This window comes from Salmo salar, chromosome 15 (genome assembly GCF_965601325.2).
Source record: "Salmo salar chromosome 15, fSalSal1, whole genome shotgun sequence".
In the NCBI taxonomy this organism is placed as follows: domain Eukaryota; kingdom Metazoa; phylum Chordata; class Actinopteri; order Salmoniformes; family Salmonidae; genus Salmo; species Salmo salar.
Genome location: NC_138305.1, coordinates 81,190,123 through 81,262,211, shown reverse-complemented (window position 1 = coordinate 81,262,211; position 72,089 = coordinate 81,190,123). Strand labels below are relative to the sequence as shown.

The window sequence follows — 72,089 nt, the reverse complement described above, 5'->3', positions numbered from 1 at the left end:
AACAAATTTGTGCACAAAATGTTCCAAGAATAACCGCTGTGCCTTTGCGCTCCAGATGTGAGCACTCAGCAGGAGATCGCCTACAGTAACATAAACTAACAAAAATTCTATTGTGTTCTTTGAAAAACATAAACTAAAGGATTATTTTTCAGATAGCATATATGAAATCAAATGTATTTATTACACTGTTAGAATGTTGCAGTTAAAATGGCTGCTCATTGGCGTGGTGAGGGGGTAGCTAGGCCCGGCAGTTTAAGTGTTAAAGATTATTTTGCGTTGCATCTACTGCTTCCATGGACTCCACACTGGCTTGCCAAATGCTGCTGTTCACATGTCTAGACTAACTCAGGGCCTCATGCATAGCCCAAGCTTTGGAGCATTTATCTTCCTTACAGGAGTCGACCAAAATGCTCACGACAAGCAGACTTTAATACGCTCTCTGAATAATTCATTTCTTACACTCAATAATTTACTGTTCTCAGTTACATTAGGAGAGTTTGGTAGAATCAGAAACAGGCGATGTGATATCTGACTATATACTTGCCCTAGATCATAGACCATCCAAGATACATGACTTTCATTGTTGTTATAACTGAAAAGTATAGCCATATGAACCTTGCTTAAAAACTACAGCAGTCCCACACCACCATTGCTCCCTGTCTCAGCAGTGGTGGCAAGCTTACAATAGAACACTGCCTATATATTCTTCTCAAGGCCTGTTTTCTAGTGGGATGGAGAGAAATGACATATAGTCCAATAGTGTCAAATCGAAAGCACATGTAATGACACTACACAATACCGTCAATCCAGAGGTGTTAGATGGCCATGGGGCATGAAAGGGAGATCAGAGAATGGGGCTTATTGATGTGACTATGTCATTATGCTTTGAACATTGACACAATAGAAGTCACAGTCACAGTGGGTCGACAAGGCTTCCTCCACTTCAAAAGCAATCTCGTTCCTCTTAATGTAAAAAATGAGCAACGGGTCAGGGATGCTGGCCACATATGCACGCACGCACGCACGCACACACACACACACACGCACGCACGCACGCACGCACGCACGCACGCACGCACGCACACACACACACACACACACACACACACACACACACACACACACATACCCAGAGAGAGCGATAGAGAGACAGAGAGAGAGAGAGAGAGAGAGAGAGAGCACAGAGCGAGAAAGAGAAAGAGAGAGAGAGAGAGATGAAAAAGTGGACATTCATTCAGAAGTGACCTCAAACCTGATCCATTTAGATTTGTGTGGATTGGAAAACAGCTCTGGTGGCATTTTATACATTTATATTGGGCCGCTAGCATACCGCTATTGTGATTCTATCGCTCTAGCATACCGCTATTGTGATTCTATCGCTCTAGCATACCGCTATTGTGATTCTATCCCTCTAGCATAGCGCTATTGTGATTCTATCCCTCTAGCATACCGCTATTGTGATTCTATCCCTCTAGCATTATAATTAACAATGATATTTATTGATATTGAAAACCTGTGTGGCAATTCTCTGACAGTCTATGACTCCCACATTCTTATGCTTCATAAACATGGTATAAGGACTCTATTCAATCTATATCACTGAAGCATTAGAGATTTGGGATTCTATCCCTCTAGCTTACCGCTATTGGGATTCTATCCCACTAGCATACCACTATTGGGATTCTATCCCACTAGCATACCGCTATTGGGATTATTTTCCTCTAGCATACCGCTATTGGGATTCTATCCCGCCAGCAGAAAACCAATAGAACAGTCCAGTCCAGTCCTACCATCCCTACATTCTATTGAAGCTGTTTTTCTATTCATGGGTTGCACCGCCGCCACTCATCGCATTGCTGCCATTGTTATCAACGTTCAACACAGCCATATTGATGCCCAAAAGTAGGCTGATGGCCAATCATTCTGAACTGGGGCTAATGACTGTTTTGTCTAAATTACACTACACTAAAAAAATGTGCTATCTAGAACCTAAAAGGTTTCTTCGGCTATACCCATAGGAGAACCCTTTGAAGAACCCTGTTTGGTTCCAGGTAGAACCATTTTGGTTCCAGCTAGAACCTTCTGAGTTCCATGTAGAACCCTTTCCACAAAGGAGTCTACATGGAACCAAAAGAGTTCTACCTGGAACCAAAAAGGGTTCTCCTATGGGGACAGCCGAAATAACCCTTTTTTCTAAGAGTGGATTGGAAATACAATGACAATGCTAAAGTAGGCAAATCATTTGTAGGAAATAATTTTGCCATCATTATGATGTGGTCAAATGACTTTGGAGAGACAGCAATGTTGTCATTAGCTAGCAAAGTTAGTCAAAATAGTTATCAATTCTAATGTTAGCTAGCTCAAATTTAGTGCTGTCCCCTCAATCTTAGCTAGCTTAGCTAAATCAATCTGGTGACATCACAAGGATGACAAAAGGTTTTCCTAAATATTATTTGCCGCCTTCTGATACGCCATCGTTTATAAGCCACTGTGATGATTTTTTTATTAAATGTTCTTCAGCATCAGTCCAAAATTGAATGTTCAAAACAATATTGTGACGAAACATGCAACCAACGAATAGGCATTACAGAACATGATTCATGAGCAACAATGACAAAAGCTCTGACAATGGACCTGACGGTTTCATTTATGGAACTAAGCGAGGCTCACTTGGCTGGGTCGTGTCTGGCATTCTAACACACCAGCCTTAATTATTTCACTTATCATTTAAAGACAGCTCTGGGCTGCTTGGCTATTTACACAATCCAGTAGAGAAAGAGAATGCATACATTACACTAGTGTTTCAGTGGCAAACTTATTTCAAACATGATTAAACAAACCATCCATGTGGGATGTTGAGGAACACTTAATGAATGCAGGGACAGGGCTCTGTTATTTTCTCCCCAGAAAGATCTATATCTGTATTCTCCTAAAAAACATTCAGAAATACCCTAGAGTCATTCTCAAATCTAGCTATGGTGAAGGTGGTAATGTGGCAGTTTGGTGGAGTCAAATTATGAAAGTTCTAAATACTTCACTATTAAGTACTCTAACCGGACATGGACCATTCTCCTCACACTTCTGCTATGCTATGTAACACCAGCCCCCTGATTCCCCCCAGCCTAACCTCACAGTGCAGGGCAGACTGGCTTGTGCCCCAGACCTGCCCTAACCAGTAGCCTTGCCCATAAACAGCCAGAGTGACTCAGGTGCCAGACAGTTCTGAGCAACCAGTGAGTCAGGTGCCAGCAGAGCTGTGTGAAACCACAGAGAGAGACTGGCGCCTCCGTCTCAACACAGAACACGCTATTATGGACTGTGTGTGTGTGTGTGTGTGTGTGTGTGTGTGTGTGTGTGTGTGTGTGTGTGTGTGTGTGTGTGTGTGTGTGTGTGTGTGTGTGTGTGTGTGGCAAATGTGGACCAGCTCAATTAAATGCAATCCAATAATAAGTTACGCTTTATTAAGTTATTTACTCTCACTAACAGATTTGACTTTCCAAATAGCTTTCAAAGATCAACTGCTGTGCTTTCTATACCGAGATACACAAATGTATAAATGCTGTCTCGATGCAATATGTAAAACCGATGAGGACTTCATTTGCCTTTTAACCTCAAAGGCAAAAAAAATGCTAGTAGCTTCTGATGTCTCTTTCTGAAACAGCCAAGAGAAAATGAAACATTTAAATGAAGAAAAAGCACAAGATCACTGAATTTGGGATTCTAAAAAGTTTAACATTACATTTTTTGAGAGGACATTCACATCAAATGCACATCAAGTTAGTATTCAAAATTTGTGCATGCAAAGGGAAATGTGCTGACTTAATTCTGAGTGAAACAAGTTAGGGCGGAAGTTCAGCTTTAGAGCGTGATTGAAATTTAAAGGCAATTTCACACATTAGGGGAGACTACATTCACGGTTAACACTGCATATGTCGGCTCAATCAGAAATGATCTATACATTTCTATTCGCGCAATCTGTAATGCTTCAGTGATATAGATTGAATAGAGTCCTTATACCATGTTTATGAAGCGTAAGAATGTGGGAGTCATAGACTGTCAGAGAATTGCCACACAGGTTTTCAATATCAATAAATATCATTGTTAATTATAATTCTAAACCCCTTTCTCTGAGTAATGTTCTTGTCACAAGCTTCCCCAGAACAAAAGAGTAAGGGAGATTAAGAGGGAGAGTAGGTCTCTCAGGAGGATCATGCATGTTTTCATGGACAGTGTGTTGGAGTTCCTTGTACACTGTAATTCATTATTTAATAAATAAGGCATGAGCTACCTGATCGTGGTTAATATGCTCTCAACACACACTCAGTTCTGAGAGATTGGCCAGGGTAGGTCTGTCCTCTTGTGCACTGATGATAGAATTCAAATAATATTTCAAAAGTCCCTTCTTCAAAAGAGCCATCTCCCCCAACATCCTGTGTTCTTTTTATTGTTTCACTCTCAACAGATCCAAGTTTCCTGCCAACATATGTTCACTGATTTATGTCATTATTTCAATTTTTTGGGATGGCCTTCCTACAAGCTTCCTAGATAGCGAGCTCTGAGTCTGAATGACATCTTTAATGGCCAAACTGCTGGCCTTGCTGGAGTGGAAAGAGAGAGAGCGAGAAAGAAAGAGAGAGACTTTAAGTCGCCGGTTTTAAGTGACATGGCCACACCAACAGAAATGTTTTCTGGCTGCTCTATCCCTGCCTGCTGCTGCCACCAGTACCTACTACCTACTCCAACCTGACAGCCATAAAGAGAAGCGGACAGCGTGCCAGCAAGGAGACCTGTAAAATTGGACTGAAAACTAATTTGCCCCATGACTGGGTTGCTTATGAGCAAAGCAAAAAAAATAAAAAAGCAAAAAAATAAATAATCAAAGCCAGGAGCTGTAGCATTTAGGCTAATTACTATTGCAACAAGCCAGAAGATAGAACACAGCGTTCGATAGGTAGGAACATGAATGCACTCTTCTGACCAGAGGGATATGATTTATTCCTGTGTAGTACAGTCTGCTGTGCTTTAAATGACCTCCAGTCAATCTCAGAAGACAGAGAGGCAGGACAAGGTCACTGGGCATAAAGACTGGTTGTCAGATTAGGACTCCATTAATGTGCCTGACTGTCTTTTCCCAGGAGAGGTCCGAGACTGTATCATGTTTCAGGCATCAGAGCCAGCCCATAACCAATCTTCACACCGATTCACATTATGGTTTAATGTGTTTGTGTGAAAAAAAATAATAGCTTTTTATTCCAATCTCTAGCCATGATCCAGTCTTATGCCCATCTCTGTCTTGCAGCAACAGATCCTTGGCGTTGTCTAAAGAAATGTGGTAATGACCGTAAACAGTGTTATCTCAACAGTTATTAATGATATTGATTTTCTTAGAAGCGGTTTGACACGAGAGAAAAGTGCATGAACCACAAATGCCATTAAAGAGCAACTGAAGGCAATATACAACTTCTCTGGTACGGCCTATGTGGCATCAATACTAGACAGTAAGTTCAGACCCCTTTACGGTTCTGGCTCCATCTGTCTTTCCATGCACAGTAACACCCGAATGACTGAAGCCCAGATCCAATTTCGTCAGCAGAGAGATACAGTATGTCCAACCAGATAACTGCTGCCTCCTCTCCTAGTCTTACTCAGAGAGCAGAGCACGCTTCTATTCTTTGTGTGTAGAGTTATTCTTATAAGAACAGCACAACATAAATATACCCTACAACATCTGTTATGTCTTTGTGTGTGTGGTGGTGGCAGAGTGCTGGTATGGTAATGGTAACGGTGTGGTGGTGGTGTATGTGGTGTGTGAGCGCATCGGCTAGCTGGAAGGGGTGGTGTGTTTTTGTGAATGTTAAATCAGTGGTAATGTGTGTGAGGTGGTGTGTGTGCGGGCTAGCATATAGGGCAGCAACAAAGGCTCTCTACTTCTGGCAGTCTTATGCCATCTTCTCCACTGTGCGGCGTGCCCCAGCTCTGCTGATGTTGTTGGAGCTCAGTTTCGACGGTTCTGTGTCACATTGTCTTGGGCCTCCCCCTCTTCCCACAGGGACCGATACAAATAGGACAGATTACAAGATTTGTGAAATGCAGACAACCTTAAAAAGGAGTTGACTTTTTTTAATTGGTAGAACCCAACTTTAAAAAGTTAAGCACCAAACAGTATTAAGGAGCACCAGAATATACATGTATTTAAATCTACAGTATCAGTCAAAAGATTTGGACACACCTACTCATTCAAGGGTTTTTCTTTATTTTTACTATTTTCTACATTGTAGAATAATATTGAATAGATCAGAACTATGAAATAACACATATTGAATCATGTAGTAACCATGTTATATTTGAGATTCTTCAAAGTAGCCACCCTTTGCCTTGATGACCGCTTTGCACACTCTTGGCATTCTCTCAACCAGCTTCACCTGGAATGCTTTTCCAACAGTTTTGAAGGAGTTCCCACATATGCTGAGCCCTTGTTGGCTGCTTTTCCTTCACTCTGCGGTCCAACTCATCCCAAACCATCTCAATTGGTTTGAGGTCAGGTAACTGTGGAGGCCAGGTCATCTGATGCAGCACTTCATCACTCTCCTTCTTGGCTACTTTGAAGAATCTCAAATATAAAATGTATTTTGCTTGGTTTAACACTTTTTTGATTACTACAGGATTCCATATGTGTTATTTCAAAGTTTTGATTTCTTCAGTATTATTCGACAATGTAGAAAATAGTAAAAATAAAGAAAAACCCTTGAATGAGTAGGTGTGTCCAAATGTTTGACTAGTACTGAAGGTTTTTCAAACATTTTCCATTCTAAACATTAGGAATAAGCACACATATGGAAAATGGGTCTTGAAAAACTACTTAAATAAAATCAAACATTAATTTTGTTTAGCATATTTTATCATCTCAACCAATGCCATTTAGTAAAATGATCATGTGGTTTTCTATCAGGAATCAAGGTAAGACCCAGATGCAGACTGTCGAAGTAACAATGTTGATTATAACAACAGGGGCGGGCAACGACATGTCAAGGCAGGCAGGGGTCGATAATCCAGAGTATAGGGGCAAAGGTACAGGACGGCAGGCAGGCTCAGGGTCAGGTCAGGCAGAGGTCGGTAATCCAGAGATGGGGCAAGAGTGCAGGACGGCAGGCGGGCTCAGGGTCAGGACAGGCTGAGTAGTCGGGCAGGCGGGGTTAGAGACAGGACAGGGAAGGGTTAAAACCAGGGGGGCGAGAAAAAGAGAGACTGGGAAAAAGCAGGAGCTGAGAAAAACGCTGGTTGACTTGACAAACAAGATGAACTGGCAACGGACAAACAGAGAGCACATGTATAAATACACAGGGGATAATGGGGAAGATGGACGACACCTGGAGGGGGGTGGAGACAATTACAAGGACACGTGAAACAGATCAGGGTGTGACAAACGCGGCGACATCCGGAACCATCGTAGGCCACCAAAAGCATTGTCGCACAAAGGCCAGGGTCCGATGGAAGCCTGGGTGGCAGGCAAGCCTGGAGGAATGGGCCCACTCCAGGACCGCAGAGCGGACAGCGTCAGGCACAAACATCCGATTATCAGGGCTCCCCCCAGGGTTCGGCTGGGACCGCTGCGCCTCCCGGACCTGTTTCTCCATTCCTCAGTTGACTGGTTGACTTGACAAACAAGACGATCTGGCAACGGACAGAGAGCACAGGTATAAATACACAGGGGATAATGGGGAAGATGGACGACACCTGGAGGGGGGTGAAGACAATCACAAGGACAGGTGAAACAGATCAGGGTGTGACAGTTTTCATTATCGGACACACATTCAAAGATGGTTGAAAACCAGGAATGTTAGCAAAACCGAACATCATTAATCACACATTTTCAGTACTAATTGTGTATAAACTGGGAAATAGCAAGACCATAAAATATTGTTTACCTCTAAAACATAATTTTGGAATATTATTGTTTTATATTTTTAAGAACTCTTGGAAAATATACTCTACCAGCAGTTGAGTTGCCCATTAAAGGAATGCAATTTAGTCAAAGCTAGCTATTATGGACAATTTTTCTGTCTGTAGAAATAGAAAAATATTTTCATATAAATATCAGTATTTACTGTCTGCCTGCTATCTTTAATATGTTTCACAATATTATTCCGTACATGTGATTTTATAGATATTATGAGCATATAAAAAACAAGAATTTACATATATTTGAATATTCATATTTTGACACACAAATGTATCATATTTTATTCATATTTGATATCAGTCCTCATTTAACTAGACCTGTCATCCATTATAAGTAACTAAAGCAGACATAATGTTAATGAATGTATCATTTTTTGATGATATGCAAATTCTAATACAAAATTTGTTTACCCTAATTGGGCAACTCAACTGGCTGGTTGAGATGTTTGCGATGCGTTATCTATCAAATTTTAAGTCATGCAAATAAAAAATATGAATGTATGGCCTATATTAAGGTGAAATACACATATATTTTATAGTTGTATTTATTTATTTTTATATATGTATTTATTGGTGTGCCGTTTAAAGGGTTAAAAGGTATTAGAAAGCCATCAAAACACAATAATGTTGAAGTAAAGGACCCTGCCAACTAATATCGACATTTATATTTGGTTTCGCATTAATGATTTGCCTTCTGTAAGTTTAAAACCTCTCAGGGATAGGCGTCCCACTAGCGGGACAACTTCCGGTGAAACTGGAGGGCGCACAATTCAAATAAATAATCATAAAAAATCTATTTGTTACACTACATGTTATAGCTGGGACCCTTTGGATGACAAATCAGAGGAAGATTTTCAAAAAGTAAGTGAATATTTTTCCACCGGCACAGGTTTTATAAATTCACAAATAGCGATTAAATATTCACTTACTTTTTGAAAATCTTCCTCTGATTTGTCATCCAAAGGGTCCCAGCTATAACATGTAATGTCGTTATGTTAGATAAAATCCTTCTTTATATCCCAAAAAGTCTGTTTAGTTGGTGCCATCGATTTGAGTAATCCACTCGTTCAATATGCAGAGAAAGGAATACAAAAATCTACTCCTAAACTTTGTTTCAAGAAGTCAAAATACGTTTCTATTAAATCCTCAGATACCCTATAATGTAATCAAACTATAATATTTCTTACGGAAAGAAGTATGTTCAATAGGAAACTGATTTTAGCTGGTGCGTCTTGTCTTCATGGCAGCGAAAACACGAATTACCAAGATTGTGTCCTTCCACTAAAACTGTTATTTCTTATTAGTTTGGAAGTTACAAGCCTGAAACCTTGAACATCGACTGCTGACACCCAGTGGAAGCCATAGGAATTGCTTCCTGGGAGCTAGAATTGAGTATGCCCTTATACTTGCCATTGGAAGAGCATGGTCTCTCTCAACAACAACAAAACATTTGGTTGGTTTTTCTTTGGATTTTCTCCTACCATATCTATTGTTATACTCTCCTACATTATTTTTAGGAGAGTATAACTTCAAAGTGTTTTCTTTCCAATGGTACCAATTATATGAGGAAAAGATCATGATCATTAGAAAGCAAATTACAGACTCCTCTTTAAATCTGGGTATTCCTCCAAAGCTCCATTGTCCTGAGTCTGCACAACTCTGCCAGGACCTAGGATCAAGGGAGATACTAAAGTGTTTTAGTACTATATCTCTTGACGCAATGATGAAAATAATCATGGCCTCCAAACCCTCAAGCTGCATACTGGACCCTATTCCAACTAAACTACTGAAAGAGCTGCTTCCTGTGCTTGGCCCTCCTATGTTGAACATAATAAACGGCTCTCTATCCACCGGATGTGTACCAAGCTCACTAAAAGTGGCAGTAATAAAGCCTCTCTTGAAAAAGCCGAATCTTGATCCAGAAATTATAAAAAACTATCGGCCTATATCGAATCTTCCATTCCTCTCCAAAATTTTTGAAAAAGCTGTTGCACAGCAACTGACTGCCTTCCTGAAGACAAACAATGTATACGAAACGCTTCAGTCTGGTTTTAGACCCCATCATAGCACTGAGACTGCACTTGTGAAGGTGGTAAATGACCTTTTAATGACGTCAGACCTAGGCTCTGCATCTGTCCTCGTGCTCCTAGATCTTAGTGCCGCTTTTGATACCATCGATCACCACATTCTTTTGGAGAGATTGGAAACCCAAATTGGTCTACATGGACAAGTTCTGGCCTGGTTTAGATCTTATCTGTCGGAAAGATATCAGTTTGTCTCTGTGAATGGTTTGTCCTCTGACAAATCAATTGTAAATTTCGGTGTTCCTCAAGGTTCCGTTTTAGGACCACTATTGTTTTCACTATATATTTTACCTCTTGGGGATGTCATTCGAAAACATAATGTTAAATTTCACTGCTATGCGGACGACACACAGCTGTACATTTCAATGAAACATGGTGAAGCCCCAAAATTGCCCTCGCTAGAAGCCTGTGTTTCAGACATAAAGAAGTGGATGGCTGCAAACTTTCTACTTTTAAACTCGGACAAAACAGAGATGCTTGTTCTAGGTCCCAAGAAACAAAGAGATCTTCTGTTGAATCTGACAATTAATCTGGATGGTTGTACAGTCGTCTCAAATAAAACTGTGAAGGACCTCGGCGTTACTCTGGACCCTGATCTCTCTTTTGAAGAACATATCAAGACTGTTTCAAGGACAGCTTTTTTCCATCTACGTAACATTGCAAAAATCAGAAATTTTCTGTCCAAAAATGACGCAGAAAAATTAATCCATGCTTTTGTTACTTCTAGGCTGGACTACTGCAATGCTCTACTTTCCGGCTACCCGGATAAAGCACTAAATAAACTTCAGTTAGTGCTAAATACGGCTGCTAGAATCCTGACTAGAGCCAAAAAATTTGATCATATTACTCCAGTGTTAGCCTCCCTACACTGGCTTCCTGTTAAGGCAAGGGCTGATTTCAAGGTTTTACTGCTAACCTACAAAGCATTACATGGGCTTGCTCCTACCTATCTTTCCGATTTGGTCCTGCCGTACATACCTACACGTACGCTACGGTCACAAGACGCAGGCCTCCTAATTGTCCCTAGAATTTCTAAGCAAACGGCTGGAGGTAGGGCTTTCTCCTATAGAGCTCCATTTTTATGGAATGGTCTGCCTACCAATGTGAGAGACGCAGACTCAGTCTCAACCTTTAAGTCTTTACTGAAGACTTATCTCTTCAGTAGGTCCTATGATTAAGTATAGTCTGGCCCAGGAGTGTGAAGGTGAACGGAAAGGCTGGAGCAACGAACCGCCCTTGCTGTCTCTGCCTTGCCGGTTCCCCTCTTTCCACTGGGATTCTCTGCCTCTAACCCTTTTACAGAGGCTGAGTCACTGGCCTACTGGTGTTCTTCCATGCCGTCCATGGGAGGGGTGCGTCACTTGAGTGGGTTGAGTCACTGACGTGGTCTTCCTGTCTGGGTTGGCGCCCCCCCCCCCCCCTTGGGTTGTGCCATGGCGGAGATCGTTGTGGGCTATACTCGGCCTTGTCTTAGGACGGTAAGTTGGTGGTTGGAGACATCCCTCTAGTGGTGTGGGGGCTGTGCTTTGGCAAAGTGGGTGGGGTTATATCCTGCCTGTTTGGCCCTGTCCGGGGGTATCATCGGATGGGGCCACAGTGTCTTCTGATCCCTCCTGTCTCAGCCTCCAGTATTTATGCTGCAGTAGTTTATGTGTCGGGGGGCTAGGGTCAGTCTGTTACATCTGGAGTATTTCTCTTGTCTTATCCGGTGTCCTGTGTGTATTTAAATATGCTCTCTCTAATTCTCTCTTTCTCTCTTTCTGTCTTTCTCTCGGAGGACCTGAGCCCTAGGACCATGCCTCAGGACTACCTGGTATGATGACTCCTTGCTGTCCCCAGTCCACCTGGCCGTGCTGCTGCTCCAGTTTCAACTGTTCTGCCTGCGGCTATGGAACCCTGACCTGTTCACCGGACGTGCTTGTTGCACCCTCGACAACTACTATGATTATTATTATTTGACCATGCTGGTCATTTATGAACATTTTAACATTTTAACATTTTGACCATGTTCTGTTATAATATCCACCCTGCACAGCCAGAAGAGGACTGGCCACCCCTCATAGCCTGGTTCCTCTCTAGGTTTCTTCCTAGGTTTTTGGCCTTTCTAGGGAGTTTTTCCTAGGGAGTTTTTCCTAGCCACCGTGCTTCTTTCACATGCTTTGCTTGCTGTTTGGGGTTTTAGGCTGGGTTTCTGTACAGCACTTTGAGAATATCAGCTGATGTACGAAGGGCTATATAAAAATAAATTTGATTTGATTGATTTGATTTGATATGCATATCCTAGCTTCAGGGTCTGTGTGACAGGCAGTTTACTTTGGGCACGTAATTCAGGCGGAAATAGAGAAAAAGGGGCCGAGCCCTAAGAAGTGCCTAGTGTCTTGTCATTCTGTCACCAAAAACCCATATAGCTTCAAAGCTAGAATCCTTAGTTGCAACATTCATTTTTGGACTGATAAATTAATTATATATATCCATCAATTCTTGAAGAATTTAACTTCCAAATGCTTCATGAACTCAGTTCAACTGTCATACCCCATAAGAACCCAAAAAATAAGTTTGTTTTACTCCAATGTTTGTAAACAATGTATATGTAAATATACATTGTATTGCCTCAAATATGATTAAAACTATAATGTTGATATCATGGATGGTCAGTCCTTGCATCCATAGCTCTGTCTATGAACTTGAGAGTGGTTACATTTCTCTAGGCCCATCCCTCAGCTTTATACCAAAACAGAGGTGGGGTGAAGGCTTTGTTATTGTTTAAATTAAGGATTATAGCTTTAAATTATTTGATCATTTCTCTCCCTCATGAATTCAAACATACCTTTCTAGCTAATAGGCTATCTTGCTAGCGGAGAGAACATTTTGCTGTTGTAAAGCACATTTTCTGCAATTAAAAGAAAAAGCCATTAAGCTGATAAAAAATATTGCAGATTTGAAGCAAATTTTCATAAATTCTACACAGTTTGGCATGGAGTTGAGAGATCAATTTTGCAGGTTTAAAGCAAATTTCATGCTATTGTATGCATTTTTCCATGGCTAATGCTGTGTTCCTCGGCTCATTATAACAAAAGCAATGGGCCCTGAATGCCATTATTTATTTTTATTTGTTTTATTCTCCCTGACTGTCTAGGTTTTATTTGATCGTTAGTTCTCAATGATGGTATTATTAAAAAAATATGTATACAGTATAGTTCTTTATGATTTCTATCTGGTTTTGATCATTTAAGTTGACACTGGAACTAAGAATTTATACGGAAAAACCCCCTGTAATTAGCTCCAATGACTATAATTTCCTCCACATTAAAGGGAAAGTTTGAGATTTTGTTAATGAAGCCATTTATCTACTTCCCCAGAGTCGTATGAACAGCTAGCATGCTAATGGTTACTGTAGTAGTATTGTAAACATCCAGTCAAAGCTAGTTAGCATTTACTCATGAAACTACCTCTTAACTTCCTTCATACTGGACGCAGAAATAAAAATGGTATCCATGATGGTATTCTGTTGTAGCTAGCGATATTCATAAAAATATTTAAGAAAATACAATAAAATATTTTTTCAAAAATAAACATCACTGACCCCCTGCATTACCTCAGATCCCAGTTTGAAACCGCCTGATTTAAAAGACAAATTAAACAAATTATCACTTGGCTCTACCTTCAAGTACACAAAATGTGGAAACATATTGTTGATAACTTGGTGAGGCTTTCCCTCTACTGGCCAGTTAAACACATTGCACTATTCTGACACAACCAACATACAGTAAGTAGACCTTTTTCTGACAGAAATGTTTGTCCCACCTCTGGATTTAGACCTGTAGGGCCTATGTTTGCTTGTTAGTATCTGGAATAACATTGGAAAAAGAAGCTCAGAAATTGGCAGGAATTTGTCCAGTTTATTGGTTTGTAATATATACCAGGGTTGGGGTCATTACCATTTAAATTCCAGTCAATTCAGAAAGTTAACCAAATTCCAATTCCAAATTTACCTAACTAATTGAAAAGCATTAAAGAGAATTGGTATTTCAGTGTACTACTTTCTAAATTGACTGGAATTTAAATGGAATTGACCCCAAGCATTTCGCTACACCCGCAATAAAATCTGCTAAATATGTGTATGTGACCAATAACAACTGATTTGAACATTGATATACACTGAATGTACAAAACATTAAGAACACCTTCCTTATATTGAGAAGCAGTAGTATTTCTTATAAGAATAAGAAATAAAAGTAACAAAAGTAACAACTAATTAAAGAGCAGCAGTAAAATAGTCTTCCCTGTAGCTCAGTTGGTAGAGCATGGTGCTTGCAATGCCAGCATGGTGTGTGCAACGCCAGGGTTGTGGGTTTGATTCCCACGGGGGGCCATTACAAAAAAAAATGCATGAAATGAAATGTATGTATTCACTACGGTAAGTCGCTCTGGATAAGAGCTGCTAAATGATGTCTGCTAAATGACTAAAATGTAAATGTTAAATAACAATAGCAAGACTATGTACAGGTACAGAGTCAATGGAGGTAATATGTACATGTAGGTAGAGTTAAAGTGACTATGCATAGATGGTAACAACAGAGAGTAGCAGCAGTGTAAAAGAGGGGGAGGGGGGCAATGCAAATAGTCTGGTTTGCCATTGTGTTCAGGAGTCTTATGGCTTGGAGGTAAACGCTGTTTAAAAGCCTCTTGGACCTAGACTTGGTGCTCCGGTACCGCTTGCTGTGTGGTAGCAGAGAGAACAGTCTATGACTAAGGTGGCTGGAGTCTTTGACCACTTTTAGGGCCTTCCTCTGACACCGCCTGGTATAGAGGTCCTGGATGGCAGTAAGCTTGGCCCCAGTGATGTACTGGGCCGTTCGCTCTACCCTCTGTAGTGCCTTGTGGTCGGAGGCCGAGCAGTTACCATACCAGGCAGTGATGCAACCAGTCAGGATGCTCTCGATGGTGCAACTGTAGAACCTTTTGAGGATCTGAGGACCCATGCCAAATCTTTTCAGTCTCCAGAGGGGGAATAGGCTTTGTCGTGCCCTCTTCACGACTGTCTTGGTGTGCTTGGACCATGTTAGTTTGTTGGTGATGTGGACACCAAGGAACTTGAAGCTCTCAACCTGCTCCACTGCAGCCCCATCGATGAGAGTGGGAGCGTGCTCTGTCCTTTCTTTTTCCTGTAGTCCACAATCATCTCCTTTGTCTTGATCACGTTGAGGGAGAGGTTGTTGTCCTTGCACCATACGTCCAGGTCTCTGACCTGCTCCCTATAGGCTGTCTCGTCGTTGTCGGTGATCAGGCCTACCACTGTTGTGTCATCGGCAAACTTAATGATGGTGTTGGAGTCGTGCCTGGCCGTGTAGTCTTGAGTGAACAGGGAGTACAGGAGGGGACTGAGCACGCACCCCTGAGGGCCGCCTGTGTTGAGGATCAGCATGGAGGATGTGTTACCTACCCTTACCACCTGGGGGCGGCCCGGCAGGAAGTTCAGGATCCAGTTGCAGAGTGAGGTGTTTTTTCCCAGGGTCCTTAGCATATTGATTAGCTTCAAGGGCACTATGTTGTTGAACGCTGAGCTGTAGTCAATGAATAGCATTCTCACATAGGTGTTCCTTTTGTCCAGGTGGGAAAGGGCAGTGTGGAGTGCAAAAGAGATTGCATCATAAGTGGATCTGTTGGGGTGGTATGCAAATTGGAGTGGGTCTAGGGTTTGTGGGATAATGGTGTTGATGTGAGCCATGACCAGCCTTTCAAAGCACTTCATGGCTAAATTACCTTAGTGTTCTTGGGCACAGGCACTATGGTGGTCTGCTTAAAACATGTTGGTATTACAGACTCGGACAGGGAGAGGTTGAAAATGTCAGTGAAGACACTTGCCAGTTGGTCAGAGTACACGTCCTGGTAATCCGTCTGGCCCCACGGCCTTGTGAATGTTGACCTGTTTAAAGGTCTTACTCACATCGGCTGCGGAGAGCGTGATCGCCCAGTCTTCCAGAACAGCTGGTGCTCTTATGCATGTTTCAGTGTTATTTTCCTCGAAGCGAGCATAGAAGTAGTTTAGCTCGTCTGGTATGCTTGTTTCACTGGGCAGCTCTCGGCTGTGCTTCCCTTTGTAGTCTGTAATGGTTTGCAGGCCCTGCCACATCCGAAGAGCGTCAGAGCCGGTGGAGTAAGATTCGATCTTAGTCCTGGATCTTTGCCTGTTTGATGGTTCGTCGGAGGGCATAGCGGGATTTCTTAGAAGCTTCCGGGTTAGAGTCCCGCTCCTTGAAAGTGGCAGCTCTAGCCTTTAGCTCAGTGCGGATGTTGCCTGTAACCCATGGCTTCTGGTTGGGGTATGTACGTACAGTCACTGTGGGGACGACGTCATTGATGCACTTATTGATGAAGCCAATGACTGATGTGGTGTACTCCTCAATACCATCGGAGGAATCCCGGAACATATTCCAGTCTGTGCTAGCAAAACAGTCATGTAGCTTAGCATCTGCTTCATCTAACCACTTTTTTTATTGATCTAGTCACTGGTGCTTCCTGGTTGAATTTTTGCTTGTAAGCAGGAATCAGGAGGATAGAATTATGGTCAGATTTGCCAAATGGAGGGTGAGGGAGAGTTTGTATGCGTCTCTGTGTGTGGAGTAAAGGTGGTCCAACGTCCCCCCCACCCCCATTTTCCCCTCATTTAACATGCTGATAGAAATTTGGTAAAACGGATTTAAGTTTCCCTGCATTAAAGTCCCCGTATACTAGGAGCGCTGCTTCTGGGTGAACATTTTCTTGTTTTTTTTATGGCGGAATACAGCTCATTCAATGCTGTCTTAGTGCCAGCCTCAGTCTGTGGTGGTATGTAAACAGCTACGAAAAATACAGATGAAAACTCTCTAGGTAGATAGTGTGGTCTACAGCTTATCATGAGATACTCTACCTCAGCCGAGCAATAGCTCGAGACTTCCTTAGATATCATGCACCAGCTGTTATTTACAAAAATACATAGTCCGCCGCCCTTTGTCTTACCAGACGCCGCTGTTCTATCCTGCCGGTACAGCCTATAACCAGCCAGCTGTATGTTGATAGTGTCATCGTTGATATAAGATATTACAGTTGTGAATGTCCCGTTGGTAGTTTAATCTTCCGCGTAGGTCATTGATTTTATTCTCCATAGATTGCACGTTTCCTTGCAGAATGGAAGGAAGTGGTTTATTCGATCGCCTACGAATTCTCAGAAGGCAGCTCGACCTCTGGCCCCTTTTTCTCCACCTCCTCTTCACGCAAATCACGGGGATCTGGGCCTGTTCCCGAGAAAGCAGTATATAATTTGCGTCGGGCTCATCACACTCGTTCAAAAGCACTTCAATCTTTTGTCTTACCCATTCACCCTCTGAATGGCGAACATACACAGTCCATGTCTCAACTGTCTCAAGGCTGGCTGTAAAAAATGTCTGTAAAAAATCATTTTTTAACCTGTCTCCTCTCCTTCATCTACAGGGATTGAAGTGGACTTAACAGGTGACATATAATCTAAAAGGAATCACAGTTTTCACCTGCATTCACCTTGTCAGTCTATGTCATGGAAAGAGCAGGTGTTCATAATGTTTACACTCAAATCAAGCTTTATTTATACAGCACATTTCAGACATGGAATGCAACACAATGTGCTTCACAGGTGAGAAAAAAAAACTGAATAAAAACAATGAAACATTTACTGCACAACAAACATAGGAGGATAAAAAACTGAAGAATAACAATACAAACTGAAGGACTAAAAAGCACCCTAAGGAAAAGCAAAGCTAAAAGGTATGCTTTAATACCTCTTTTAAAAATGTCCACAGTTTAGCTCCCCCTCAGGTTCTCTGGCAGGCTATTCCAGAGGCTGGGGGCACAGTAAGTAAAGACTGACTCTCCATGCCTCTTGGTCCCCCTCAGGTTCTCTGGCAGGCTATTCCAGAGGCTGGGGGCACAGTAAGTAAAGGCTGACTCTCCATGCCTCTTGGTCCCCCTCAGGTTCTCTGGCAGGCTATTCCAGAGGCTGGGGGCACAGTAAGTAAAGACTGACTCTCCATGCCTCTTGCTCCCCCTCGGGTTCTCTGGCAGGCTATTCCAGAGGCTGGGGGCACAGTAAGTAAAGACTGACTCTCCATGCCTCTTGCTCCCCCTCGGGTTCTCTGGCAGGCTATTCCAGAGGCTGGGGGCACAGTAAGTAAAGACTGACTCTCCATGCCTCTTGCTCCCCCTCGGGTTCTCTGGCAGGCTATTCCAGAGGCTGGGGGCACAGTAAGTAAAGACTGACTCTCCATGCCTCTTGCTCCCCCTCAGGTTCTCTGGCAGGCTATTCCAGAGGCTGGGGGCACAGTAAGTAAAGACTGACTCTCCATGCCTCTTGCTCCCCCTCGGGTTCTCTGGCAGGCTATTCCAGAGGCTGGGGGCACAGTAAGTAAAGGCTGACTCTCCATGCCTCTTGCTCCCCCTCGGGTTCTCTGGCAGGCTATTCCAGAGGCTGGGGGCACAGTAAGTAAAGACTGACTCTCCATGCCTCTTGGTCCCCCTCAGGTTCTCTGGCAGGCTATTCCAGAGGCTGGGGGCACAGTAAGTAAAGGCTGACTCTCCATGCCTCTTGTTCCTACGCTTTGTGATAGTTAAAAGGCCAGAGGACCTGAGGGACCTACTGGGTACATAACTTAAAAGTGTGTCTGACATGTATTGGGGTGCACAGTCGTGGATTGATAAAAACCAGTAGAATAATCTTTAAAGTAATTCTACAACTCACAGGCAGCCAGTGCAGAGACCTTAAAACCGATGTAATGTGTGCTCTCCGTCTGGTCTAGGTCAGTACCCGTGCTGCAGCGTTCTGTATGGTTTGCAGTTGACCAATGTTGTAATAAAAGCATGGATGAGTCTCTCTGTATCAGCCAGTGTATACAGTCATTGATTGGTACAGTTCATAAGGGACCTTACAGATGTGGACACATGCTGCCATTTTCTCAATAACTTCCATTGCCACTGGCTGACATTTAGTGTGTTACTACAGCGTATATGATCCTGCCCAGATGATAGGTGATGATGCTACACTACAATATTGGTTGTATTATGGAAAGGTCTGGCTGGAGATAAAGATGTCACTGGGATCTTCCACAGCTTGGTTTATTTGATCTTCTGAGCCTTCTGGGCTGACTTGGTGACCTTGCCAGTACAACCCGTTTTCTTCTCCATGTTTTTGATGATGCCAACAGCAACAGTCTGCAGCATGTCCAGGACAGCAAAATGACCTGTTTGCACACAAAAATACACAATGCACGCAAGCACGTGTAAGGGGCTTAATACAGTTGTATTCCAGCCACTAGGGGGTACTGTATTCCAGCCACTAGAAAGTGCTGTAAACTGCTGTTACATGTGCTGACATGATTTAAAGTCTAGTAAACAGTACCTTTCACGTTGTAGTTTATATTATAAGTTCATAGAAAGGATAACACATTTGGAGGCTCCGCTGAGATTTATTTTCATGTGAGCACCGGCCCATATTCCTGGAACGGATGAGTGAGAGACATTGGGAGAGTAGCTAGCTAGCTAACGTTAGCGGGCTAACCTCCTAACGGATTGTAGCTATCTTGCCATTGCCTGCATTGTCGTTGTTGCCACGTGAGTAGAACAATATGAGTCGAGAGAGGAAAACGTTGTTGGATGAAATCGAACAGAGTTTATGGACTTTAACTGAGGATAATTTACGGCACTTATGTGTACGTTGTGGAATAAGAGGTGTAGCTGACTCTGAAGTCAAAGGAAAGAGCCATCGCGCTTTGCGGCGCAAATTGATGGAAGATTACTGTGAGAAGGAGGATTTAATGGAATCAGAGGATGAGGGAATGTCTTGGCTGCTTCAACTGAAAGACAAAATCAAAGGAATATTGGATTCTGAGGATACTGCAAAAAGTCTGCCTACAAGACTTGGAAATACATGGACCGATAGGAAATCAGAATCAGAAAGATAAGCTCAGGTTCAGCAGCCTAGAACATCAGATTGAAAATGGACGGAGAAAAGGGTACCATGAATTAGAAATCCTAGAAACAGTAATCAGAGCTGTGAGCCCAGGGTTTAAGATGAGGAGTTATCTGGAGGGAAAAACAGACATGACACTCTACACACTAAGGCAAATCTTGAGGACACATTATGCAGAGAAGAACCGTTTCACAAGTTGACTAAGGCAACACAAGAGCCAGGAGAGTCTGCCTTGGACTTCCTAGTCCGAGTCTTTGACCTGAGACAGAAAGTGTTATTAGCCTCAGCTCATGTCCAATCAGGACTGAAATATGGTACAGAGTTAGTCAAGAGCCAATGCCTGCAGGCCATTCTTACTGGATTTTCAAATGATAATGTCAGGGCAGAGATGAGAGTGCATCTCCAGAATATTAACATCAGTGATGAACTTTTGCTTGAGAAAATCCAAATTGCCTAGGGCAATGAAAGCGAACGCATGCAAAAGGCCAGGATTTCACGTAAGTTCACACCCACACGAGTGAAAGCTGTACAGAGTGAGGATAATGGGGATAGCGAAGGGGAATGTGCTCAGGCAGAGCCCCAACAGACCACAGTCCGAAAACAAAAGAACTACAATCCCCTCCTGAGTAAAATTGATGCGAGCAACAAAGCAATCAAAGAACTGACCTGACAGGTAGCCTCATTAGTACAGTTAGTGCGGGGCCAGGGTGACAGTTCAGTTAGGAATCAACCAACAGAAAACCAAGTCCAACCAACAGAGAAAAAAGAAAATGCAAAAGTTGTTATGAGACTGGTCAACAGACTTTCCATCATTGCTACAAATATGGCAGTGATAGCCATTTAGCAGTAGGATCAGGGGCAACGCACATCCATCGGGAAACACCTGGGGGTCACAACCATGGAACGGGGAGTGACCTCAGATACATCTAGTTCCATCCAGTGTTGCAGTGGCTGCAGTGCAAAGGTAGAGAGAACCTCAGAGTTTAAGTTGTGTTAATTGTGTCATAAAGCTGCCTATTGTTCCAGAGTGTGCCAACAGAATCATTGGAAACAGCACCAACCTACATGTAAGACTGCCCACAAGACTGACCGCAACAAAGTGGGGGGCAACTACCCCAGCTACCACAGGACATTGTAATATAGCACAGCTCATTGGTAAAAAAAAAGTCAAGTGTGGTGTTATATGGAGGGTGTAAAGACCCTAGCACTATTGGACACAGGGGCTCAGGTATCCATCATAAGTGAGGAATGGAGAAAACGTAATTTGCCAAGCACACAAATTTGACCACTGGCAGAAATCATGGGCAATACAGAGAAACTGGATCTGAGGGCAGCCAATGGCACTGAAATTCCCTTTCTGGATTGGATGGACATTTGTTTTAGTTTGCTTGATCCCAAAGCTGATGTCATTGTAGGAAAACAATTGAGGGTTCCGATATTAGTCACAAATGAAAGACTGGCGAAACCAATCATTGGGTTTAATGTAATTGAAGAAATAGTTAAATCAAAAAGTAACAATGAGCCCTCAGAGCTGATATATATACAGTAACGATGCTAAGAAATGCACTTAAGCTAGGACAGGGAAAGGCAAAGACTCTACTCAATCTGCTTCAGCACTCATAGTACACGAAGGAATGCTTGCTTACAGCAGGCAGACGTGACATTGTCATTCCAGGTGGAAAAACAAAATGGATTCATCCCTGTATCCCAAGAGAGGCCCCCATTCAATGATGAAATTGTGCTATTTGAACCAGACTTGAGAATGGTCTGGGGCCTGGACCTACAAAGTTAGGTCGTGAAAACATCAAAACGGCCATCTCGTAAAGTTGACATTGCAGTAGTGAATACTACAAAACATGACATAACCTTACCAAGACAAACAGTGATAGGGAAATTACAGAGAGTAGTAGCGTGTCACATGGTTCCTGTGCCCAGTGGAGAAAAGGTTACTGTAGCACAGGTTCAGGACAGATCCCCACTGGAGCCTGGCCCTGACAACAGTCACATAGAGTGGTAGATGTTGACCTGTAGATGTTCAGCACTTGAGCCAAGAACAACAAGAATTAGTCAAACAGATGCTCAGAGAGGAATCAGCCATTTTCGGCAAATATGACATGGACAGATGGTGTATTGAAAATCGCAAAATGTAGATAACATTGACTGATAACATACCAGTGGCAGAGAGATACAATGGTGTGCCACGCCCCTTGTATGCTGAGGTGAAAAGCCACCTTCAGGGGCTCCTGAACAAAAACTTAATCAGGAAGTCAACTTCATCATACGCATCACCTCTGGTCTGTGTATGCAAAAAGGATGGGAGTTTAAGACTTTGTGTAGATTATAGGGGATTATACAAGAAAACTTTTCTGGACAGGCATCCCATACACCGTATACAGGAAATACTTAATGGTTTGGGAGGAAACTCATGATTTACAGTTTTAGATCAAGGAAAGGTATACCACCAATGTTTTGTGGGAGAGGTGTCCAGAAAATACACTGCCTTCAGCACCCCTTGGGCCTTATGTGAATGGAATATAATTCCCTTTGGCTTATCAAACAGTCCCTCTGCCTTCCAATTAAGCATGGTTGAAAGTTTAGAGGGTATACGAGATAGAATCTGTATACCATATTTGGATGATGTTCTTATTTTTAGTCAGTCATTTGAGCAACATGTGGAAGATGTCCGTCAGGTACTCAGGTAGCAAAATAAATGGGGTATTAAACTCAGGGCTGATAAGTGTGACCTATTCAAGAATGAGGTCCATTATTTAGGAAAAATAATTTCTGCTGAGGGTTACAGAATGGATGTTAAAGAAATTGTAGCAGTGCAAGAACTGGTAAACAGGCCACCAACAAACGTGAGAGAGCTGAGGAAACTACTGGGGTTTCTAGAGTACTATAGGGGTTATGTACAGAACTTCTCACAACATGCATAATGTCTCTATGACTTACTAGCAGTGAAGTCGGAGACCCCAGCCTCCTGGACGAGAAGGACCAAGATAGCGATGCAGTCGGGACAGGCTCTGCCCCACCAGAAAGTTATATGGGAGGATGCCACAGAGAATTAGAACACTTGGGGAGTGTGTTGACTAATCCACCTGTGCTTGCTGACCCAGATTTCAAGGACCCTTTTATCCTGCACGTTGATGCCTCTGAAGAGGGATTGGGAGGTGTGTTATACCAACGACAAAGTGGCAAACTGAGGGTCATTGGATATGTCTCCTCACCCTGACACAAGCAGAGAAAAACTATCGCCTTCACTCTGGGAAACTGGAATTCTTGGCCCTCAAATGGGCAGTGACTGAGCGGTTCCAAGATTACCTATTTTATGCTCCCTTTGTGACAGTGTACAGTGATAATAACCCCTTGACATAAGTACTAACTACAGAAAGACTGAATGCCACCAGTCATCGCTGGGTGGCGGAGCTGTCTGACTTTAATCTCAAACTGAAGTATCATCCTGGATAGATAAACACTGACACAGACTTTCTGTCACGTCCTCCTTTGCATGCTGAATATTACATGGAAGAATGCACACAAAAAACACACCTGAGACGGTTAAAGCAACGCTCAATACTGTTCAGACACAACAGAATGACTGTGTAACTTGGATATCCACGGTCACACTAAGGCCATCAGAGCAAGATGAGCTGTCATGGTGGGGGGGAACAGTTACAGCGACTGTCTCCACATGATCTCATGCAGGCTCAGTTAAAGGATGCAGCTGTATGGAGAATCTTGGAACTGAAAAGTCAAAGGACTAAGCCTAAACAAACACAATGTCAACAAGAGTCATACAAAGTGAAACAGTTACTGCAAGAGTGGAACAGGTTCCATGTCTCACCAGATGGATCATTACAAATGAAAACAGAAAAAATGACACAAGTTATGGTACCAAGTCAGTATAGAACACTGATTTACAAGTACTTACACACTGAAATGGCCCATCTAGGAACAGAAAGAGTGTTGAACTTAGCACAAGAATGCTTTTATTGGCCGCGCATGCAACATGACATTGAACACTTTATCACTAAAGTGTGTAAGTGTATCAAACAAAAGAAACCCAGTGTAATAACTAGGGTCCCAATGCAACATGTACGAGCTACAGCTCCTTTCCAGATTATTTCAATTGACTATATGCATTTGGAGAAAAGCCGAGGGGGCTACGAGTACATTTTAGATAACTTGCACAAGCCTACCCCACCAGAAAAAGGTCAGGGAAAACTGCAGCAAAAAAGCTTTTCGATTTTTTTTTCCCAAAGTTTGACTTTGTGTCAAAATTCCATCATGATCAGGGAAGAGAGTTTGAAAATCAGTTATTCAGAGCCTTGCAGAACTGTACGGAATAGCCAATTCTAGAACCTCTCCATATCATCCACAGAGGAATCCGGTGGAGAGATTTAACCGTACACTATTGTTAATGTTGCGCACACTAGATGAAGAAAAAAAGGCCAACTGGTGTGATTATCTGAACAAGGTCATTCATGCATATAATTGTACCACCAGTGATGCTACTGGGCTCTCACTGTATTTCCTGCTATTTGGAAGGGCTCCACTGCTACCTGTTGACCTTGTCTTTGGTTACAGAAAAAGGAACAGGAGAAATCATACCAGGATTATGTAGGGATGTAGGGATGAAGAGAGCAGACAGAGTAGCACACAGCTAGTATCAGATAATAGTGAGGAACGGGGTCAGACTGATAGAAACTTCACTGTGAAGGAGTGCCAGCCAGTCCTCAGAGAGAGCCCAGAGAGGACGGGGGTAAATATGGAAACAGCTGAGGGCTCAGAGACTCAATCATCTCATGATGAAGTGGACACTGATTCATTGGGGTCACCCATGACCTTCCCCTGCCGTTCAGCCCGGCAAAGGAGGCCCAGAGACATTCTAACCTTTAACACTTTAGGGCTGCCAGGCTCTTATCAGGATACCAACTAGAGATGTTCAGATGTGTATATATTTTCTTGTTTACCTTTACTAATCACAGTGTGATAATGTTTAGTGGGGGTTGCGTCTTTGCCCATAAAGGTAGACCGGGCATGTCTATATAGTTGTATGGCTGTTAGCCCAGTTTTCTCAGGTGTTCTCATGACCTGTACTTACATCCTCTGTGTTTGTTTTGAGGCCAGTGAAATGTTTGGGACAACATTTCGTTTTTGGAGGGGGGGTGTTGAAAGGGGCTTAATACAGATGTATTCCAGCTACTAGGGTGTACTCGGGTGAAGCCCATGGAAATAAAGAAATATAGTTCAAGTGAATTGGGGAGAGGAAGAAAAATGAACAGAAAGTGCTGTAAGTTGCTGTTACGTGCTGACATGATTAAAAGTCTAGTAAACCATACCTTTCACGTTGTAGTTTATATTATAAGCACATAGAAAGGGTAACACACACACACACAATGAAACATAAATTACTCAATATTGTTGTTTAACATCTCAATAATGATAACTTTCACAATGATTTGATTGGCTCCTCATCCTTAGTATTTAATATTGTTTCAGTATTCTGCTCTTGTCTTGTATGATCTCTCTGATACTAAGCAGGCCTGTTAAAACCCAGCCATGCAAAAGGCTGCTTGTCCCCAGGTACCACTCACAAACTGATGGATTCTGTTCAAATGTAACATGTTTCAAGTTAAACTGTAGTTTGTTTGTATCCTGTTTAGCAAATGTTTACTGTGAGTATTAATAGAGTTTAGACCATGAAACTGCGAGTATGCTAATTTAGAAAGGTTGACCTAATCAGATGAGAGGAAATTGCTTAGGATCAGAGAGGGCTAGGATGAAGATGGACGGGGTGTGATTCTGACATCTAGCTGAACAAGAGAGGACCATGGACATTGTCACGGTTTTCGTCGGTAATGGAGGACCAAAACGCAGCAGGTATGTGTAAGCTCATCTTGAGGTTTATTTACTTCCCAAAATAACAAAACAAGTGAACGAACGATATACAGACAGTCTGGCAAGGCACAAGGCTAAACACAGAACAATCTCCCACAAACACACAGACAAACACACCCAACTAATATAGGACTTCCAATCAAAGGCAACACCACACAGCTGCCTTCAATTGGAAGTCCACCCCAATTAACTCTACATAGAAACACACTTACTAGACTACACATAGAAATACATAAACATAGACCATAAACCAAAAACCCGGAAATACTAAATCAAACACCCTTTTACCAAAACACCACCCCGGACCACATAAAACAAATACCCTCTGCCACGTCCTGACCAAACTACAATAACAATTAACCCTTATACTGGCCAGGACGTGACAGACATTCCACAGGGGAAAGGAGGGAAAATCATTGGGGTCATAAAATGTATAGCTGGGGAGGTGACGCCTACAAGGGAAGAGTATAAGACGTTTTGTGAGCTTTCTAAATGCATGCCATCGGCTGATGGCATCCTTGGTAATAAACACTTAAAACTTCTCTTGAGCTTTTGGTCTCAATTCCTTACTGCATAGAGGTTGCAATAGCATTTTTCTTTTTAACAAAACAATACTCCCTCACTCCACCATTCTGGGTCTAACACACATGGGAGGCCAAGGCCCATTGGTTTCACAGAGGACTGTGATTTCACACTTCAAAAACACATGCAATTATTTCCTCTGTTGTTTGCAGACAGAACTGCAGCAAATATATTCAATCACGCCCAGAGAAATCCACCAAACCGCTCCCTGGACTGCGTTATGGTTGCTTAATGAATCCATGTTACAACCTCACAATCAGCAGAGAGAGAGAGTGTTTGAGATGAACCAGATGTCCAAGGGGGCTTCACCTTGGTGACTTGTCTGTTTGTGTGTAACCAAAACAGCCTCCCTTTTGGAACTAGAACAAGATGTGGAAGACAGCATGCCAGCTCGCCAAACAAAAGGTGGATTCTTACAAGTACGTCAGTCCCTGAGATTTGATTATAACCAATGAATTGATCGCACATGGGCTGCTGAGGGACATGAACGAATTAGAGGGCAGCTAGCCAGGCAAGTCTGGAAGAGAAATAGAATCCATTCTCTTGCTATTGGTATATGGCTGCTGTGCTGTAGATGGCTGAGGACAGTGGATGTTAGTTAGTTGAACAGTTACGGTTAACATGTGTACGTATACTAACCCAGGGGTGGGTATTTGCAGAAGCTCTCCACGCACATGGGCTCCCAGGAGCCATCTATACAATGGCAGCATCCCCAGCCATCAGGGCTTTGGGGTTGTCTTCCAGCTTTTTCACAGAGCAGTGGTTTATGTTCTCTTTGAGCTCAGAGAACTTACAGGCGATCGTGTGGCAGTCAATGACTGGGGAAAAGCCTGCACTGATTTGTCCTGGGTGGCTCAGGATAATCACCTGAGAGAGGAAGGGAATGAATTCATGTAAATAGGTCAATTAAATATTTCTATCAGGCTTTAGTACTGTATGTGTCTGAGATGTCCAGAGGGATGGCCTTTGACCTTGACCTGAGCTGTGAACCAAGCGGTCACTTGGGGCGGGTCAGACTGCTGTCCCCACACATGTTCCCTCTGCGGATGCCCTTCACAGATACTGTGCATTCGGAAAGTATTCAGAACCCTTGACTTTTTCCACATTTTGTTATTTTACAGCCTTATTCTACAATTGATTAAATACATGTTTTCCCTCATCAATCTACACACAATACCCCGTAATGACAAAGCAATTTTTTGCAAATTTATTACAAATAAAAAACAGAAATACTTTATTTACAAAAGTATTTAGACCCTTTGCTATGAGACTAGAAATTGAGTTCAGGTGCACCCTGTTTCCATTGATCATCCTTGAGATGTTTCTACAACTTGATTGGAGTCCACATGTGATAAATTAAATTGATTGGACATGATCTGAAGGTACCAAAAAATGTCTGCAGCATTGAAGGTCCCCAAGAACACAGTGGCCTCCATCATTTTTAAATGGAAGAAGTTTTGGAACCACCAAGACTCTTCCTAGAGCTGGCCGCCTGGCCAAACTGAGCAATCGGGGGAGAAGGGCCTTGGTCAGGGAGGTGACCAAGAACCCGATGGTCACTCTGACAGAGATCCAGAGTTCCTCTGTGGAGATGGGAGAACCTTCTAGAAGAACAACCATCTCTGTAGCACTCCACCAATCTGGTATTGATGGTAGAGGGGCCAGACAGAAGCCACTCCTCAGTAAAAGACACATGACAGCCCGCTTGGAGTTTGCCAAAAGGCACCTAAAGGACTCTCAGACCATGAAACAAGATTCTCTGATCTGATGAAACAAAGATTGAACTCTTTGGCCTGAATGCCAAGTGTGACATCTGGTGGCAGCATCATGCTGTGGGATGTTTTTCAGCAGCAGGGACTGGGAGACTAGTCAGGATTGAGGCAAAGATGAACGGAGCAAAGTACAGAGAGGTTCTTGATGAAAACCCTAAACTCCCTAAATGCAGGTGTGCCAAGCTTGTATCGTCATATCCAAGAAGACTCGAGGCTGAAAGCGCTGCCAAACGTGCTTCAACAAAGTACTGAGTAAAGGGTCTGAATACTTATGTAAATGTCATATCTCAGTTTTGTATTTTTAATACATTTGCTCAAATGTCTAAAAACCTGTTTTTGCTTTGTCATTATGAGGTTTTGTGTGTAGATTGATTAGGGGGAAAAACTATTAAATCTATCTTAGAATAAGGCTGTAACGTAACAATATTTGGGGGAAAAAAGTGAAGGGGGGTGCAACTCAATATTAGGAAGGTGTTGTAAACTCAGTATATATTTATATATATTTATTTCCGGCGGCATACAAAAGGGGGGCCACGGGCCGCATGCTTCCCGCTAATTGCCCATCCCTGCGAGACTAGCCTATTACTTTTGTTTAGTGTTAGAGTAGCAATCCTACCTCCTATCTTCTAAACGTCCTGCAGGGGCAGGCAGAGGGGTTTGTCTGCGGGCTGTGTCGGAGGCATGATGGTGTCTAAAGTTTCCAGGAGACTCCGTTGCTGTGGTGCTCCTTCCTGTCCAGCTTCCAGATTTTGAACCAAGGAATGAGGACAGAGTGACAACACAGAGAAACAACATGAATTTGTTTGGAAGTTGGGGTATCAGTTGATTGAGGAACAGGAAAATTCATTTTACATGAACATGAGGACATCTTGTGGAGTATTGAGGAATTACACACTGTCAACCAACTATAGCTCTGAGAGGGGGACTGTTCCAGCATGTTGTCCCCACAGCTTTGGAGTTGTAGCCAATCTTCTTGTTGTAGGCACTGACTTGCTTTTCTATCTCATCATAGTGCTTCTCACTGTAGAGCTGCTATGTGGAGTCCATCCTGTTGATCCCTACAATGAGCTGCTTGACCCCCAGAGTGAAGGACAGGAGGACATGCTCCCTCGTCTGACCGTTCTTGGAGATGCTGCCTCAAACTCTCCCACGATCAGCAAGGCACAGTCCGCCTGTACAACACAGCAGGCATGGGGATTGTTTAGGCTCAGTGAGATCAATGAGTCAGGGTTTAGAAGAATGGTTAGGGTGAGGATGAGGAATGGTAACATTATGGTGAGGTTTTTAACCTCCTTACCTGGGATGTTCCTGTGATCATGTTGTTGATGAAGTCTCTGTGCCCTGGCGCGTCAATGATAGTAATATAATACACTGAGTGTACAACACATTAGGGACACTTTCCTAATATTGAGTTGCACCCCCTTTTGCCCTCAGAACAGCCTAAATTGGTCGGGGCATGGACTCTAGAAGGTGTCAGAAACATTCTACAGGGATGCTGGCCCATGTTGACTCAAATGATTCTAACTTTGGTTGGTTGGATGTCCTTTGGGTGGTGGAACATTCTTGATACACATTTGATACACACAAGAAACTTTTGAATGTGAAAAACCCAGCAGTGTGGCAGTTCTTGACACCTTCAAACCGGTGCGCCTGGCACCTACTACCGTACCCTGTTCAAAGGCACTTAAATATTTTGTCTTGCCCATTCACCCTGTGAATGGCACATTCCATGTCTCAATTGTCTCAAGGCTTAAAAATCCTTCTTTAACCTGTCTCCTCCCCTTCATCTACACTGATTGATGTGGATTTAACACGTGACATCAATATAAGGGATAATAGCTTTCACCTGGATTCACCTGGTCAGTCTACAATACATGACCAAAAGTATTGGGACGCCTGCTTCTCGAACATCTCATTCCAAAATCATGGGCAATAATATGGAGTCGGTCCAAACTATGCTGCTATAACAGCCTCCACTCTTCTGGGAAGGCTTTCCACTAGATGTTGGAACATTGCTGTGGGGACTTGCTTCCATTCAGACACAAAAGCATTCGTGAGGTTGGGCACTGATGTTAGGAGATTAGGCCTGGCTCGCAGTTGGCGTTCCAATTCATCCCAAAGGTGTTCGATGGGGTTGAGGTCAGGGCTCTGTGCAGGCCAGTCAAGTTCTTCCACACCGACCTCGACAAAACATTTTTCTATATGGACCTCGCTTGTGCACGGGAAAATTGTCATGCTGAAACAGGAAAGGGCCCTCCCCAAACTGTTGCCACAAAGTTGGAAGCACAGAATTGTCTAGAATAACATTGTATGCTGTAGCGTTAAGATTTCCCTACAATGGAACTAAGGGGCCTTGCCCGAACGCTGAAAAACAGCCCCAGACCATTATTCCTCCTCCACCAAACTTTACAGTTGGCACTATACATTCAGACAGGTAGCGTTTTCCTGGCATCTGCCAAACCCAGATTAGTCCGTCGGACTGCCAGATGGGGAAGCGTGATTCATCACTGCAGAGAATGTTTCCACTACTCCAGAGTCCAATGGCGGCAAGCTTTAAACCACTCCAGCCGATGCTTGGCGTAGTGCATGGTGATCTTAGGCTTGTGTGCGGCTGCTCGGCCATGAAAACCCATTTCATGAAGCTCCTGACAAAACAGTTCTTGTGCTGACGTTGCTTCCAGGTGCAGTTTGGAACTCGGTAGTAAGTGTTGCATCCGAGGACAGACTATTTTTACGAGCTATATCACTCGGCAGTCCCATTCTGTGAGCTTGTGTGGCCTAACACTTCGCAGCTGAGCCGTTGTTGCTCCTAGACATTTCCACTTCACAATAACAGCACTTACAGTTGACCGGGGCAGCTCTAACAGGGCAGAAATTTGAAGAACTGATTTGTTGGCATCATATGACTGTGTCACGTTGAAAGTCTTCAGTAAAGGCCATTCTACTGACAATGTTTGTCTAAGGAGATTGCATAGCTGTGTGCTCCATTGTATACACCTGTCAGCAACAGGTGTAGCTGAAATAGCCAAATCCACTGTTTTTGAAGGGGTGTCCACATACTTTTGTATATATAGTATATGTCATGGAAAGAGCATGTGTTCCTAATGTTTTGTACACTCAGTGGTCTCAAACTTCCACAGCGAGATGTCAATGGTGATCCCCTGCTCCCTCTCTGCCTTCAGCTTTTCCAGCACCCACACATACTTAAAGGAGCCCTTTCCCATCTAGTGCAGAGAGATAGGGTAAAGATAAGTTAGAATGAGAATCTGGTCAGGTTAGAGAGAAATTATTTATCATTGAGTCATGGACATGTTATACCCTATAACCCCTTGTTATAATAACAGTGAATCATAGATGAAGACAGTCTTCCTCTTCATTGTGTGGTTTAGCAGAGCTGTCAAGCACTGATTATGCAGAGATACTAATCCACACTGGCCTCACCTCTACAGCCTCTTTCTCAAACTTCTCAGTGGTCCTCTTGTCGATGCCCCCACACTTGTAGATGAGGTGTCCAGTGATGGTGGACGTCCCTGAGTCCACATGACCAATCACCACAATGTTGATGGGACTTTCTCCTTTCCCATCCTGGAATGTCAAGGGATGGACTGCAGTAGAGGAAAGAATGGATATTGAACACATTAAACATTACAAATGTGACAGGGAGAACAACTAACACGAGGGGAAAGAGAGGGGGTGATATCAAATATCATACTGGAAACTCAAAAACTGTTATAAAGTAATTCCTTATTAGCCATGTAAAATCTGTTTTGAATTCGTATGAATTCATTACAATGACATGGCGCACTACAATTAGAGTCCTAACAAACAAACCTACTTAAATATTCTGCTGCAATGTGATGGGGTATCAAAGATTCATGTGTGGTACAGAGAAGTGTTTAGTCACTGGCCTATCACTCTGACAGATACTCGTTTAATAAAAACAGTCATGTTGCTTAGTAAATGCCTCCCGAGTGAGCACCAGGAAGTTCAGAGCCAAGACATACTAAGGGAAATCCTTTTTGGGAGATATCAATGAACAAATACTACACATCATAACACTCCATTAGAGTACACTGTTGAATTAACGAACCATTCACAAACTTAGTCCAAAATCATATTTAATGGGACATATGCCTTAAAATGGAACATGTCAAATAAATAGACAAACAAAATAACATATCTCACATGGATGGAGACTAGAGCTACACATTGTTTTATTTGATTCTGAAAAGTCAGTCATTGACAGACCCAAAAAAATATTTTGGAGCAATTACCAAAACATGCAGATTCAATAATCCCCAAGGACAAAATTACATCAACTAAAAAGAGGAAAATTACAAACATTTTTCACCACTGGCAACTACAGTTTATACAGATATAAGGAGGCATAATGACAATCTGGTTGGCAGTCACTGGAAGAGGTGGACCAGGTACACAACCATGAGTAGCTCTATACATTTGTTTATAACCACTTGTAACAGTTCAGAACTAAAAATGACAATGACAGTCAATTAATCAATCAAATGACAATCAATTAATGCAAGCGTCCAGCCAGTCACATACAGTGTATTGATGTGATTTAGTAGTCCAGCATTTCTCCAAAGCCAAACAAGAGAACTTCACATAACACAAGCCTGAACACAAGCACTAGTACCATTACACTTATTCTGACGTCAGTGAAGAAGCATTGATATGCGTCAGCTTGAATTGTGTCAATATTAGTAAACTGTCATGCTGGCCTCTGATCCACAGCACAGCTGAGGACTGGAGGGACGGGATGGTCAAAATGTACCAGATGCTGTGACAGTATATTGATCATCATGACCGATACAATTCAGTGTTGTAGTCATCACACTGCTTTTGCGGTGTGGTTTTCAGAGATTGTGTGGCAACAGGGAATGCTACATCTTTCTAGTTGTTCTGAGAAAACACAACATACTAAAATTGCAGCTTCTGTGGGCTTAAACGTTCTCAATGAGGTATCCAGGATACCTATCCACAAATTCAGCATTGTCCAAATAGCTCTTATCTATTACTCATAAAATGTCACTCTCCTATCATTCTCTCCCCCCCTCTTCCCTCCAGGCTTCACAGATGAGTCTCTCCAGTCCCAGGTCTCTCCTGCTCTCTGCAGTGGATGATATCTCGACGGCGCCTCCTGGTGGCTTGGCCTACGTCCTTCTCCGCTTGGCTCCACCGGGGCTGGAGGGGTTGCTGCTGGAGTTGAGCACCTTCTCAGTGGCACGGTTCCTCTTCCTCTTGTCTGCTGCCTCCTTCCCCGGGCCGCCCTCAGCCCAACCCTTCTCTCTGTCTCTTTCTCTGTCCTTGTCTTTGCTGCCCACCCTCTCTGTCATCTTCACCGAGGAGTTGCTGCCTGAGAGAGACAAAAAGGAGAAAAAGAGAAGATGAGAGGGAGTTTTCAGGTAAGGGAGGTTTTGCAAATTATTGACAGTTTAAAAGATTCTGCATCACTCAGTCCAAGTTCCGAAATCTTCTCTCAGGTCAGTGAGGAAGGCATCAAGTGACTGCTACTACTAGGGCTGGGACAATACCAGTATCACTATATTTTTTCCATGGCAAAAATGAAAACACGTAGAAAAACAAACTCTTTGGCCCTTTAAAAACCTGCTGTATGTAAAAGATTGTGTGCTATAGCTTTGTGCTGTTTTCCTAAAGAAGTTAAATCCGCTTTGTGTTTTGTTTCCTTGCCACGATACTGTTGCGATACTGGTAGCGTTCTGGCCCTAGCTACTACAGTGACTTGGTAGAGTATGGTGGACTCAAATTAAACCAGTTGTTATTCTAGTGTCAGGCGATACTGTTTGCTGGGTACATCCAATAATGATATCATGTACAATAGACCAAGGGCACAGTGGTGGATAGAGGACCAGAGTGGAGTTCAACAGACAGGTGACATTCAAATAGTCTTAAGAAAAAGAATGATGATAGAAGAGAGAAAAGGCTGGTTCAAGAGCACTAAGTCATAGCCTCCATTTCCCATCACCACCCATTTGAAGCATGCAATTATATCTTCTGTCTTATGTCATCAAATTCCATCAAAACAAAATAGAACTATAACAAAAATTGACATGCCATGCTTGAAAACGTCTTCAAAACAAACAAAAAAAGTTAAAAGGAGAGAAAAAGAGAAACTGAGAAAAATACAGACGCACATTTTTTTGTGCACTAGGCGGGTGGTCACTCTAAAGAAGCCTCTGGTTATGAGCTGGTCTGTACTGGGGTCAAGCTGGAGTTTTGGAACAGATCGAAAGAGTCCTTCTGTCCATACCTCTCAAAATCCTGGCCAGCAGCCATACTGGGACTCAGACCTTTAAAAACGAGACACAAACGACCAGGGTGAGGGATGTCGCTTTTTTGTGCCAAAGGAGAAGAGATGCACGGACTCACGTCAGAGAGAAAGAGGAGAGGAGAGGAAGAGGGGGGCAAAGGAGGTGAAACATAGCTGATGTAATTTAATGAGAGAGAGAACCTTCTTCATGCATGGCTGGGGGGTCTCGTTCTTCTTTGAAATCGTCTTTCATGTCGTCCTCGGATACCAGTTTACCTGTTTGAGGCGGAAAGAGAGATAGTATGGACTTTCCAGTAGTTCAGCATTTGAGTAAGTATAGTGGATTCTGAAAAAAGAGACTTTACCTTCTTTTACTTGTTGAATAATCTCGTCTGGAAGATTGAAGCTCTTCTCTGAGTTGGGAAACGGCAATATTTCAGACTCATGCTGCAGTGGACAGAATGTGTGCCTTTATCATTAGTATTCAGTGTTACATAACAACGGGCTGACTGTCAATCTATAACAATCTATTACAAATGCCAGACAAAGATCATGATGCTCTACTCACCAAGGCTGACATGTCATACATAGTTCCCAGGTGGTCCCAGATCACCTTTGATGACACTTGCCTCCCAATATTCTGGCTGAATTTATCCCGGATACAGATCATGTGAAAGTGACGATTTACCCCTACAGAAACAAATTCCGGACCAAGTGATAGGTTGACTGTCTGATACAATATTCTATAGTCAGACCATTCAAATCTAGTTATGGATTATAACAAAGAACAATATGTTGGCCAAAAGTAAAACTAGAGATAGCTAGTTTACTTCTTCTTTAGCTAGTACAATAAGCTAACGGCAGGTTAAAACAAAAAGAAAAGGCAAAGCAATTGATTTTGGGAAGAGAAGCTGCTTGTGTTATGATTTTCACATGTGTATGCAGACCGGAAGTTCAATTGGCTCGCTAGCGAACGCTCTCTCAGTGAATACATTTGACCAACACACTTTGAGAGAACATGCAGATGTTTAGCTAGCTAGCAAGCTAAAATGTTAAATGATTGTGTGAGTTCATTGAGATGTGTCATTGTCTGGCTATGAGTAGATAGCTAGCTGTGAATAAGCTGGCTAGCTAACTTGTTGGGGGTTTGTTGTGATTGTGGGTGGCGGGCTCTTGTCTCGTCTTCTGCGTCACGTCTCCACTACAACCTGGAGATTTCAGGCCTACACGATCAACACACAGCTCGTTAGCTAACGTTGAGTTAGCAAGCTACCATACGGTTGGCTAGCTAACTTTATATTCTTACCTACGGGTTTGTGACCTAGCATTGCATGGAACAGGCACACCTCGACTTCTTGACTCCATACCACCGAGTCTTCGATGGGACTGATCCCAGAGTCTGTCTGTTTTTCGTCGGCTGGAACAACCTCGGCTTCCCCCATGCTGCTGTCCTCTTTCAATAACAGAAAACTGCAAGCAGGACAGAGAACAGCGCCCCTATCACTCTGCTAAAACGGTTATCCAACTGGGATGCACTTTCACCCAGAGATGTTTGATACAATACTTTGATAGGCTTGCTATAATAATATCGTTTTTTAAATGTCTTATATTGCATGTGTACAAACGGAGGTAAAGTAGGCCTAAAATGTGTATATGTGACTTGGATACAGCAGGCTACATTTAGACAGGGCATTCCATATTTGAGGCCGTCGTCGTGCACACAAACTGGACAGAGGGCATGTCTGGAGCTCTGGGGTAGCCGCATGCCCCTGCTTACGGTTACAATGTTGCACTGTGTCCAGTCTAGACTCGATACATTGTATCACTCACTTTATTACCAAATTATTGGTTATGGAATAAAGATAAGGGGCTGCCTGTACGATCCATGTATCATCACAAGGGAGCGCTACATGACCTTGCGTCTTCTTGCTTCACCAGGCTTCAGCACAGTAGAATGAAATACAATGATATAGACACTATTCAATAGGACTACTCATAATACGGTAGTATGATAAAATTACTATTGAACAGAGAAAAAAATACTATTGAAAAAAGGACCTGCATGTCAGATGTATTGAACAATGTATAATGATTTAGTTTTAATGCCACATTGCTTTTTATTTTAGATTGATAATTGGCTATATTTCTTAGTTATGTTTGTATCCAACAGGGTAATATTATAGCCTACAAAGAGTAAAGAGTTATGCCAAGTGTAAAATTAACATTCATTTTTCTAAAGTCTCATGGTTGGCATTAGATAAACTAACAAACAAGGTTCACTTGTAATTGGCTATGCTTACTATTGATATTATCCAGTAATACGAGAAGTCATTTATACGATTTATTTTTCACAGTTTCAGCATTTCTATCACAGCACCTTATAATAACACATTAGTTTGTCATGTTCATGCCTCATTCATGGATTTCAGTAACACGAGTTAAATAGCTCAGGAGACTCAGGACAAATATATGGTAGATAGTAGGCTCTATTCAACAGTTGTATTTATTTCCACTCCCAGATGTAACGCGGCTCTAAATCCCCTGCAGTGCAGTGTGCACAGCTGCGGCGCTAATGTTTTAAAGCCGAGTCAGTGTGGGATTGTGTTTATGTGATAGCATCGTGCCAAGGGCAGGAAAGGGCAGGCGGGCCCAGACTGAGCGGCGCCGCCGCACACCTGGGGAAGTTCAGGTTAAATAGCCTAACATTCCTCGGCGCACAGCTGATTGAAACATTAACAAACAGTAATCCGCGAGCCAGGCTGCAGATGGACCGGGATCGCAGCCAAGAAAGGAGACTCGCTGTGTGTGTGAGAGAGATCGTGAATAGTAGGCTAAAGTTATAACTGAATATGAGAACATAAATAATACTAAATGTTGAAAATGAATAATTCTCAGTCTAAACCAAATTAACCACTTTTGAGTGCTATGTTGAATGCCTTGGTGGGTATTTCAATTAGGCAGTTTTATAGTTAAATTAAATTATAAGTAGGCCTATAGAGGTACACAACGGTGTAGGTATATTATGGAAACCTCAAATAGTTTATGTTGAATGCCCACTTATTAATTTTAGAATAGTTTGGATAATATCCAAGTGTTATAAGCTATGTAAGTAACATTAAGCATATATGCATCTCATTAACGTTGCCATACTCTGAATTAGTGGGAGTAAAGATCCATCGATTCAAAATGGCAGTGAGTTGTCAGAATGACATGTTTTACTCATACTTGATTACTTCCATTTGACAAATTATATTGATATTTGTACGGCACTGTTGAGGGAATTTGCAAGTAAGCGTTTCGCTGTACTGTTTATACCAGTTGGAAACTGAACGCGACAATTAAACGTTGGTGTCAATGCAATAATTGTCATCACCTTCATAGTGCATGTTCAACAACATACTGTTGTCATGATTTGGTTGCTTAGTAGATCCAAATACATGGTTCTGTTGATTGAACTCATTGTAATTTTCCATGCCTGCTAAAACGACGCTCTGTGTGGAAATGTAACTGCTAAAAACGTGTTTGTTGTGAATAAACAAGGTTCAAACTAAAAGAATGAAGAAAAAAGAGCAGGAAACACTCATCTACCATATCTGTTTTAATAAAAACACCATAAGTACATTGTTATAAAAACAATATTGGGATCACATCTGCATCATTGTAATATACAATACAAATATAGCTCAATCTGAGAAATTGACTTTTTTTTTGCAAAAAATATATACATATTTTCTAGGTATGACTTGAAAAAAATACAGAAAATAGAAATCGAACATGGAATGAAAGATTCTTTCACATAAAGTCCAACATGTATCAACATCTAAGAGCTCGTTGGGTTAGGATGCATTGTTGTTGATTGTCATCCTCAGGTCGACCAGCACACTTGTCTTCATGGCGCGCACCGCTCTTCTTGGTGACAGCAGGACACCTGTGGCTGCTTGGGGACAGCGCCGCTGACCCGACACTTCGTAGTTTCAGCTCCTGAATGTCTATCTACGCACATCATGGACTATCACGTCGTTCCACTGCTGGATGTAAGACATAAGATTCGACGACATGTCATGCATGGCTGGCAACATCGTTCTTTCTGCTAATGATTCGTTTTGTTGCTTCCTTGATCAACGGCAGAGAATTCTGTCATCAGCGCAGCCGTTCTGTGAAAAATAAGAGGAATGGATAATGGTAAGTTTTATGACACAGAACTTGATTATAACACAGGAATATGCAGTGGTCTCATTTTACACTTGAATCTGTAACAGGCAACAACAATACATTTGCTGCAATTGTTTTGTACACATACCTCCACAGAGATGCTGGAGAGTTCTGCATTGAGGGTTGTCAGAGGAGTGCGGGTTGCACCTGAGATCTGCTGCTTGCCCGGTGTGTCCAGCTCGACCTGCAGGTCCCAGATATAATCGATGACATGCTGCAGAATCTCCATCTTACTGGCTTTCTTGTTGGCTGGCAGAGTGGGCACCAGCTCCTTTAGTTTGCTGTAACAGCTGTTCATGTCCTGCAGAAATACACTCATCTGCTCGTCCAACAGTGGGATCTTACACTTGGAGATGGCCATACTCTGCTCCGAGAGACAACGGACCACATCCTCGGTGTTTTTCAGGGCGCAGGTAGATCCGACAACTTTCATTTTCTTATTTTGTCGTCTTGAAAAGCTAAAATATAGGCTATATATTTCTGCTACAATGTACAACAGAAAATAGGTAAATACCTGCTAGTTCTGTTAGAAAAGTTCAGGTGATATCCTCGTGAGCGTTTCAAGCGTTAAGTTTGTAGCGTACTTGACAGTTTGTTGCGGAGGTGAACTCGGGCTGAATTTATCTTTCCAGAGGGTTCGGGGAGTGACCAAAGCGGGAACATTTGAAGGGTTGGACCAATGAGAAACTCCCAGCTGCATGGGAGGGGCGGGCTTCCAGTCCTCTCTCTAGCAATAGAGACTGGGTGTTATCAATCTTTACAATCTGCTAAATGATGGTGTTACAAATGGAAACAAATGTGTGCTTTTTTTTTCATGGTGTCCTGTGTGGGAACCCAGCTGTCCGTCGCCCGCGGACTCTGCAGGTGTAGAGACCGCCCGGAGACATGGGTGGGGGGCATATTCATGAAGAATGCTGCAATTACTAGATGAATAGGTTTTTAATTGTAGCCTTAACTGAGTAGACCGATTGAACTCAATCATACGGTAAATGGCCAGACCTGTCACAACAATATCGTTTATTTTATTGGTGATTTCTTTATATTTTTTAAATTCCAGTTCATTTATAATCTCGATTAAATAAAGTAGCCAACCTAAGCATTCTGCTCATTCCAACTGTGCATAATCATGTCCAACCCCAAATCAAAGTGCTTATTTTTTTGATTTGCTTAAGTAGAAATATTACGTTTTTATCAAATGGAAAAGTGCATAATAATATAAAATCTTATTATAAACTAAAGTTGCATCATCATATGGCCGTTCAACAAAGCGTATCCTATATAGGCAAAGGAATCAACTAATTTGGCAGCTTGATTTTTATTTTATTTCACCTTTATTTAACCAGGTAGGCCAGTTGAGAACAAGTTCTCATTTACAACCTCGACCTGGCCAAGATAAAGCAAAGCAGTGCGACAAAAACAACAACACAGAGTTACACATGGCATAAATAATCGTACAGTCAATAATACAATAGAAAAATCTGTATACAGTGTGTGCAAATGAAGTAAGGAGGTAAGGCAATAAATAGGCCAAAAGTGGCGAAGTAATTACAATGTAGCAGTATTTTGTAGTATTGTATGCAAATTATGACTTGAATTGTAGGATAAAAAAAGTTGAAATCTATTAAAACTTGCATTTCATTAGAAGACGAATCTCATGGAACCACATAGCTTAGTATTAAAACTTGCATTTCATTAGAAGACGAATCTCATGGAACCACATAGCTTAGCCTATGCAATAAATCTTTCAATTTACAAATTGCATATTTCACACATTAAGCCTAAATCCTCCCGTTCCTCTTAAATTAGTCTTCCAATGAATCATTTTACAGATTCCTTCACATGTTCCCACTGTGCGCTGGGCGATGTGTTGAGTGCGGCATTGAAATAGCATTGCTCTGCTCTGAACTGAATCTTCCCCAGATTGTCCAAACAAGCCGAAGCAGACTGGCAGGCGCCAGTGCCATGACGTCACCCATTCATGAAGTCCCTGACGGCTGTCAACCTGGCGCCGCGCGGGCGGTGTGCATGGAGACCACAAACAACGGGCTTGCACTCCCCCATTCACCTGCGCAGCGCAAACCCTGAGAACTGGCTGCCCAAGATCGGCATTCATTTTCATTTATCAAGTTAAACCACTCTGAAGAGATTACCGCCCCACACCTGCAAACTGCCATTGTCACTAGCTTGCTCAAATTCCAAAGGCTAGTGAAATACAAAAAGACAGAAGGCTTTGAATTTGCGTTGATAGTTCCTAAATTCCTTCAGTTGGGTCCGCCCCTTAATTTGTCAAATAAAATTCCTCAAGTAGAACGTTGTATCCAGGCATAGGCTACATTGTATCTTTCACACATACATAAAACACATTACAATGTTGCTATTTCAGTGTCTGTCTCTGGCTGGCTGTAGAGTCCAACAGAATGAGAGGTCTGCATGATACATTTAAAAAAAAAAAAATACATTGATATTGTGCTGTTTGCAACAAACTTGCAATTCATTTGGAGACAGAGAACAAAACAAGAGAAGCGATGAAAATACAAAGTGAAAACAGAAAATTGTTAGCAAAAAAAGCTATGGTTTGAATGAGTTTTTTTTAACCAAAGCATGCATCCTTATAATGTGCATGTAATTGATTATGGAAGTGTAATTAATATGTCAGATTTTCTCCCCTGGACAACCCTCTTTTAAACAAATTCCCTGCTTTTGCTTATACTAGTTGTGTAAAACTCTTCTTCACCAGCATGCAGAGAGCTGTGCCTGAGGAGAGTGACATCCTGTTCTTCATCGTCCTATTTCTCATGTCATGTTGGGGATGGGGAGCGCCAGTGGTCTGAAACAATGGGAGTGCAGAGCAAGGATTGTGGGGGGAAATCTCGTCTGGAGCCAGTGAGTCTGGAGCGCCCCCTGCTCTCTCATCCAGCTTTTGTTCAGCTGCAACAGCTATCAGCACTTCCTACTGACACCAACAATAACTCCACACAGCTGGGCACTTTTAATCTTGTTTACTGCACATCAAGGCGAGGGGGAGGGCCAGAGGAGGGGGACAGAGAAAAGTGAAACAGATTAGATCCTGATTTTAACTGACAGAGAGGAGGTTCTTTCTGTAGTGATTCATTACAACTGGCTACTACTAATTGAGGTGTAAAAAATGTTTTCTCGCCCTTCTCGCTCACTTCCCTGTTGTTGGAGCCTCCCAGATTTGTTGTGACACACTGTGGTTTGGAAGCAGTTGGTTGTTAGTTGAATTATATGAATTGTCAGTGGTGGAAATGTGGGGACTTTTGATCTCTCAACCTCTTTATTTCAGATTTTTTTTTGAGGGAGTAACACCCGGCTGCAGACTGTGGACAGGAAACAGAGAGCGAGAGAAGCTAAAAGCATCCACCATGCTTCCCAGCCGAAACAGTTTGGAAGAGTTTGTGCAAATATTCTGACAACATTTTTGGAGTTTTTTTGCTGTTTGAGCACACAAATATTTTTCTGGAGGCAAGCTGAAGTTCGGAGCCGAAGTCTACACCCCTTCGTCAGTGATTGGTCAACAGTAGGGATTCTTCAATAATGTCTTTTGTTGTCATTCAACGAGAGACAACTCTTTTTCATGCACATTTTTTCATTGAGAAATACTGCACCAAACATCTTAGTTAGATGTAAAATTGTGCTACTAAGATCTCTGCAAAAACTTCAAATTAATGACAGATTTCTTGATTCATTCAGACTATTTTGAGGAAGTGATTACTGGGTACGGCTTCTCAAAATGGACAAACAGTACTTCTGCCGTTTTTTTCTCCTTATTTCAAGCAAGGTATTATGGAGTATGCGAGGGAGTATGCGAGCACACTAGTTCGGTTTGGCTTGTCGAGTTCAGCTAGGCGCCAGCCGAACTGTAGCATTCATAAGCAACAGGTTTGTTAAATTATTTTTTAAATGTAACCTTTATTTAACTAGGCAAGTCAGTTAAGAACAAATTGTTATTTACAATGATGGCCTACTCCAGCCAAATCCAGCCAACGCTGGGCCAATTGTGCACTACCCTATGGGACTCCCAATCACAGCCAGATGTGATACAGCCGGGATTCAAACCAGGTACTATAGTGACACCTCTTCCACTGAGATGCAGTGCCTTAGACCGCTGCGCCACTCAGGAGCCCAATAAGGAGGAAGGACATTCCAGGAATGTTTTGCCAGTTGCCACCTTCTCCATTCACAGCCATTTGTGTTGGCCCTATCTATTACTTTCACTGCAGTGATACCTTTTGTCCACAGCCTTAGTTTGTGTTCATATTTCAGCATCATTTCAATAAATCTAATGGAAGGCAATATGTTTTTGAACACAGGTGTACTGTAGACTGATGATGCTTTGCTAGTGTAGGAATGTAGAAATAGGCCCTTCCTGTTGCATAGACTTATCTAGCTCCTTATGTGCTGAGTGACTTGTTGTGGAGTGCTGTGCTGGGGTACAGGCACGGATGTCTGATATACAGAGTGACATACTGTAGGGCTGCTGGGGATGAGTGGGTGTTTGAGGTCATACGGTAATATACAGTGAGGGAAAAACATATTTGATCCCCTGCTGATTTTGTACGTTTGCCCACTGACAAAGAAATGATCAGTGTATAATTTTAATGGTAGGTTTATTTGAACAGTGAGAGACAGAATAACAACAAAAAACTTCAGAAAAACACAAGTGAAAAATGTTATAAAATGATTTGCATTTTAATGAGGGAAATAAGTATTTGACCCCTCTGCAAAACATGACTTAGTACTTGGTGGCAAAACCCTTGTTGGCAATCACAGAGGTCAGACGTTTCTTGTAGTTGGCCACCAGGTTTGCACACATCTCAGGAGGGATTTTGTCCCACTCCTCTTTGCAGATCTTAACCAAGTCATTAAGGTTTCGAAGCTGACATTTGGCAACTCGAACCTTCAGCTCCCTCCACAGATTTTCTATGGGATTAAGGTCTGGAGACTGGCTAGGCCACTCCAGGACCTTAATGTGCTTCTTCTTGAGCCACTCCTTTGTTGTCTTGGCTGTGTGTTTTGGGTCATTGTCATGCTGGAATACCCATCCACGTCCCATTTTCAATGCCCTGGCTGAGGGAAGGAGGTTCTCACCCAAGATTTGATGGTACATGGCCCCGTCCATCGTCCCTTTGATGCAGTGAAGTTGTCCTGTCCCCTTAGCAGAAAAACACTCGCAAAGCATCATGTTTCCACCTCCATGTTTGACGGTGGGGATGGTGTTCTTGGGGTCCAAACACGGCGAGTTGAGTTGATGCCAAAGAGCTCCATTTTGGTCTCATCTGACCACAACACTTTCACCCAGTTGTCCTCTGAATCATTCAGATGTTCATTGGCAAACTTCAGATGGGCATGTATATGTGCTTTCTTGAGCAGGGGGACCTTTCGGGCGCTGCAGGATTTCAGTCCTTCACGGCGTAGTGTGTTACCAATTGTTTTCTTGGTGACTATGGTCCCAGCTGCCTTGAGATCATTGACAAGATCCTCCCGTGTAGTTCTGGGCTGATCCCTCACCATTCTCATGATCATTGCAACTCCACGAGGTGAGATCTTGCATGGAGCCCCAGGCAGAGGGAGATTGACAGTTATTTTGTATTTCTTCCATTTGCGAATAATCGCACCAACTGTTGTCACCTTCTCACCCAAGCTGCTTGGTGATGGTCTTGTAGCCCATTCCAGCCTTGTGTAGGTCTACAATCTTGTCCCTGACATCCTTGGAGAGCTCTTTGGTCTTGGCCATGGTGGAGAGTTTGGAATCTGATTGATTGATTGCTTCTGTGGACAGGTGTCTTTTATACAGGTAACAAGCTGAGATTAGGAGCACTCCCTTTAAGAGTGTGCTCCTAATCTCAGCTCGTTACCTGTATAAAAGACACCTGGGAGCCAGAAATCTTTCTGATTGAGAGGGGGTCAAATACTTATTTTCCCTCATTAAAATGCAAATCAATTTATAGCATTTTTGACATGCAATTTTTGTTGTTGTTATTCTTTCTCTCACTGTTCAAATAAACCTACCATTACAATTATATACTGATCATTTCTTTGTCAGTGGGCAAACGTACAAAATCAGCAGGGGATCAAATACTTTTTTCCCTCACTGTACACTGACTATACAAAATATTAACAACACAATTTTGATGGTGGCCACAAAAAAATCTGAACTCATCAGGAGCGGCTACAGTGGCTCGCTAGACTGCATAGCCACAACCCTCTTGACAGTGAAGATAAAAAATTGAAGTTTTAAAGATAATATCCTGCAATTCTACACATTTTGACATGGGGCGTAGAGAAAATGTTGAAATTTTATGACTTATTTCATGCAATTCTACTAATTTTGCCATGGGGTGGAGATACATGTTTGCAGTTTCTAGTATGATATCTGAGGGAAAGTGACAAACAAAACAAAAGAAATATATATATGTTAATATACAGTACAAGTCCAAAGTTTGGACACACTCATTCATTGTTTTTTCTTTATTTTTACTATTTTCTACATTGTAGAATAATAGTGCTGACATCACAACTATGAAATAACACATGTGGAATCATGTAGTAAGCAAAAAAGTGTTAAACAAATCAAAATATATTTTATATTTGAGAATCTTCAAAGTAGCCAGACTTTGCCTTGATGACAGCTTTGCACACTCTTTTTCCATCCTTGAGATGTTTCTTCAATTTGATTGGAGTCCACCTGTGGTCAATTTAAATAATTGGACATGATTTGGAAAGGCACATACCTGTCTATATAAGGTCCCACAGTTGACAGTGCATGTCAGAGGAAAAACCAAGCCACGAGGTCAAAGGAATTGTCCCTAGAGCTCCGAGACAGGATTGTGTCGAGGCACAGATCTGGGGATGGGTACCAAAACATTTCTACAGCATTGAAGGTCCCCAAGAACACAGTGGCCTCTATTATTCTTAAACGGAAGACGTTTGGAACCATCAAGACTTTTCCTAGAGCTGGCCGCCCGGCCAAACTGAGCAATCGGGGGAAAAGGGCCTTGGTCAGGGAGGTGACCAAGAACCAGATGGTCACTCTGTCACTCTGACAGAGCTCCAGATTTCCTCTGTGGAGATGGGAGAACCTTCCAGAAGGTCAACCATCTCTGCAGGACTCCACCAATCAGGCCTTTATGGTAGAGTGGCCAGATGGAAGCCGCTCCTCAGTAAAAGGCACATGAGAGCCTGCTTGGAGTTTGCCAAAAGGCACCTAAACGACTCTCAGACCATGAGAAACAAGATTCTCTGGTCTGATGAAACCAAGATTGAACTCTATGGCCTGAATGCCAAGCGTCACATCTGGAGGAAACCTGGCACCATTCCTACGGTGAAGCATGGCGGTGGCAGCGTCATGCTGTGGGATGTTTATCAGTGGCAGGGACTGAGAGACTAGTCAGGATTGAGGCAAAGATGAACAGAACAAAGTACAGAGAGATCCTTGATGAAAACCTGCTTCAGAGCGCTCAGGACCTCAGACTGGGTTCACCTTCCAACAGGACAACAACCCTAAGGACACAGCCAAGACAAGGCAGGAGTAGCTTTGGGTCTCTGAATGTCCTTGAGTGGCCCAGCCAGAGCCCGAACTTGAACTCGATTGAACATCTCTGGAGAGACCTGAAAATACCTGTGCAGCGACGCTCCCCATCCAACCTGACAGAGCTTGAGAGGATCTGCAGAGAAGGATGGGAAAAATTCCCCAACTACAGGTGTCCTAAGCTTGTAGCATCATACCCAAGAAATCTTGAGTCTGTAATCATTGCCAAAGGTGCTTCAACAAAGTACTGAGTAAAGGGTCTGAATACTTATGTAAATTTAATATTTCAGTTTTTTGTTTTTAATACATTTGCTCAAATGTCTAAAAATCTGTTATAGGGTATTGTGTGTAGATTGATGAGGGGGGGAAAAACTATTCAATAAATTTTAGAATAAGGCTGTAACCTAACAAAATGTGGAAAAAGTCAAGGGTTCTGAATACTTTCCGAATGCACTGTTTATCCACTGAGTGTACAAAACATTGAGGACACCTGCTTTTTTCAATGACATAGACTGACCAGGTGGTGAATCCAGGTGAAAGCTATGATCCCTTATTGATGTAACTTGTTAAATCCACAGATAAAAAATGATTTTTAAGCCTTGAGACAATTGAGACATGGATATGTGCTATTCAGAAGGTGAAGACAAAAGATGTAAGTGCCTTTGAACGGGGTATAGTAGTAGGTGCCATGCGTACCGGTTTGTGTCAAGAACTGCAACGCTGCTGTATTTTTCATGCTCAACAGCTTCCCGTGTGTATCAAGAATGGTCCACCACCCAAAGGACATCCAGCCAACTTGACACAACTGTGGGAAGCATTGGAGTCAACACGGGCCAGCATCTCTGCGGAATGCTGTCAACACCTTGTTGAGTTCATGCCCGATGAATTGAGGCTGTTCTGAGGGAAAAAGGGGGGTAGAGGGGTGCAACTCAATATTAGGAAGGTGTTCCTAATGTTTGGTATACTCAGTGTATTGTATATTAGACTAGCCTTGGGGAAAATCCCACTTGACTGCACAGCAAGCTGTGACATTGAGAGCTGGTGTCAGCCAGACTAATCTCATGCTTGCTTATCATATCTGCATATTATTTATTGTGGATGTCTGACTTTCTCACTCCATAATTGGTCAATGTTCAACCCCAGCTGTGACGTTACCACAGTTTAACCTCTGTGTACAGTATATCAACATGTCAGTAAACAGCTGTGACAGAGCTGCTAGGCATAAAGATGCGTTTTGAGGCATGTCCCATTTAACTGAAAGCTACATCTGTGTTTTTCCTTTTCTCACCATTCCTTCTTGACTGATAACATCTCCTGTGAGCAGGTGTGCTGAGCGTTCCGAGGGGGTAGGGCCTTGAGCCTCGCCCATGGCCAAACTGAGGCCCTGGGAACCTGGACTTGGTGGAGACAGCATTAACATGCTGGCATTACTCACTTCAGTTTTAGCATATTACTCTGACTGAGCAAATTTCAGGTCTGCTGAGCGCAAACTTCAACATTGTGAGTTACTATGAGCACTGAGGCTGTACCCGCTTTAAGTTACTTTTTCAACAGTGGCCAAGTAGGCTACTTTGGCTATTTGATCATAATGTGAATGGCCTACCATCAACAACAATGAAGAAAAATGCATCCCATAACATGTTTACATGGAAATAGCTGTTCTATCATTTAGCCTACAGGAGCAGCGAATGTGTGGTGTTCAATGTCGGTCTACATTCCATGACACTTTTGAAAAAACATGCAAGGCTTGACATTAACCTGTTTATCCACTTGTCCTTCAGACAAGGAAGTGACTGAAAATGCTGTGTTGTTTGATGCAAGAACCCACTGTACAAAATAAAATGCATTATTATTCCCATACCATTATTACATAGAATCAGACAAATTATGTTACCCTCTGCCTATTGGCTACTTAGCTTCATCAAGACCATCTCAAAATACAACACTGCCCCTTTTTAGACAAAAAAAGCTCTTTACCTGACTTGCTTTCAAAGATGGCTAGAAATGCACACATTTTGTGCTCTTGTATGAAGCAATCACTCACCCATTGTTGACTAGAAATTAGCTATAAATGGGCTAATAACTCACTAACTAGTGAAGAATATGAACAAATGTGCACACGTGGCTACATGCAGCTCTCGCTTTGATCTCAAAACAACCGCATCTACCCACGACCGCTCATGCTCTAAACACAGTATAGTTTAACTTCTTTGGGATCGGTGTCCCTTCCACAGGATGGTTGAGCTAACATATGCTATTAGCATGAGGTTGTAAGTAACAAGACAATTTCCCAGGACATAGACATATCTGATACTGGCAGAAAGCTTACATTTTTGTTAATCTAACTGCACTGTCCAATTTACAGTAGCTATTACAGTGAATGAATACCATACTATTGTTTGAGGAGAGTGCACAATTTTGAACATGAAAAGTTATTAATAAACAAATTAGGGACATTTGGGCAGTCTTGATACAACATTTTGAACAGAAATAGAATGGTTCATTGGATCAGTCTAAAACCTTGCACATACACTGCTGCTGACTGGTGGCCAAAATATATATATATTGCAACTGGGCTGGAATAATACATGATGGCCTTTCTCTTTCATTTCAAAGATGATGGTACAAAAAAATACAAAAGAACGGTTGTTTTTTTCTTTGTATTATCTTTTACCAGATCTATTGTGTTATATTCTCCTACATTCCTTTCACATTTACACAAACTTCAAAGTTTTTCCTTTTTAAATGGTACCAAGAATATGCATATCCTTGCTTCAGGGCCTGAGCTACAGGCAGTTAGATTTGGGTATGTCATTTTAAGCGAAAATTGAAAAAAGGGGCGGATCCTTAAAGTGAATGACACAGATCCATATATGGCAATGGCTATTTGCATATAGGCCTACTGCAGCTCTGATTGGTTATTGCACACTGGTCTGTGTAGAGTACAGGCCTGAGTCGTGCCTGTCAATACAATTGAATCCTACTCCAATGTGCTCTGCCTACAAGAAATCTCTTGTACAGTTAGTTTTGCATAAGTCTTGCATAGTTCGTCTTGTTTTCGTATGTTACATTGAAAGTGGCTAGTATGGCGTTGATTTGAGCACAATTCCCACAGTAGAGCAAAACATTGATGGTGTTAAGTAAAGGGGAATACTTCTTCTCTGCGTGGGCTGATGCTACGCACCAGCACACAGTGCAGCTTGGAGGGGGATGTCCCACACCGGGGGTCTATGTTCCACAGGTCAAATTGAGATGGACACCAGCCATTGACATCTGGTGTCAGAAACACATTGTGATGGTCATTTAGGTTAGGGTCAGAAGATTATAAGGGCTTTCAAGATCTCAATCTTCACTAAGCCTTTCACTTTTCACATTTCACCGCACCTATCCGGTGTATGTGACAATAAAACATGTATTATTATTATTTGAATTTACATTTTTAATAAAAGGCCTGCAAATATAGGATAGGATGTGAACATAATACTGCATAGCTTTCTGTCTTTATAGTACATTACTCCCTGTGTATGTCAAATAGAATAGTCTCATCCAGGACAATTTCTTGGTCTGCATTGATATTCATCTCTGTCCCACAATACACTCTGGTGTGAATGACAGGGCATAACAGGAATCTACAGCTCCCTAACCAGTTATTAATTTGTATTACGTAAATCAGTAGTTGAGTATAAGCCAGGCACAGAGGTGTAAAGTAACAAATTACAACTACTCTCGTTACTGTAATTGAGTAGCTTTTCCGAGTACTTGTTCTTTTTAGAGTATTTTTCAAAGTCAGTCATTTTACTTCTACTTGAGTAAAATTTCAATAAAGTAACAGTACTTCTACTTGAGTAGGATATTTCCGTACTCTTTCCACCCCTTGTGAGTGAGTGAAAGAGGGAGTTTGTGAGTACTGAAGTACAGTATATTAAAGCCTGGCAACTTTATTTTTAATGCACCTTATTTTGTATTTCATTTTTATTGATCAATAAATAGAATTGATTTTAATGTTACATTTATTTTCAAAGTTTAATAGTATATTTTTGACAAATCTTTAGTTTTCTTACATACAGATGTGCCTTGTAAGACATTAACTTAGTTCCTACTATACATACATTTTCTCTCTTCCTTTTTCAATGTAATGCATGGAAAAGGTAATGTGTAACAACGTTCAGGTAACCGTAGCGAAATTAGCTAATTATCAAGGTCAATGTTTTTATTTTTAAAGTAACTAAATTACTTTTACTCTGAGTACTTTTGAAATGAGTTACTTTGTACTTTTACTTTAGTTTTTTTTTCACTAGTAAATTTGCTTCTGCTTGAGTAAAATGTCATTAAAATAGTACTTCTACTTGAGTGGGATATTTCAAGGTAAATCCAAAAAAGGAACATGTATTATGTCCAATCTTATCATTCATGCCAAGTTTAGACTTGAATAAAGTTATTCTATCAATCTGAGTTCTTCAGCAATCTGATATGCTTTAGAATTGTGCATAAATGCCATGGCATTATGACATTAGATGCCATCTTCAGCTGAATTTGATGCCATTTTAGCCTGGTAATCAGTTTGTTTGAGTTATTATTCCACTCGTAGATTTCAGGCTAATGCCATTGCCAGCGTATAGATTATAGTTTTCCACTGAGCCCTGAGAATCACCATGCAGGCAGCAGGCTGCCCTCTGAAAGGCAGTTAATGAGCATCCTCCTGTGGCTGTGCTGTGACCCTTGACCCCTGCCACCCATCTCACTGATGCGGTCTTAGTGGGTCAAGCCCAGTTCAGACCCACACAGCACAGCACATCACCTCGCCCTCACCCCCCGAGAGCTATGTGATGCAGGATATATTATACTTAGGTATGTGAAAGTATGCAACACCAACTTTCTCCCCCACTATGGCACTCACTCAGGCATAATACAAAAACCATTGTCCATTTACATTGTCACCTGGTCTTCCCAGGGTGCCCCCTCTCTCCCCATGGTGCCTGGTTCCACAGGGCTGCCCCCTCTCTCCCACACCCAGCAGGGCGAGGCTTTGGTTGGGGCAGTGGCCACAGCTTGAGGGCCCCTCCAACACACTCTCAAAGCCCTTAATAGCTTCTAATTAGCTCGCCATCTGCTAGTGACAGTGCACCGATGGCACGCAAAGATCTATTGAGAGCATAGACATTGTGCAGTGGGATCCTTTCCACTCCAATGGCAAATGCTTGGAGAAGCCCAGGACCTGAGAGCCATACACAGTCAGGGCCCACACAATAGGAGACACTGTTATAGCTTGTAGAAAATCAAATAATGCCTGGGGCCTTTATAATGCTCTGGACAGCCCTGCCCAACCTACCCCTCTGCTACTTCTCTCTGACCCCCTCCTCAATCACCCCAGCATGAGCTAAAGCCCTGACTCTTCCTTCAGTCAGTGCATACCATGTAATATGCAGTGGAATGTGCCAGACAGACCTGGCCTCATCTGCATGTTTATAAGTTGTTACCAGTTCCTCCATTGCAGCTTCTGGTGGCATTTATGGCATTTCAAACCCATTCAAACCCAGATGGGTTGTCATTGTAGACATGGTCCTCTGTGGCTCTGTTGGTAAAGTACAGTACTTGCAATGCTAGGATTGTAGGTTCAATTCCTGCTGAGGTCAACCATGTAAGTCACTTTGGATGAAATGTTCTGCTAAATGGCATATATTAGATGTGGAGGTGTTGTAAAGTGGTACCCTTCCATTGATGCAAGTAGCTTGCAGTCTATTATTCAGCCCTACTGCTAAAAATGCTAATTCCTACTGCCATTGGGTTGAAAAAGGAGGGAAAGAATCCCTTGCTCAAAATTCTCCTTTTCATCCACAGCTCCATTCTGTTTTTGTTAGCAAACGCTCCTTTGAAATTGAAACATCCCTTTCAATATCCACAGATGTGAAGTGGGAGAGGAACGGTTTCAAAATCAGATTTGAAGACTGCTTATAGCCCAGAGACAGAAAAGATACACACAACCTACTCAAGAAGCTTAAAGATTTTCTTCTTTTTATTAGGTAAGAAGTTCAAAAAAATAAACAAACTCCAACCAAGTATAGCTTTACATTTTTTAAAAATGATTTCCATAAACAGAATACTCTTAGTTTCCAAAAATGTGACAACAGATTTGTCTGGGTTAAGTGACTCTGGAGACATGTTAACTAATTTACACTGAGACAATGATCCTGGTCTAACAAGGCCCCTTTTTAACAACTGTTTTCCCAAACACCCCCAGATGAGCTCAACAATGAGGCCGTGTCTCTTCTGCTGCACCCATAGAAAGTCCCCGGGAAGTGCAGGGGGTGCAGGGGCTTCCCTTTAGAGGGACCAGCTGTTCACAGCTGGCCAACGGCACCACAGCGCCTCATCCTCAACCTGCCTGAGATTAACAGCCAGTCGGCAGCTGTCACCCCCTAAAGAGACAGGGAAGGAAAGATGAAGAAAGAGAGGGAAAACGATGGAGAGAGACAGACAGAGAGGCCTCCCCTCTCATCACATTCCGTCTCAGTCCTCCTCTGGAGAAAAAAGGGAATTGCCCATGTGGAGAGCACCAATAAACTAGAACTGGGGCGGCAGGTAGCCTAGTGCTTAGAGCATTGGGCCAGTAACCAAAAGGTTGCTAGATCAAATCCCTGAGCTAACAAGGTTCTGCCCCTGAACAAACCCATTGTTCCTAGGCTGTCATTGTAAATAAGGATTTGTTCTGAAACTGACTTGCCTAGTTAAATAAAAGCTGTAACTGCCCCTGTGCTCACCACAATAGTACTTTAGTGTTCAGAACTTTTGAACAAACCCCCTTAAAACCCCACAGTTGATCTGCTCACTCACACGCAGAGCAAACAACCTTCATCCAGGCTGACCTACATAGCTTGAATTTTTACACATCATCCATTTAATCAGCTGGACACACATTACACAGGCAATAGGTGACCTCGCCAAACCTTCACAAAAAGCACCAAGTATCCCACCAGGGATGGGAATCAGTGGTCCGTGTTTAGTTGGGCCATAGAACAGGTGTTTTAAGGTTCTAGACACAAGAAAGTTTTCCCCTTGAGAAAAGACTGCTGCAGGCTGATAGGTAGTCTGTTGTCTCTCTGGATACTGTGGTGTCTCTGGATACTGTGGTCTCTCTGGATACTGTGGTCTCTCTGGATATTGTGGTCTCTGGATATTGTGGTCTTTCTGGATATTGTGCTCTCTGGATACTGTGGTCTCAGGTGCTCTGGCAACCATACAGATCACATTCTGTGATCTGGCATTCACTCTGACCTTCCTGTTGCTGAGAACGGCCGTACACACACACACACACACACACCACACACACACACACACACACACACACACACACACACACACACACACACACACACACACACAAACACATACACACACACACACACTCCTCAAACACTCCTCAAACAGACCGAAACCAGCCGTAGGTACACTGGGGTGTGTCCCAGGATGTGGTGAGGCTGCAGGTGTGAGTGGGTTTGGCATGCTGCAGCACTGACAATAGACCCACATTGTGCCTGTTTGTTATCGCTTCTCGTGTCACTGCTGTTGTTTTGTATTTTTCTGTGTCTTTTTATTTTTTTATTTTTTACAAACATGACCTGGCTGGGCAAAGTGTTAAAACGGCCACCACACAAAAACAAAGCTGAAACCCTCTATAATGAGGCCATGGGAAAACACAGTGCTTTTGTAGGCTGGTGCAGGGCCACCTGCCCAGCTGCTGTATGGGCTGCTTTGTGAGGTGACTGGACCTCAACAATGTGCACAAAGCCCCACCCTCCATACAAACCCTGGGAACAGACAACAGGTGTTTAGTCCTGGCCAGTCGCCTGCATCATGGGTACATAGTACATAGTACATAGCACCCAGCACACAGCACACGGAGGGAGGGAGGGAGGGAGGGAGGGAGGGAGGGAGGGAGGGAGGGAGGGAGGGGAGGGAAGGAGAAGAAAGAAAGAAAGAAAGAAAGAAAGAAAGAAAGAAAGAAAGAAAGAAAGAAAGAAAGAAAGAAAGAAAGAAAGAAAGAAAGAAAGAAAGAAAGAAAGAAAGAAAGAAAGAAAGAGGAACAGGGCCAGTGGGAGAGATAGAGACCATATGGGTCAGGAGAGGAACAGGGCCAGTGGGAGAGATAGAGACCATAGGGGGCAGGAGAGGAACAGGGCCAGTGGGAGAGATAGAGACCATATGGGTCAGGAGAGGAACAGGGCCAGTGGGAGAGATAGAGACCATATGGGGAAGGAGAGGAACAGGGCCAGTGGGAGAGATAGAGACCATATGGGGCAGGAGAGGAACAGGGCCAGTGGGAGAGATAGAGACCATAGGTTGCAGGAGAGGAACAGGGCCAGTGGAAGAGATAGAGACCATATGGGGCAGGAGAGGAACAGGGCCAGTGGGAGAGATAGAGACCATAGGGGGCAGGAGAGGAACAGGGCCAGTGGGAGAGATAGAGACCATAGGGGGCAGGAGAGGAACAGGGCCAGTGTGAGAGATAGAGACCATATGGGGCAGGAGAAGAACAGGGCCAGTGGGAGAGATAGAGACCATATGGGGCAGGAGAGGAACAGGGCCAGTGGGAGAGATAAAGACCATATGGGGAAGGAGAGGAACAGGGCCAGTGGGAGAGATAGAGACCATATGGGGCAGGAGGAGAACAGGGCCAGTGGGAGAGATAGAGACCATAGGTTGCAGGAGAGGAACAGGGCCAGTGGGAGAGATAGAGAGCATAGGTTGCAGGAGAGGAACAGGGCCAGTGGGAGAGATAGAGACCATAGGTTGCAGGAGAGGAACAGGGCCAGTGGGAGAGATAGAGACCATAGGTTGCAGGAGAGGAACAGGGCCAGTGGGAGAGATAGAGACCATAGGTTGCAGGAGAGGAACACTGGCCGTGTGAGAGATAGAGACCATATGGGGAAGGAGAGGAACAGGGCCAGTGGGAGAGATAGAGACCATATGGGTCAGGAGAAGAACAGGGCCAGTGTGAGAGATAGAGACCATAAGGGGCAGGAGAGGAACAGGGCCAGTGGGAGAGATAGAGACCATATGGGTCAGGAGAAGAACAGAGAGCCAGAAAGAATGTTGATAAAAGGGTGACCGTTCAATGACACTCATGACAGTTGAACAGCAGTGGCATTCCATTCTAGCAAGTGCCATCTGTACTGCTGCTGCGCATCCAAACACATCTATGATGATGAGGCAAAATCAAGCCTGATGGTCAATACCAAGGCCTATGTGTTTTACTACCAGGACACACAGTGGCTACTGGCAACAAAAAAAGAGCCATCTGTCGCAGTGTGTTCCCGCTCAGTGTTCCAATGTGCACCCCGCCTGTGTTCTCATAATAAAGGCATTAGTGCCCTCTGTCTATATCCTGCTACCTCCCTCAGCCCCCCTCTCTAAATGGGCAGCGTATCTCTCTGAGCTACAACTCTGTTTCATGTAGAAATGATTCATTAGCCATTCCTTTGTTGGAATAATAAAATATGCCTTATTTTTTTTCTCTATATAGAAAAGTGGAAGACCTGAGGATGGGAGGGGATTAAAATAGGAAATTTAGCCCAGAGGGATGAAGTGATAGAGAGAATGACAGGAAGGCAGGGAAAGTAGGGTACAAAAATGTCTCCTTGCGCCCTACTGAAGCACTTATCCTGCCCTTTTTGTCCCTGGCAAAATCAAACAGGTGGTTTGCGCCTGACTTGCAAGCTGCTGTGGCCATAGGTGGGCTGGCCCAAAGGCTCTGGGGACGAAAGGACTTCAGGCCAGCTGTAGGCCCACAAAGATTGAAAGAGTAATGGCTTGATTATCATGTGAAATCTGGGAACTACAGTCCCTTCAGAAAGTATTCACACCCTTTGGGTTTTGCCACATTTTGTTTTGTAACAGCCTGAATTTAAAATGGTTTAAATTGATGTTTTGTCACTGGCCTACACACAATACACCATAATGTGAAAGTGGATTTATGTTTTTAGACATTTTTACAAATTAATTACAAATGAAAAGCTAAAATGTCTTGAGTCAATAACAATTCAACCCCTTTGTTATTGCAAGCCTAAATAAGTTCAGGAGTAAAAATGTGCTTAACAAGTCACATAATAACTTACATAGACTCACTCTGTGTGCAATAATAGTGTTTAACATGATTTTAGAATAACTACCTCATCTCTGTACCCCACACATACAATTATCTGTAAGGTCCCTCAGTCGAGCAGTAAATTTCAAACACAGATTCAACCACAAAGACCAGAGAGGCTTTCCAAGAAGTGCAGCTATTGGTAGATGGGTAAGAAAAGAAAAAAACAGACATTGAATATCCCTTTGAGCATGGTGAAGTTGGATGGTGTATCACCTCTCTGATCCAGAGGGGTTGGGTTAAATGCGGAAGACACATTTCAGTTGAATGCATTCAGTTGTACAACTGACTAGGAATCCCCCTTTCCCTTTCCCAATACACCCAGTCACTACAAAGATACAGATGTCCTTCCTAACTCAGTTGTCGGAGAGGAAGGAAACCGCTCAGTGATTTCACCAGTTTGCTCCCAAGTGGCGCAGTGGTCTAAGGCATCTTAGTGCAAGAGGTGTCACTACAGTCCCTGTTTTGATTCCAGGCTGTATCACATCTGGCTGTGATTGGGAGTCCCATAGGGCGGTGCACAATTATTGGCCCAGTGTCGGCCGGGGTAGGCTGTCATTGTAAATAAGAATTTGTTCATAACTGACTTGCCTAGTAAAATAAAGGCTACATTTTTAAAAATGAAGAAAATAAATGAGGCCAATGGTGATATTAAAACAGTTACAGAGCTTAACGGCTGTGACAGGAGAAAACTGAGGATGGATCAATAACATTGTAGTTACTCCACAATATTAACCTAAATGACAGAATAAGAAGAAGGACGCCTGTACAGAATACAAATATTCCAAAACATGCATCCTGTTTGCAACAAGGCAATAAAGTAATACTGCAAAAAATGTGACAAAGCAGTTCACTTTTTGTCCTGAATAGAAAGTGTTATGTTAGGGGCAAATCCAACACAACAGATTACTGAATACACTGTCCATATTTCAAATCAAATCCAATTGTATTTGTCACATGCGCCGAATACAACAGGTGTAGACCTTACAGTGAAAGCGACCTTACTTACAAGCCCTTAACCAACAATGCAGTTTTAAGAAAAATAAGAGTTAAGAAAAATATTTATTAAATAAACTAAAGTAAAAAATAAAAGTGCAATGATAAAATAACAATAACGAGGCTATATACAGGGGGTACCTGTACCAAGTCAATGTGCGGGGGTACAGGTTAGTCGAGGTAATTGAGGTAATATGTACATGTAGGTAGGGGTAAAGTGACTATACATAGATAATAGATAATAAACAGCAAGTAGCAGCAGCGTAAAAGGGGTGGGGGTCAATGCAAATAGTCCAGGTAGCCATTTGATTAGCTGTTCATCAGTCTTATAGCATGGGGGTAGAAGCTGTTAAGTGAGGCCACAGCTTCACTATGGAAGTGTCCATGATCCCTTCCCCTAGCCACCCAGATAGAGAGGGGGCCAAGGGATATGGGCAGCTACGAAGTGTCACTTTGAGGCGGGGTGCAGAGGCGGATGTGGGGTTGGAGAGGGGGGGGTTTAGGAATGATAGGTTCTCTCTTTCTCCACTCATACAGTGCCTTCAGAAAGTATTCATACCACTTGACTTATTCCACATTTTATTGTGTTACAGCCTGAATTCAAAATGGATTAAATAGATTTTGTTTCTCACTCATCTACACACAATACCCCTTAACGACAAAGTGAAAAGATGTTTTTAGACATTTTGGCAAATTTATTGAAAATTAAATACAGAAATATCCATTTACACTCCTGAGTCAATACATGTTAGAATCACCTTTGGCAGCGATTACAGCTTTCAGTCTTTCTGGGTAAGTCTTTAGGAGCTTTGTACACCTGGATTGTACAATATTTGCCCATTCACTGTCTTCTTGGTAAGCTACTCCAGTGTAGATTTGCCATTTTTTAAGGTTATTTTGGTGAATTCATCTCCCAGTGTCTGGTGGAAAGCAGACTGAACCAGGTTTTCCTCTAGGATTTTGTCTGTGCTTAGCTCCATTACATTTCTTTTTTATCCTGAAAAACTCCCCAGTCCTTAATAATTACAAGCATACCCATAACATAATGCAGCCACTAGCATGCTTAAAAATATGCATGTGTATGTGTGTGTGTGAGCCGATGTGAGTAAGCCCTTTAAACAGGACAACATTCACAAGGCTGCAGAGCCTGAAGGATTACCAGAACGTGTACTCCGAGCATGCACTGACCAAGTAGCAAGTGTCTTAAATTACATTTTCAATCTGTCTGAGTCTGTAGTCCCTGTGCCCGAGAACACCAAGGTAACCTAACTAAATGACTACCGACCCGTAGCACTCACGTCTGTAGCCATGAAGTGCTTTGAAAGGCTGGTCATGGCTCACATCAACACCATTATCCCAGAATCCCTAGACCTACTCCAATTTGCATACCGCCCCAACAGATCCACAGATGATGCAATCTCTATTGCACTCAACACTACCCTTTCACACCTGGACAAAAGGAACACCTACGTGAGAATGTTGTTCATTGACTACAGCTCAGCGTTCGACACCATAGTGCCCTCAAAGCTCATCACTAAGCTAAGGACCCTGGAACTAAACACCTCCCACTGCAACTGGATCCAGGACTTCCTGACGGGCCACCCCCAGGTGGTAAGGGTAGGTAACAACACATCTGCCATGCTGATCCTCAACACGGGGGCCCCTCAGGGATGAATGCTTAGTCCCCTCCTATACTCTCTGTTCACCCATGACTGCGTGGCCAAGCACGACTCCAACACCATCATTAAGTTTGCAGACGACACAACGGTGGTAGGCCTGATCACCGACAATGATGAGACAGCCTATTGGGAGGAGGTCAGAGACCTGGAAGTGTGGTGCCAGGACAACAACCTCTCCCTCAATGTGATCAATACAAAGGTCTGAGTGTGCCAGAGCGCAGAATTATTGATGAATTTATGAATGCTCAACACCTGTTGAATATGGCCGGTGTCAGTAAACATCGCCAAAAAGGCGTAATTAAAATGTTGCCAGCAGCACAGTTATAGTCACCAATGCTCTGGATAACATGAAAACAGCCTAACCAGCTCTGCTATGGGGAGTAAAATGGTCAGAGTGAGGTGTTCTCTCATTTGTGCCTGGATCTGAATTTGCGATCGCCTAGAGTGCAATCACTCCAGATTGAATTTACGAACACAATGAAATTATAAAATTGGGCTCCCTGCATCTCAGTGCTTGAGGTGTCACTACAGACACCCCTGGTTCGATTCCAGGCTGTATATCACAACCGGCCGGAGTCCCATAGGGCGGCTCACAATTGGCGTCGTCCGGGTTTGGCCGGTGTAGGCCGTCATTGTAAATAAGAATTTGTTCTTAACTGACTTGCTTAGCTAAATAAATGTAAATAAAATTCGAGGTAGTAATTTGTTATGCTAGCAAGAGGCTGCATAGCAACAGCATCAACTTCCGGTAGACAGGCGTAGCGCTGCGCTAGTATGCTCAACTGAAAGGATACCGTTCGTTTACAGTATACTAATAGTATATAGTATGTTGTATATTCTCATTAAGTATGTAGTATACAGTATATTAGTATGGGTATTTGAACACAGCCATAGACTGTTCTCTATGCTACCACATGGCAAGCGGTACCGGAGTGCCAAGTCTAGGTCCAAAAGGCTTCTTAATATTTATATCAAAGGAAGAGGGTCAAGACGTCCCAAGTCCCAGTGTCTTAGCACCTGCTCCACATTCCACTGACAGAGGCCTGAAGGACCACACAGAGGAGGGTAGGGTGGATGGTCACCACCGATGCCTGGTTAATGTGGCCCTCCAGACCCTCAGCACCTCTCATCTGCTTTGGTGTCGTGGATGTTTTGGTTGTTTATTTGTTTGATTTGTCCTTTTTGGAGGTAAGCACTCTACTCCGCTCTTGCAAGCCTAACCATATAACATTTACATTTTAGTAATTTAGCAGACGCTTTTATCCAGAGCAACTAACAGGAGCAATTAGGATTAAGTGCCTTGCTCAAGACATATTTTTCACCTAGTCAGCTCGGGGATTCAAACCAGTGACCTTTCAGTTACTGGTCCAACACTCTTAATTGCTAGGCTACTTGCCGCCCCAGACACACATACCTCTCTCTCTCTCTCTCTCTCTCTCTCTCTCTCTCTCTCTCTCTCTCTCTCTCTCTCTCTCTCTCTCTCTCTCTCTCTCTCTCTCTCTCTCTAACACCCATATGCACACACACACACACACACACACACACACACACACACACACACACACACACACACACACACACACACACACACACACACACACACACACACACACACACTTTCTTTCTTACTCTCTCTCTCTCGCTCTATCAGCAGTCAATTCAGGAAGTGATTTGAATGTTTGACCTTAAAAGCTTCTCCAATTGGGGTTAATTGAGAAGTCATTAATAATAGATGCCCCTTTTCAGTGATTGAATTGGAATATCAGTTGACTTCCTGAATTGACTGCATTCAATATGAAACGAACCTAACCATGACACACACACCACACACACACACACACTCACACACACACACACACACACACACACACACACACACACACACTCAGACACTCAGACACACACGCACGCATGCACACACGTGCGCACACACACTCACACACACCACACACACACTCCCTCTCTCACACACTCTCTCACACACATACACACACACAACTTATACAGTTGAAGTCGGAAGTTTACATACATCTTAGCCAAATACATTTAAACTCAGTTTTTCACAATTCCTGACATTGAATCCCAGTGCAAATACCCTGTCTTAGGTCAGTTAGGATCACCACTTTATTTTAAGAATGTGAAATGTCAGAATAATAGTAGAGAGAATGATTTATTTCAGCTTGTATTTCTTTCATCACATTCCCAGTGGGTCAGAAGTTTACATACACTCAATTAATATTTGGTAGCATGGTCTTTAAATTGTCTAACTTGGGTCATATGTTTCGTGTAGCCTTCCACAAGCTTCCCACATTAAGTTGTGTGAATTTTGGCCCATTCCTCCTGACAGAGCTGGTGTAACTGAGTCAGGTTTGTAGGCCTCCTTTCTCGCACACGCTTTTTCAGTTCTGCCCACAAATATTCTATGGGATTGAGTCAGGGCGTTGAGATGGCCACTCCAATTCCATGACTTTGTTGTCCTTAAGCCATTTTGCCACAACTTTGGAAGTATGCTTGGGGTCTTGTCCATTTGGAAGATCCATTTGCGACTAAGCTTTAACTTCCTGAATGATGTCTTGAGATGTTGCTTCAATATATCCACATAATTTTGCTTCCTCATGATGCCATCTATTTTGTGAAGTGCACCAGTCCCTCCTGCAGCAAAGCACCCCCACAACATGATGCTGCCACCCCCGTGCTTCACGGATGGGATGGTGTTCTTCGGCTTGCAAGCCTCCCCCTTTTTCCTCCAAACATTACGATGGTCATTATGGCCAAACAGTTCTATTTTTGTTTCATCAGACCAGAGGACATTTCTCCAAAAAGTACGATCTTTGTCCCCATGTGCAGCTGCAAACTGTAGTCTGTCTTTTTTATGGCGGTTTTGGAGCAGTGGCTTCATCCTTGCAGAGTACCCTTTCAGGATATGTCGATATAGGACTCGTTTTACTGTGGATATAGATACTTTTGTACCCGTTTCCTCCAACATCTTCACAAGGTCCTTTGCTGTTGTTCTGGGATTGATTTGCACTTTTCGCACCAAAGTATGTTCATCTCTAGGAGACAGAACGCATCTCCTTCCTGAGCGGTATGACGGCTGCGTGGTCCCATGGTGTTTATACTTGCATACTATTGTTTGTACAGATGAACGTGGTACTTTCAGGCGTTTGGAAATTGCTCCCAAGGATGAACCAGACTTGTTGAGGTCTACAGTTTTTTTTCTGAGGTCTTGGCTGATTTCTTTTGATTTTCCCATGATGTCAAGCAAAGAGGCACTGAGTTTGAAGGTAGGCCTTGAAATACATCCACAGGTACACCTCCAATTGACTCAAATGATGTCAATTAGCCTATCAGAAGCTTCTAAAGCCATGACATCATTTTCTGGAATTTTCCAAGTTGTTTAAAGGCACAGTCAACTTAGTGTATGTAAACTTCTGACCCACTGGAATTGTGATACAGTGAATTGTAGGTGAAATAATCTGTCTGTAAACAATTGTTGGAAAAATGACTTGTGTCATGCACAAAGTAGATGTCCTAACCGACTTGCCAAAACTATAGTTTGTTAACAAGACATTTGTGGAGTGGTTGAAAAATGAGTTTTAATGATTCCAACCTAAGTGTATTTAAACTTCCAACTTCAACTGTATATATACCCAATATATACATATAACTTATACAGTATACCCCTCCCCTTTCCCAAATGAAATCACTTTTGTATAACTGGTTGTGGAAATGTGTAGGTGTCACAAATGTACTGTTTGTATATGGAACAGTGCATGACTGAACCCAGCTACAAGAAAACTCTCAACCGGACTTTCAACTCTTAACTGCCAGCCAGCTGCATAAAGAAAAGGTCAAGTGTTTCTATTCCTTACCCCTAAACCTGCTCCACTGGTTTGAGGTGACATCATGTTACACACACTAATAATAAACCAAGCTGCGTTCCCTCATGTAGAGAACACACACACCATCTGCTCTCGAGAACAGACCGCCTGTAAACCTGGTTCCACACCAGCGGCAATTGTTGCCCAATTAAACCCCTAATATTCTAGTGGTTTTCTTCTATTTGTCACACAGAGCAAGACAAGGCTTGGCAGACTTTCAACCCCCATATCGCTCTACAATGAACAAGGCAGGAGCTGTTTTTTGTTGTGATAAAGCATTTATGGAAGCTTATACATTTGATTGCATGCATGTGTGTTACTTTGTTTGAAGGCATGAGTCATGTTTGTGTGCATGAGTGAGGGACTGTATTGTGGATGTGATGTTGATGTGTACACAGACAGTCAGACCTCCATGGAGCACCTGCCAGCTGGTTAGAGAAAGGCCCAGCAGCCCATGCTGCCTCTGCCTGACCCCCACTGTGCTGAGTGCCCTCTGCTTTGCTCTGCTCTACACACACATCTTGGAGACAGCTGGGCCACAGGACGGGAGGCCCATGTATCTACCACACAGACAAGTATGCACGCACACATACACATACATACATGCACACGCACACACGCACACACACACACGCACACGCGCACACGCGCACACACGCACACACGCACAGACACACAGACACACACACACACACACACACACACACACACACGCACGCGCACACACGCACACACACACACACACACACACACACACAACACACACACACACACACACACACACACACACACACACACACACACACACACACACACAGATGCACAGTCATCGGTTTTAATGTTTGGTGTAAAGATCTATGGTAATTCTGTTGCCATAACATACAGGTGTAGGATCTTTGTTTAATCTATTATTTGTATTAAAACAACAATACTATACAATACAAAGACAATACGAATGACCGTTCCCATCAGTGGGTGCTCCCGCCCCCCACCCGCCCCGAGACGCCGGCAGGGTGAAGCCCCCACCCCTGGCCCAAAGGGATTTTCCAAGACCAAGCCCCTCCCGATGCCAGGGCAGGCATGGAAACAAGCGCACCCATAAGCAGCAGGACCAGCAGACACACCACTCACAGCCTGAAACCAAAACACAAAACATCCATAACTAAACACAAAACATAGCCCCTGATTGGAGGACCTCAAACATTTATACTGTGTGTGTGTGTATGTATTTATTCTAACTCTCATTAATTCCAACCTTCAGACAGCCGCAGATCAACCTATTTTTCCCAATAAATCTTCATTCTACCATTTCATTCTACCATGGTGTCTCACTAAGGACTTCCCATCTGCAACATTTCTGACGAAATTGCCCCAAAAATTAACATTTTACCCAAGAGCACAATGATATTGGCTGACTGTGGGTGGTCCTTCAAATCCCCCAACAATACAGTTTACTGTATATTATGACATATCAACCATTCCTGGACTTGACTCCAAAAACAAGCCACCGATGGACAGTACCAAAAGAGATTGGACTAAAAATATATTTAAAAAACAAGATAACTAATGTAAAATATACTGTGTCTGTAAAATGTATGTAGATTGTATACGCTGGAAGTAGAAGCCAAAGTATTGTTGTCCATTAGTTTATTTCAATTAGGGGAGGGATGGTAGGGTTAGGGGAAAATAATGAAGGAAAATATATAAATATACATATAAACTCAGCAAAAAAAGAAACGTCCCTTTTTCAGGACCCTGTCTTTCAAAGATAATTTGTAAAAATCCCCAAAACTACACAGACCTTCATTGTAAAGGGTTTAAACACTGTTTCCCATGCTTGTTCAATGAACCATAAACAATGAATAAACATGCACCTGTGGAGCGGTCGTTAAGACAGCTTACAGACGGTAGGCAATTAAGGTCACAGTTATGAAAACTTAGGACACTAAAGAGGCATTTCTACTGACTCTGAAAAACACCAAAAGAAAGATGCCCAGGGTCCCTGCACATTTGCGTGAACGTGCCTTAAGCATGCTGCAAGGAGGCATGAGGACTGCAGATGTGGCCAGGGCAATAAATTGCAATGTCCGTACTGTGAGACGCCTAAGACAGCGCTACTGGAAGACAGGACGGACAGCTGATCATCCTCGCAGTGGAAGACCACGTGTAACAACACCTGCACAGGATCAGTACATCCGAACATCACACCTGCGGGACAGGTACAGGATGGCAACAACAACTGCCCGAGTTACACCAGGAACGCACAATCCCTCCATCAGTGCACAGACTGTCCGTAATAGGCTGAGAGAGGCTGGACTGAGGGCTTGTAGGCCTGTTGTAAGATAGGTCCTCACCAAACATCACCGGCAGCAACATTGCCTATGAGCACAAACCCACCGTCGCTGGACCAGACAGGACTGGCAAAAAGTGCTCTTCACTGACGAGTCGCGGTTTTGTCTCAACAGGGGTGATGGTCGGATTCGTGTTTATCATCGAAGGAATGAGCGTTACACCGAGACCTGTACTCTGGAGCGGGATCGATTTGGAGGTGGAGGGTCCGTCATGGTCTGGGGCGGTGTGTCACAGCATCATCGGACTGAGCTTGTTGTCATTGCAGGCAATCTCAATGCTGTGCGTTACAGGGAAGACATCCTCCTCCCTCATGTGGTACCCTTCCTGCAGGCTCACCCTAACATGACCCTCCAGCATGACAATGCCACCAGCCATACTGCTCGTTCTGTGTGTGATTTCCTGCAAGACAGGAATGTCAGTGCTCTGCCATGGCCAACGAAGAGCCCAGATCTCAATCCCATTGAGCACGTCTGGAACCTGTTGGATCGGAGGGTGAGGACTCAGGCCATTCCCCCCAGAAATGTCTGGGAACTTGCAAGTGCCTTGGTGGAAGAGTGGGCTAACATCTCACAGCAAGAACTGGCATATCTTGTGCAGTCCATGAGGAGGAGATGCACTGCAGTACTTAATGCAGCTGGTGACCACACCAGATACTGACTGTTACTTTTGATTTTGAACTCCCCTTTGTTCAGATGCAGATTATTCCATTTCTGTTAGTCACTTGTCTGTGGAATTGTTCAGTTTATGTCTCAGTTGTTGAATCTTGTTAAGTTCATACAAATATTTGCACATGTTATGTTTGCTGAACATAAACGCAGTTTACAGTGAGAGGACGTTTATTTTTTTGCTGAGTTTATATAACCCAAAAATATATGGGTGATTGGAAATGATACAAATAATTACATTGATGGAAGCCACAATCTATCAGCAATACTAAAGCTGATCTACTCCCTATAAAAACGAGAAAAAAACCTAAAAACGACTGAGAAATTCTCTTTTGATTCTGTTTCCGCATGGCATAGTCTGCACAGGGCTGACTGTTCAATACTGTACACTGAACATTATTTTTGTAGTGAGAATTTTATATAATAGCTTAAATTGAGTAGAACAAATTGACGCGTCAATTGTTGTTTTGTATATCAGTTCATAAACCCGATGCCATGATATTGAGATATCTGTTCCCAACTATCTTGAATTGTATGAGGCATTCTTGACCGTAAGTGAAGCTGATACATGTTTCGATTTCTATTGGTCATTTTAAGCAATTTCTGATTTTTAAATGGTTATTCGTTCATTTTTCTTTTAAGTAATTGCCTCTTCCATTTTTGTGGCAGAGCTGCGATGAGTTAGTTATAATTCTGCGTTGAGCATACATCTCCATACACTATGATGAATTGCTTATGTGACATAATACTACCGTCGTTGTTTACAATGTCATTCATAAACATTATACCTTGTACATTCTTTCCAAGAAAATGTGTTTGTCCTCTATCATTACATTGGAGTTTAGCCGTATTATTTGCTGCAATATATGTCCTGCCTCTTCTGTAGGATAACATTGGAATTGTAGCCAATTCTGGATGGCTTCATTTAAAAATAAGGATACTTTAAACAGGGTTTCATTGTCAATCCACTGGAAATTGATAGTTTTATTCTGTATAATAGCAAAGAGCCTTAATTTGATTTAATTTAATTTGATCACCCTGCTGAAGGATAACTTTTCTGCTATGCAGGACATTTAACATTTGTAGTGTATTTGAGGTTAAAAAAGGCTTCTGAAATTTGTAATTTCCACTTTGACATTTCAGAGTTGATTTTCCCTTACGAAAAATTTATCAAACCTGACAAAAAATTCCATTAACTATAATCCACATAATAATTCACATTTCCTGTTGCTGCAGGATTATTTTCCTGCTGTAGCAAACGGGCTCAAATTAAGATCCTACATCTGTACCCTCTGCTGCTATTATGCATTGTTCAGTCAAACCTAAGAATAGCGTGAGAAGCTATCATGACATCACATGCTGCTAATGCTATGGTTGGCTACATGTGCTTTTGGCAACGTTGAGCAAGAGCTTTGACAGGATGTCCAAGACGCTTCAAGAATCAGACAGAGGTCGTACAGTACATGCTGCCACACTGCCTGAAAATAGAGTGAGTCCTTTCTTTCATGCGTGGGCCTCACTCTCTCCCTTGGACTATTAATAAGAGCACAGCTGAACACAGCTGCCCAATGGCTCTCTGCATAATGCATTGTTGATCAGCCAGCCCTAGAGCAGCCCAGAGGCCCTTAGTGACGTTAGCTGTGGAGGGTTATAGCTCCTGGCTGAGGAGCAGAGAGGAGAGTAGGCGAGAGGAGAGAAGAGGAGGGGAGAAGAGCGGAGTATACCACCCTGCAATCCACTGCTGGCTTGCCTCTGAAGCTAAGTAGGGTTGGTCCTGGTTGGTCCCTAGATGTGAGACCAGATGCTGCTTAAAGTGGTGTTGGAGGGCCCTGTAGGAGGCATTCTTTCCTCTTGTCCAATTTTTTGTTGTTGAAATTCCCGATGTCAGTGATTGGGGACATTGCCCTGTGTAGGATGCTGTCTTTCGGATGAGATGTTAAACGGGTGTCCTGACTCTCTGTGGACACTAAAGATCCCATGGCCTTGTGTCCTGGCTAAATTTGGAATCTGGCCCTCATATCATCATGGCCACTTAATAATCCCCAGCTTCCAATTAGCTCATTCATCCCCCTTTCTCTCCCCTGTAACTATTCCCCAGTTGGTTGCTGTAAATGAGAATGTGTTCTCAGTCAACTTACCTGGTAAAAGAAGAGAAGAGAGGAGAGGAGAAAAGATCTCTGGCTTGAGGAGCGGCCTGGGGCCTTGAGGCACACAACACCAGCCAACGACGAACAGAGCCAGGTGTTGTGTCATAAAAGGACAGAGAGACAAGGCAACAGGCAAATGAGAGTAGAAATGCAACAACATCTGGTGGTGATGACTTTGTGTTAATCAGCTCAGAGGACATTTCATTGGATATATCTGGTTATCTCTGCTGCAGACACTACTCCATGATGTTATGGGTGCCCTTGCAGGTTGTACTACGGTGAACCAGAATACTAATGACCCAGCATCACAGTGTATGAAGGCCAAAATGCTCTGTCATACAAAGCCTCATGCTGGCTTGCTCATAAATCTAGAAATGTTTTGTTTTGGCCTTTATGTACTTACTAAAAAACAAACCCAGGCGGATTTTGGAACCCAAAAGATATGGCAAAGCACATGCAGTGAGTTATGAGCATTACTCTCATTGACCAATGCTGAAAACAAACTCAACAGAATGCACATAAACCTACAATCATCTGACTTACTGGAACCTTTGGGTCTTCCCAGCTATGTCGCAAGCCAGCTGTGAACCAGTGCAAAACCCTTTAACCGGTATGGCTGCAATAGGCACTTCAACTGTCCCATATTGCTATACAGGCTTCCTGCTCATTATTTGGGTTTACAACCAGAAATTCTAAGTAGTCCTAACCCCTGTACCAGTGCCTTCCTCTCTTTACAGAGGCAGCACTTAGTGTATATCACCCTCCAGGCTTCCCGGGCTCTCTTTACAGAGGCAGCACTTAGTGTATATCACCCTCCGGGCTTCCCGTGCTGTCTTTACAGAGGCAGCACTTAGTGTATATCACCCTCCGGGCTTCCCGCGCTGTCTTTACAGAGGCAGCACTTAGTGTATATCACCCTCCGGGCTTCCCGGGCTGTCTTTACAGAGGCAGTGCTTAGTGTATATCACCCTGCGGCCTCCCGGGCTCTCTTTACAGAGGCAGTACTTAGTGTATATCACCCTCCGGGCTTCCCGGGCTCTCTTTACAGAGGCAGCACTTAGTGTATATCACCCTGCGGGCTTCCCGGGCTCTCTTTACAGAGGCAGCACTTAGTGTATATCACCCTCCGGGCTTCCCGGGCTCTCTTTACAGAGGCAGCACTTAGTGTATATCACCCTCCGGGCTTCCCGGGCTGTCTTTACAGAGGCAGCGTTTAGTGTATATCACCCTCCGGGCTTCCCGGGCTGTCTTTACAGAGGCAGCGTTTAGTGTATATCACCCTCCGGGCTTCCCGGGCTCTCTTTACAGAGGCAGCACTTAGTGTATATCACCCTGCGGGCTTCCCGGGCTCTCTTTACAGAGGCAGCACTTAGTGTATATCACCCTCCGGGCTTCCCGGGCTCTCTTTACAGAGGCAGCGCTTAGTGTATATCACCCTCCGGGCTTCCCGGGCTCTCTTTACAGAGGCAGCGTTTAGTGTATATCACCCTCCAGGCTTCCCGGGCTCTCTTTACAGAGGCAGCGTTTAGTGTATATCACCCTCCAGGCTTCCCGGGCTCTCTTTACAGAGGCAGCGTTTAGTATATATCACCCTCCGGGCTTCCCGGACTGTCTTTACAGAGGCAGCGTTTAGTGTATATCACCCTCCAGGCTTCCCTGGCTCTCTTTACAGAGGCAGCGCTTAGTGTATATCACCCTCCAGGCTTCCCTGGCTCTCTTTACAGAGGCAGCGTTTAGTGTATATCAGACATCAGCGGACCTCCGTCCACCATATGAGTTCACATGCCACAGTGATTTGATTTGAAGTGGGACGAAGACAAAGAGGCTAGTTTTCACATTAGACTGTACGCATCCTGTTATGTCATTTCTCAGAAAGACTCGTCAGATCCCACTGAGCTATCCTGGTTCTTTGACTACCAGATGTGAGCTGCATTACCAGAAATGAGAGGCACCCGGGACATGTGGGTACAGTGGTCAGGGTAACGTGGCATTCCTCATGGGGACAGTCTGCTCTCTCTGTCAGGTTAACTCAGGTTTCTTGTCTGGATTGATGTCCCTTCAGTAGGAGTCAGTATCACATGCAGTTTGCATAGTTATGCATACTGTACAGTTCATAACACCTGTTGGCATATGATATCTGTTTAAGTGTGAACAATCTTTATGTTTGTTCAGCAGGCACGCACACACACACACACGCACTCGCACAAACACGCGCACACACGCACACACACACACACACACACACACACACACACACACACACACACACACACACACACACACGCACGCACACACACACACGCACACGCACACGCACACGCACACAGACACAGACACACAGACAGTGAAACTCGCAGCTGCAGATCAGGTCCACATGTTTAGCTGTCACTGCTGTCATTGTTTTTCTGGATGTTTCCGTCCGTCCTTGAAACAGACCCCCCCCCCCTATCTTTTGTCCTTACAGTGCAGAACAGCCTCCAGTGTGAAGCAGGTGCTAGGATTAGTCATCCCATCTCCTGGCTCTGCATGGACATAGTCATTACAACAATTTTAAAGGATTTGCCTCAGCACTCATAAAATCTACGTTACATTATGTCCTCTCCAATAGGACCACGTCCAGCCACTGTTGAATTCAGGACATTTTAGGGACAATGCACATTTCCCCCTCATTCACCTGTTATCATGCAATACTCTAGAGCTCAGGTCTCTCTCCAGTCATTACACCTATGGTTGGCTGTTGTAATGTCCCTAAAAGGCCGAGAAGGAGAACGTTGGTTTGTTAAAGAGGGAACTTGGTGGAACTAGGGAGAAGAAGCGCTCAGTAAAAGTGACAGGCTGATGTCAGTTACAGGCAGTAATTAACACAGGCAGTGTGGTTGTAAAGCCAGTGACCGGGTGTGTGAAGAGGCCTCATTATGGGCTGTTAAGAGGGCTGTAAACAAGCGTGTTGTGCTGGCAGCCTGAAAGTGGCTCCCTCCCTGACTAACTAGCTGCTTTCTCTGCTAAAAAGGGTGGATGGGAAAGTGTTGAGAGGAGGGAGAGCTTTCACTTTAATTGTGTCACACACTCTTAGAATGAAGAGTGACTCGAGGAACCCTGGAGATTCTGAAGGAACCGTGGAGTTCCTCAAGGAACCATTGCAGTCAAGGAGTTTATATTTGCACTTTTGGTTAGTTGAGAGTTCTTGGAGGAATGTTTTTGGAGGAACCTTTAATGTTTCAATGTAGCAAAGGGTTCCTGGAGGAACCTTTTTGCTGTCGCGTGCAGAGCACTTTCAATTTATTTTGCTGTTGGATTTGTTGCACTGCCAGACACAGAAGATGTGTTTTTCGGCAATGGATTTATGGGACAGTTAGCAACTTTTACCCATTCCTACATGAGTACTGTTTTAATAGCAATGTTGAATAATACAACATTGTCTGTCAAGCCAAGATATGACTGTAGCCTTTTGTGATAGTAATTTCATTTGTTTCTGATTATTAGGGTTTCGCCAGCTAGTTACAGCATCTTCAATCTAGCCTACACTCTCAAAAATGCTTGGTTGTTTGGATGACCCAACAGCTGGGTTGCAGGCACTGTGTCACTTAGTTGAGTTGTTGTTTTAAACCCTCTGAGACCCAACATTGTGAAAATGCAAGCTCAAGAATCATGCTAAGCACTAGATGATTCATCCCCTTTGACCCAGATGTATCTCTTAGTAGCATTTATTATGTGTTGGTATGATTATTGTGGAATCAGTAGCCTCTAAAACATTTAAAAAACTGTCCACTTGTCTGAGACCACATTGGTCCTCTACACAAGCATAAGCCATCCATGCCAGTACATGACTTGAAATATTATGTAGAAATTAATTGAGAAACAAACATTCTGAACCATTCATATATTGATAGACAAGTTAGAGAGA

The 72,089-nt window shown here is 43.0% G+C and overlaps 2 protein-coding genes and 2 pseudogenes across 2 annotated transcripts; 1 reads left to right on the top strand and 3 right to left on the bottom strand.

Moving 5' to 3' along the window:
* Positions 1 to 19,166: 19,166 nt before the first annotated feature.
* On the bottom strand, positions 19,167 to 31,984 carry LOC106572287 (elongation factor 1-alpha 2-like; annotated as a pseudogene).
* A 493-nt stretch (positions 31,985 to 32,477) lies between these two features.
* mrgbp (MRG-binding protein) lies at positions 32,478 to 36,030 on the bottom strand (the record flags this gene model as incomplete). Its single annotated transcript, NM_001165282.1, is given in 5 exon segments — positions 32,478 to 33,648; positions 34,765 to 34,839; positions 34,929 to 35,010; positions 35,132 to 35,253; positions 35,870 to 36,030. Coding segments are annotated over 5 exon segments (618 nt in total). The 3' UTR covers positions 32,478 to 33,445.
* Positions 36,031 to 38,146: 2,116 nt separating this feature from the next.
* Positions 38,147 to 39,369, bottom strand: LOC106572086 (DNA-binding protein inhibitor ID-1). Its single transcript, XM_014145909.3, has 2 exons — positions 38,864 to 39,369; positions 38,147 to 38,717 (listed from the first exon to the last, which is right to left on the bottom strand). Exons 1-2 carry the CDS (start codon positions 39,206 to 39,208, stop codon positions 38,682 to 38,684), a joined length of 381 nt encoding a protein of 126 aa, XP_014001384.1. The 5' UTR covers positions 39,209 to 39,369; the 3' UTR covers positions 38,147 to 38,681.
* Positions 39,370 to 64,759: 25,390 nt separating this feature from the next.
* On the top strand, positions 64,760 to 66,835 carry LOC145860845 (uncharacterized; annotated as a pseudogene).
* The last annotated feature ends 5,254 nt before the right edge of the window (positions 66,836 to 72,089 follow it).

Bases quoted from the DNA above. Each gene is read 5' to 3' on its own strand.
- LOC106572086 (XM_014145909.3), bottom strand. From the start codon at position 39,208: ATGAAAGTTGTCGGATCTACCTGCGCCCTGAAAAACACCGAGGATGTG. The intron at 38,718-38,863 runs GTATGTGTACAA...TATTTTTCACAG, and splicing joins TCTCCAGCATCTCTGTGGAG to AACGGCTGCGCTGATGACAG.